Raw genomic sequence first — 65629 nt, forward strand, 5'->3', positions numbered from 1 at the left:
TACTTTTATTTTTCAAAATAAGCAGAAAATAGTACAAACTTTGCTAAAGTGATTGTTTTGAACAAGTATTAACTTGAACATTATTTTAAAAAACCATTATTTTAGCTGAAGTATTTGTATAAATACCTTTTGCCTTTTACCCCATGTAAAAGGCCCCTCTTGCCACCTCATACATTTATAAATTTTTAAACAAAATAAACAACTTGAATGATTTATTTTCACACAAAATCTGTTGCTCCTTTAATGTTCAATACAACATATATATTTTTTCTGCAATTATACATTTTAGGCGCAGTGAATGGCACATTTTTTCTTAAGGTGGGCCTTTAGCTACGTTGTACCCTATATATCCTGTTCATTATATCAGTAAAATGTGAAATGCGACAGAGCTGAGGCTTTAAGCAGAAAGTAAAGTGATTTGATTACCACATCTATTTTTTCTCTTATAACATCCATCAATAATAACATGATTATCAAGAGTCAGCCAATGGAACGGATGGGCGCAGTGAATGGCACATTTTTTCTTAAGGTGGGCCTGGGGGGCCCTGCAGTAAGTCATAGCCCCGGGGCCCAGTGTAGTCTTAATGCGGCCCTGGGTACACTTATAATAAGTACTTATATTTGGACTATTGTAGCCTGGTCGGGTCATCACCGCTGCGGAGTAACACATACCTGCGTGAATCGCCATAGACAGAAACTTAGAGAAGTAGCTCCGGTTGGAATGTTCTTCTGCGGGATGTGTGCAGTTCTGTTTATTAACCGCTAGGGCGCCAAAAGTTACATAGTGCTGCTTTAATAAAACCAGATTATATTCTGCACTATTTGTATAGTGATTTACTGCATCTTCAAGAGAGCTCAAACTGTGTTGATCACTGTACAGTCGTGGTTAATCTGTTTGTCAGGGAAACACCACCAGAGATTATAAAGTCATCTTGTTTGGGTGTGTTTTCTGGTGATCTGATATCTGTTACAATAATTCCATCAAGTAGCTAATGTCAATGAAAATCCCTCACACAGATGTTTAGGATCAGAGCGCTGATGGTTTGCTGGGTCACATCAAATGGCTTTGACAGAATTTTGACATTCACTGAGATGAACAGGGTTTGTCAACCCAGTGTGAATGCAGAAATGTATCTTTCTTTACCAAAAACATGCAAATAAATAGCCACATTAAGGACCATCTGCACCCATGACTACATTCCCATAATTCATCAACCCACGGCATGTTCATCTCGGCAAAATACACAAGCAGATGCCCGTTTAGCATTTAGAGGAAATGATTACGCTGCCTTCTAAAATACCTTATTTTGACCAAATTCTAAAGCAGCATCTCATGCATCTTTCACAGAGAATACAATCCCATAATGCCCTATGAAGAGCTTAGTAAAACATAAATGTTGATTATAAATATGATTCAATAGCTAAAATTATCCATAAAAAATAATTCATTGAAAATGCACAAACTGATCCAATAGTTTTGTGTGCTGTGTATTTTTATGCTCTTAAAAATAAAGGTTCCTCATTGGCATTCATGGTTCCATGAAGAACCTTAAACATCCATGGAACCTATCCAGGGTTCTTTATGATGGAAAAATGTTCTTTAGATTGTTAAAATGAAAAAAAAACCAAAAAAAACCCCAGAATTGTTCATTGCAAAAACCGTCTTTTGGAACTTTTATTTTTAAGAGTGTAGCCTAGCAACAGAATCATGCCAAAGTCTATACTGAAATCAACTGTTGAGATGAGTCTGAACATTACTCCGAAATAGTACTTTTTATATCTCTACTGCACAGTCCTTGTTCTAAAGAAGGACATTTAGCCACCATGTGTTGCTTTGAAGGGTCACTCTGTTAAATGCCAGCGGTCGAAGGTTGGCAATGAGCGAGCACTGAGACCTGCTCAGCAACAGTGACCTACAGAGCTGCAGCGCATGTCGAGAGAGAGGAGGAGCCTGTGCTCGCTGCCAGAGCCTCATCATGACTGATGACAGCAATGCAAACACACACAAGGCAAAAAAAACACTTACACTTGTGACTGTTTAACTGAGATGTAAAAGAGATTTGGAGGAATATCATTACATCACTTGCTAACTTTTCTGTCATTCAATGGCTCCTCTGCAGTGAATGGGTGCCGTCAGAATGAAAGTCCAAACGGCTGATAAAATGATCCACACCATTCCAGTGCATCAATTAACATCATGTGAAGTGAAAAGCTGCATGTTTGTGAGAAAGAAATCCATCATTTTGACATTTTTAATGTTAAACTGTTGCTTCCAGGTAAAAATATAAGTCCTATTCATAATATTGCTTTCACTAGTGAAAATAAGTCATTTCGTCTGAATCAGGAGAGAAATATGCAAAGATCAAATAACGCAAGCGAGAACAATCCAAAGCCATTCGAAACTAATATGTTGGTAAATTTTGATGTGAGAGGACAACAGTTGATGGACTTTTCACTGGAGGAAACGTTATTATGGATATGGACTCGTATTTGGCCAGAGGAAACGGTTTAAAGTTAAAAAACCTGAATGATGGATTTGTTTCTTACAAACATGCAGCTTTTTGGTTCAAAAGACATACATTTATTGTGATGTTTTTATCAGCTGTTTGGACTCTCATTCTGACGGCACCCATTCACTGCAGAGGATCCATTGGTGAGCAAGTGATGTAATGCTACATTTCTCCAAATCTGTTCTGATGAAGAAACAAACTCATCTACATTTGTGGTGGAAATAATCCGTAAACGGTCTTTAAAAAGTTAAACAGTCACAACATTGGGGTGTAAATAATGTTAGACACGAAACACTACAACTTTGGAATTTCACAGAAAAATAAAAGTCACACATGTTCGGATGATTTGTTGATTTGTTTCCTTATTGGATAAAAGCGAGGCAAACAATTACATACATAAAGATTTGAGAAGAGAAGAAGCACTCAAAACTAATTTGAATATTCAAATTAACGCATACATTACTATTCCTACAGTAGCAATGCTATTAACCGATACTTGTTGTTAGTCATTTTAAGTCTGTAATTAACATACAAGGCATTATAAATCCTATGTCATCCCATATAATAACCCTATTAATACACTTAATGCGATAATTAATTATTCATTTAAATAATTTGAAAACAATTTCAGCCTTAATAGCGTGCCCTTCAGGAACAATACATGCTGAGTCACTTGTCTTACCGGGGTATTGAAGCCATTTTCCACATTGTGAACGATTATCTGAACAAAATTTTAAATAGAGCTATCCATTATTCACCAGACAGATGGAATATGTGTACGGTGGTCTCACACACACAGCTTAGGGGCTTTCCACAGGACAAACGTAACTATAATGTAATGAAGCAGTAAGCCTGATACAAACAAGTGAATTTATCTATAGGTTTGAACCTCAACCGAACCTGTTGTTCAGAACATGTTCAGGGCGTAAGTTAGCCAATGGTGTGAGTTTGAGGAGGGACTATCTGTTTGTTCAACCATCGGAAAATAAGGGGAGTGTTTGGAATCAAGCATTATTCTTGCAAAATTGCATTAGCTTGTAATGGCAAAGGAATTACACACTTCAGCTGTAATTTAGGACCACTTTTAAGGATCTCGTGATAATTAATCTTTGAAAAATTTTCACTACCATTCAAAAGCTTGGGGTCAGTAAGACTTTTGTTCAATTTAGGATGCATTAAATTGATCAAAGACATTTTTACTCTTACAAAGGATTTCTATTTAAAATAACTGTTGCTCTTTTAAACTTTCTATTCATTAAAAAAATTATTGAGCAGCAAATCAGCATATTAGAATGATTTCTGAAAGATAATGTGACTAGGATAATGGCTGCTGAAAATTTCGCTTGGCCATCACAAGAATAAATTACATTCTATTTCAATTTAAAAATGTAAAAAATGTCTCACAATATTATTATTATATACTGTAATTTTGATCAAATAAAGGAAGCAGGTGAGCATAAGAAACTTAACTTAAAAACAACATAAAACAGAAATTAAATGAAAATATTTTTATAATGACTAAATACCTGTATTATAGGTATTAATTAATAATAATTATATTATTAAATTATATAATTAAAATGGTATTTTCACAGTTGTACTACCTTTCATTTCTGGTGATTGTAATTTAAAAATGATTGTATTACAGCACTGCAACATTACACAATTATATTTAATATATTATTTAATATTTAGCTTTATTATTTAAGGACAGCTGTTTTAATGTTAGAATGCTCCAGCCTCTTTAACCATTTTTTCTTCATCTTTTGTACGCCATCTCTTCATTTGTTTGAAGTCTAATCTCACCGAAAAGTAATCATTTAAGCACTATTTTAAAGCACTATCTTTACGCTTAGGAAGATAAAGTATTGCTAACAAGGCCAAAGCTCAATGCATCTGGTGTATATCAACGCACGAGAGTGACAGCAGAAGCCTGGAGTTAATGGATCTGAGAATGAGTGCGGTGGATGGAATAGAGGGAGGAGAGAAGCATGTTAGCGGATGTTTAGAAGCATCTCGACAGTGGTCTCTCAGGAAAGGACAGAGCTGTTGTGAGTCACGTTAGCCCTGGAACAAATCTCTCAGTGTGCGCTGCTGTCACCATGGCCACAGTCACTCCTGCCCTCTGCTACATCAGCACCACCAGCATCCTCTGCCCTGCCTCCATTTTAGCCCAAAATATTCCAGCGCAAACAGGACTGAGCCACATTTGGACGGGTGTTGTCAATGCAATGTTTCATTAAAAACAGGAAACACTTCTATTCTATCATATTGTTGCTATAGTGCAAATGTGAATTAACACTGAAATGTGATGAAGATGATCATCCTTAAAGTCTACATGAAATTTAAATTGAGCTTATTTGCATTCTTAATATGTTCCTGATCTGATTGTGCGTGATTCATAAGCACACACTATTCTACAGAAATGAAACATTTCATTATTCATCATTTCATTTTCATATTATAAAATAAAGTATCTGAAAACTTAAAAAAAAAAAAAAAACACTGATCACCGATATGTCAGTATGAATGAAAAATCGATTTACTTTCTTACTATTACTGATCTTATTGTGAATGACTGAGTTTGTAAATAAAACAAAGATTACTGTAGTAGGTTTTACTAGAAATTGCTAATTGAAAGTGATATTTACCAAAAAATTGTTTCAAAGTACTACACCAGAATTTTTTTTTGTTTGTTCCAGAGGGGGGAAAAAAACATTGAATGTCATCCAAACCTAAGAATGTCTTCTTCCTCTGAAACAAATTTCCTTTTTCCGCTGATGCCACAATGATAACAGACAGCCAAACCATCTTTCGATCTAGATCTATCCACTTTTCACAATTCACTCAATTCTAGGCTGATAAAACCAAGCTTCACTCCATTACTTCTTGATAAATATCCAGTTTCACTAAGAAATGGGTTGCAAATGGCTTTAAATTCTGACTCTGACTTACATAATAGTGGGACGTGCAACTCAACAGGTTTAAATGACAAAAGAACAGTCATGGCACATACTATGTGTGGTGTATATAAGTCCAGGGGAAATGAGAGGCCCCTCTATAAGAGCTCATATTTTACCGCAGGGATTAATGGGTGAGAGATTAGTGTATGATTCAGTTATATGCGGACTTATGCAGTATAAACCTAAGCATACTGCAGTTCCAAATAAACATTCTCACCCTCCATTTGCATCACTGTGAAACTGAGGACATTTGGATGTAACCTTGAAAAAAACTCTAAATAAGTCACACATCTATAGAGGACTGTGATGTCACTGTTATTTGTTACACTTCAAAGAGGTCCACGGCCTTTATCAGTCTCTGAACACATGCTGGGAGAGTAATGCATAGGTTTTTGTTCAAACACAAGCGAATAGGAATCATTTTGGCTCTACCTTGGTGTGTAAAGACACGTCTTCTGAGATTCTGCTTCAATTTGGCTGCCTTCAACTTCACGCTGAAAATCTGCATGCCTTTGATTTCACTCTGAACATTTACTCAGGCTTTGACCCGGATCATTGCTGTTATGCAAGTTTATTTTGAACTTTTGTTCAAGTGATTTTACAAAAGACTAACAGATGGAAAGTGGGTATTCAAAGACACAGGCGGGAAAAAACAATAAACTAATTACCAATTATAGCAAGAAATAACATTTTATTTTAAATATTTTAATTAGAGAAAGGGAAAAAAAACACCTGGAATATTTTTTAATAAATTTACAGTTTTAGAGGTCAGTGCAGCACCTGGAGACATGGAAATATTGCATCAAACAAAAAACGTTCACCCAAAAATTAAACTATGCTGAAAATTGACTCAGCCTCAGGCCATACAAGAAGTAGATGAGTTTGTTTCTTCATTGAAAATGATTTGGAGACATTTACCAAACCTAAAATGACATTCTTTCAAAGCGTTGCTTCCAGCTAAAATATGAGTCCATTATTCATAATATTGCTTCGTGAAAAATTTGTCTTGTCTGAATCAGGAGATAAATATGCACAGATTGAGCACTGTTTACAAGCCAAAACAGCTATAAACAAGTATGCCGGTGGATTTTGAAGTGAAAGGACAACAGTGGATGGACTTTATTGTTGGAAGAAGTGTTATTATGAATTATGGACTTTTGGCCAGAAGTGAGAGTTTAAAATGAACACCCCTTAATAATGGATTTGTTTCCTAAACATGCAGCATTTTACTGCACAAGATGTTAATTGGTGGACTGGAGTGGTGTGGATTATTGTGATGTTTTTATCAGCTGTTTGGACTCTCATTCTCACGGCACCCATTCACTGCAATGCTAAATTTCTCCAAATCTGTTCTGATGAAGAAACAAACTCATCTACATCTTGGATGGTCTGAGGGTGAGGACATTTCCAGTAAATTCTAATTTGGGGGGAAACTATTCCTTGAATTGCTCAATTGCAATATTGTACTAAAAATGTTAGTTTATATATAAAAAAATGCATCCAAATGTGGCATAGACATGGAAATGTACTGCACCAAACTCAAGTGATAATCCTATTCCAGATCCCTGAATGAGAGTTCTGAACGACGGCCCGGTCAGATAAGACATCAGCACCTGCACAGATCAATGATAAACACTCCTGCCGTTAAACCCTGTTCTCTCTCTTCCTCCTTTGCCACATCACTCCTCTTGAGGATTCCTCGCAAGGTTACTCTGAAAAGAGCACTGCAGCGCACACAATGATTGAGGAACAACTGCAATCCTGTGCAGCACCACCACTGACGGAGACACCAGAAGCAGCCTGCAAATCAATTCACATTAGGAGAAACAGTCCTAGACAGGGTTTGGACACTTTCAACCAGATCGGATCAAAGTTGGGATCCAGAAGTATGTAAACACAGTAGCTCATCCTACCAATGACCTGATCAAACTTTCAGACATTTGCATATCACATTATTTCTTTTCTCTCTGTCTCAACTCTACCAACATAAAGCTGCATACTACGATCACATATACAGCTTTACATACTAGCATGAATCTCTACATACAATACAATCAGATACAAAACTTTAATATCAATCCTAAAATGCAAAGAAAGATATGCATAGATATAGCAATACTACCAACATTAAGGTCTACATACAGGCTACTGTCAACCATCGGAAATCTCTGCATACTAACAGTAGGCTATACTAACAACATACAGCTTTGCATATTCCATCCAAACTGCCAAATATCTAGCTCTACATAATCTACTCTTATATAAGAATTGATAAAGAGCACAATTATCACTATCTGCATGCACTTAACAGTAATGGTTGGTCATTTCCAGCTCAAAGGCGCTATTTCACTGAAAAAGCAGCAGTGATACAGACAGTGTAGATGCACAGAGCATCACTGTGAATTCAGTCAAACCAAATGACACTTGCTGTCGTGACGAGACTGAATGCACTCAGCTTGCATGCACTTAACAGTAATGGTTGGTCATTTCCAGCTCAAAGACGTTATTTCACTGAAAAAGCAGCAGTGATACAGACACGTGTAGATGCACAGAGCATCACTGTGAATTCAGTCAAACCAAATGACACTTGCTGTCGTGACGAGACTGAATGCACTCAGCAATGGAATAAATCATCGAGGACATTCACACACGCACACATGTAGCAGGTTTCCATTCCTCATGTCTGCTGCAAGGTCATTTTGATGCTTCAAGATATAACGTGGTACAAATCTCATTTTAATTTGTATTTCTCGTGGTTTATCAATTGTAGCAAATATGAAACCCAATACCAGCCAGTGAGGAAAATGGAAAGCCCAATAAGTCTTATTCTGATGGATATATTAGGTGAAGGGGTGAGGCTTAAGGTGCAGTATGTCTCTATGGGAATTTTTATCAATTACTCTTTTGATCTATTCTTTAACCCATGGCAAATAAAGATTAATATACATACTGGAAATAAGTAATAATAGGCTACAAAAGCGCATTTCAACGAAAAAAAAATGAATTTTAATGTCTTGAGATGATGCATGAGTCGTGTTAAATGACAAAAGGTTGCCTTAAAAAGAGATTTTATATCATTTACGTTGGGTGTTATAACTATAAAGATGTATTTTTGATGATTTTTACGTTTGCATCGATGAGCACACATTATTTTCCAAATGAATGAACCTGATGCCTCAAAATATAAAATCATACAATTTAGCATTTAACATTAAAACACTCGCTCAAACATAAATGTGGTATATTTAAAACGTGTACGAGCGTACACATCATATTTATGTATATGCACGCTAATTATAAATGAGCTCCAAAACATTAATTAATTAGCAAGAAACGTCACTTACCAGAGCGATTCGGTTATTGATTTTCCCAAATGCTTTGTATATAAGATACGGTGAATTTTTAGTCGTGATGATGAGGAGGGCTGTGTGACATTGCCTGCATCTTCACCCTGGAACGAAGGCGCGTGTGACGTGTAACGGGGTGCAACCCTACTACACAGGCTAAATTAACGATTCATACTATGGCGAACACTTGACTCATTAATATTAATCGGCACGCTGACGTTGCATGGTAACCTTCCTCGAGCGTCCAGTTACGTAATCTATCTAGCTAGTATTCCTAGCCACGCCTTCTCCGTACTAGAATTCGTTGATAGGCCAACCGAATCACAAACTTCTGCTCTTCGGCCAACCAGTGGGGCGAACGTCACGCTGCGTCATTAATATTCATGAGACGAATACGATTCCTTCATTCGCCAGCTGACCTGCACTCTTTACGAACGTCTGACTTTCAGCCAATCGTTTAGGTTTACTGAGCGAACGTGGTGTTACGTAATTAATATTCATAAACCAAGCCGTGGCCATAGTAGGATTAGCTAATTCGCATCCCTCGTCTCGAACGCACCGTTCTCTAATGTACAAGCGAGCCGAAATTAATAGGCTATCAGCATCACCAATGCTGGAACCATGATGCGCTTTTCTCTCCCTCTCCATCGACTGTTATTAATGTAAATTTGACGTAACCTGCCTTTATCAAAGGTTAAAACACTGTCAATTAATAATTGTCTGCTAGAGGTAAGAAAGGACAAGGTTTTCAATCGTTTAGATTCCACAGACCCCCAAATATGATTATCCCTGTGCATCCAGGTATGTATTTTCATGTATAGCCTAAAGACGCAATTTATACTGTGAAACATTAATAAATATACGTAAAAATATTTAGTTTCTATAATGTTACATTACATTTTTTTTCTCCTCACTATACTGTTGTACAGTAGCCTACATGTTTAACTGATTAATTGACTGACTGATTTAAATCAAATGAATATATTTAGTTGAATTATATATACATTTTTACACTGTTTTCCTGTAAACCTTCAGTTTGAAAACTCCTGTGATAGTGAACTATCAAAACAGAATAATTTCCCCTTGAATAAAAATAAGCCAAGATTTATGCCAATAACCTCTTAAAGTAAAAAAAGCCACAAGGCTGTAATTTGTCCACACTGACACGGTTTTGCAATGACGAATCAGTCAGATATCAAAATATATATATATATTTATAGGCCTACTAGCACTTCCATTGGAATAGCAGTATGATATAAGACACAAAGTAACAGTAACAATACTATTCAAATGCTAACAAATAATGTTCTGCCACATAACGTAGTTGATAAGTCCATTTCATTTATGCATGTCAAGCAATGCTTGTCATATTAAAGGGGTCATATGATGCGATTTCAATTTTTCCTTTCTCTTTGGAGTGTTACAAGCTCTTGGTGCATAAAGAAGATCTGTAAAGTTGCAAAGACAAAATGGCGTTTATGGGTATTTTACAACCACATCTCATCCAATCAGAATTCAGTCAGAACTGTTAAAAAAAAACAATAGTGTAAATATTATAAAACAAATTAGTGCTGTCAAATGATTAATCGCGATTAATCGCGTCCAAAATAAAAGTTTTTGTTAACATAATATATGTGTGTGTACTGTGTATATTTATTATGTATATATAAATACAAACACATGGATGTATATGTTTAAGAAAAATATGTTACGTTTATATATTATCATTTATACGAATATAAATATATACATGTAAATATTTCCAAAATATATGCTGTATGTGTGTGTATTTATATATACATAATAAATATACACAGTACACACACATATTACGTAAACAAAAACTTTTATTTTGGATGCGATTAATCGCGATTAATTATTTGACAACACTAAAACAAATATATCTTTAATTGCCAGCAGTTTCCTAGTAGCCATGATTAGGTGGTTTGGTTATGATGCTGATTCCGACATCTTTTATAAAAGCTGTTGTTTTCAGTACACCTCGTATGAATCATAACACCGTCTGCCTATTAAGATGGAACATGAGCACCGCAAATCTGGTTCCACATCATTTTGGGTTATTTGTTTGATGTCTCTTGTGGAATTACTAGGTATCTGCGATGAAACCTGCACTGCAAAACCTGTGCCTGTCAGACGGAGATCCAGAAGTGCCAGTATTATTGGACATAATGGGCTAATGCAGTGCTTAGCAACAGGCAGTATGACGATGTGACTGGTTTTCAAATAAGGCTGCAAGTCACCATTCTCCTGCTGACAACAGGAGCATCTACTGATGTACAGGTCTATGAAGAAGCTAATACACCACAAGACCTCAACACCAAAATGACGGGTAACTAATTATTCATGCAAACCTAGAGTTTGAAATCTCTGTATAACCTGGATCAGCAATCATAACCCCTAAAGCCTGACATATGAAATGTAATAACTTGGAATAGACCAGTTTACTGAACCTTTAGACAAAATATAAAGTGTGTTTGTTGAGTATCATAATCAGTACACATTGTATGGCTTACATTGTATGATATAATGAGAATACTGAGCTCACTTGAGGAGGGAAAACAGCTCAGTTTTATGCAGAGACCCAAACTGAGCAAACATATGTAGTTTGGTGCAGTTGCTGATATTTACAGTATATGACCAAAAAGTAAGATGAAATTCTGATAGCTTAAAAATGTAAGTCGTTAAGATTTGTAACAGACTACTTGCATAAAATGCATATCAATATCAGTTGTCCCTCTACAGGTGTATCTCAATAAATTAGAATGTCGTGGAAAAGTTCATTTATTTCAGTAATTAAACTCAAATTATAATATGTCTTAGTATGATGATATGCAAATGCTTACTTTTATGATCAAAGCTCTATAGTTTCAAAACATATACTGCAATGCAAAACAATGATGGATTTTTCTGAAAATTATGTATGGATATTCAAGTAAAGTTCTTGAATCTTGAAATATTACTAACAATATAAAAGTTATTTTTTTTGTTTACATCATAGAAATCTCATAACAAAAAGACACATTAGCAATGACCTGAAATGGAACATTTTTACAATGATACTAAAAGGTCTTGTACTTGTTTTAAAAAAGTACGAAAAAAGTTAAACTACGGCAGAATGCTCAACAGGTTTTTCCAGCAAAGTTTTGATCATGTTGATAATTCAGAGGGCTTAGAAATTTGCATATCAAATATGATACCGTAGGATTAATTGTAATGCTTTTCAGCCATCTGTGTTTGCTGTTATTTCATATAGACTATTTATTTTGCAAAAAAAAATATCTGCAAAAATGTTTTAAATAAAAAAAAAAGTTAGCAAGAACAAGCAAGACTTAACGGTGCACATTATTCCAAATAAAAAAATGGGTTGGAAACTGCATTTCATGATGATTTTAACAGTATTGCAAAGCACTTACGGTCCTTTAGAAGTGCCTACAATTTTGTGAGCAAGAACATAGTGTTTTATATGATGCCGTCTTATGGAAATGTTAGGAAAATGAAGAAACTAAATCAGCCATATGCTGCTACATCCTTACAGGGTAATCATCATCAAGCTGTAATACGCCATTAGAAGAGAACGACAAAATTATTTGTTCCATTTAATTCCTCGAAACATTGTCACAACAATGGATTACTTAATTAATGCTAAATTACACCTCTGCGGCACCTTTCATTTATTAAAACAGAAAACCTCCAGCTCCAGCAGATGCTTCTGACTCAACATATTAATTTGTGCTGTGGGCTTCATTCGTGCCGCCGTTTCTAAAGAAATAGGATGTACTAACTATTGTTAACTGCTCCCTGCAGACTGGCTGTTTAGTGCCATGCTGCACTTGACAGGAAAGCAAGCTGGATTTTTCTGTTCCAAAGACATCCTCTGCTAATACATTATTATTTTGCAAAATGCATGGACTAAAATGTCTTTGAAATCTCCAGTTTCTTTGGTTCCAGCTGTTGTGGGGCATGTTGGCACGAAACATCCTTAATATTATTATCCCAGTTTAGATGAGTCTACTGATCAGCAAAATACAGCATGTCTAAGTGAACACCTGTTAGGAAACAGACAGACCATATCAGAGCTGTTCCAGAACGGCCCGAAACAATTAACCAGATGGAAGTCTGCGGTTTAGACTTGCAGAGCATCTAACTGATACTTATTCTGCTATAAAATGAAGCAAAGGCGGCATATCTTTTAAAAACTGTGATATAATGTTTATTATAGCTACTCTTTTTTTTTCAATTTTTGAATCTATATCTGAGGCTAAAACACTGGGCTAAAAGCATAAATGTTGCATTGTCCTGCAATAACTCCAGGCTGGGTAAAAAAAATAAAAAATAAAATTATTTTAATTAATTTTATTTAATTTTAATTTATTTTTATGTATTTATTTAAAATATAAATATACTGTATACACACATATATATATATATATATATATATATATAATTATACATTAGTTCTATTTACTTATACAAGTTATATATAGCAGATGTGTCTCCTAAAAGAAAAGAAAATAGATATAAAACACACATACACACAGAATGAGTCTAGAGTGTGTGAATGTGAACATCATGCAATTAAAGCTTAGGGGGAAGTTGTGGCCTAATGGTTAAAGAGTCGGACTTGTAACCCAAAGGTTGCGGGTTCGAGTCTTGTACCGGCAGGGATTGTAGGTTGGGGGAGTGAATGTACAGCGCTCTCTCCCACCTTCAATACCACGACTGAGGTGCCCTTGAGCAAGGCACTGAACCCCCAACTGCTCCCCGGGCGCCGCAGCAAAAAAATGGCTGCCCACTGCTCCGGGTGTGTGTTCACGGTGTGTGTTCACTGCTGTGTGTGTGCACTTTGGATGGGTTAAATGCAGAGCACTAATTTCAAGTATGGGTCGCCACACGTCACTTTCTTCAATTTAATTTTCTCATTATTATACCAAATCTATGTTTCTTAATGTCCTCTCACTACATCTAAAACTGTGTCCACAGAGAAGGGTTCAATCATTCATATGCAATAAAATGGATAAAAATGTTTTTTAATGAAAAAAAGCTTGTTTTATCAAAAGCAACACTTGATAATATCTCCTATCAAAGCAAGGTTGTTTTTTAATGACACATGCATGTTTAATAAGATTTTAAAGTTGTGTCCCCACTTTTTGTCAACACCGTCAGACATTCAATAAAATGCAATAAAATCAGGGAATATCAGGTGCAGCGGTCACTCTAAAGGACCCCCTTGCCACAGTTCACCTCTGCAGAGTACATCAGTGTCAGACAGGCTCTGCTAAGTTTTATAGTTTTAGAATATTTTAAATCCTAATGTTAATATTTCCTGTGTCACAGCCATGATATGTCAACACCATCTTCCAATTTCTGAGGAAATTATTTGAAATATTTATTCCCCTGAAGCAGGTTCCATTAGCATCTAGCATCAACAGAAAAAAAAGAAAATGGCTACTACGTGAACTCCATTGGTTTTGTGAAAGAAATGCCAAATGTGTCAACACCGTCAGATGTCACCACAATAAGATTTTGTGTTCCAGTGATATATCAAAATACTTCAATGTGACTCTTGAATAAAAGCTTTATAAACAATAACATACTCACTGTTTGTTGTGTTTGTTTTAATACAGTAGTACATATAAGATACATAAATGTAGTTTCATTTGTCTGAGTACACGGTTTTATTTTTTCAGTTTTGCACCGTTTTGTCCCACTTCTCAAGAATGACTGAACTACTGGATTACTTGCTAGCAGTAAATAATAAAGAACCTAGATGTAGGCTAACATTAAACGACTAATGGTGAAATAAATAGGCTACATAGAAAAAAAAGCTATCATTTTGAACACAAATGTATAAAACTGTTTGATACCTGATGAAGGCCTGGATAACGGCCGAAACGTCATTTTAATCAGTTTTCACCCCTTCAAGAGTGAGTGCTGCACCTTTTTCAATTGATAAAACGGTTTCCATAAAACATCTTAGTACACATAAGTCGAGTTCTGCTTTCATTAGCGTCTTTAGACTGAAACTTTCTGAAGACGGCTAGGATCCTGTAGAGACGCTCGCGCACCGCTCGCTTCGCGCGTGATGAGCAGATTTCCCTTTCTTTCTCTCGCTCAGTTTCTATCTGCATCTATCTCTGACCGAGATAAATCGCCTCCTATTGATTTATCGACCTGCTCCCACCTCGAGAACGATAAACCGCCCATCGCGTCGTGAACTGCGTTTTAATGACCTATTTACTGTCCGCGCGCGTAAACATGCTTAGAAACTACGAGTCGGTCGCACAGATGTCACATCACTCCAGTCGTCTACCATGAGAGAACTGAACATGTGCTGGAAGATTATTGCGACATTGAGCTTGGACTGTTTTAAAGGGTCTCCGTCGTCTTCGCACAGGTACGATCTGTATGAAGATGTTTGCATGCATATGCAGGATTCGTGTTGGCGGACTGAACAATGGCATACTATAAATGGGTTGCTATGGCAATGCCTGCTCCGAACATCATCTTTACAATGATCGTGCGATGTCACTAGAATGCATGATGCATACAAATCTAATGCATGGGCTTAATCTGATATACAGCACAACACAGAACAATAATGATGTGCTTCAATCATGGATAAGATGGTTTGCTGATCTAGTCTAGTCTGGCTGTTTTAAGGCACTTTTTAGCTTGATCAGGCTGTTATTGCATGCTGACTTTAACAATAAAATGATGTAGTAGGCTATTCTGTAAACGTAAGATTCATCCTGGGGTCACAGCACTAGGTTATGCAACACTACCTTCCTTTGTGAGCATGTCATAGTTCTCCTAAATTGAGGGGAAGGAGTCGGTTCTCAGATTCTACTTTGTCTCAGATGCGTCTCCTAAAAGAAAAGAAAATAGTTATACAGCAAAAAAAAAAAAGACACACACAGAATGAGTATAGAGTTGTAGGTGAACATCATAGTTTAGATAAGAATTTGGTCTCTGAAGTATATTGAGGTTCTTGTGATTTTAAAACTAAAGATTTGAGAATGTTTGTTAAATGTACAATTTGAAATTAATACATTTTATTTAAATAAATGCATGTGTTCCTGATTATGTATTGAAAACACTGACTTCAAAAAATCCAATCAGCATTAGATTTGACTTGAAAATGTGAAAATTAAAGATTAAAGAACATTTCTTAATTTACAATTTCAAATACTTATTCCAGATTTAAATCACAGTTTGAATTGAATAAATCCATCAACACGTTTTGAATTGAAAACTTAAAGAATATTTAGATTTCGTTTTTATTGAAATTAATTTAAAAGGAGAAATTAAATGGCATATTTTCAGTGTGGTCCGTTTTTGATGAGAAATAGTAGATTTTATATCGAATCCTCTGACGTCTTAAAAAAAAAAATCCTTAAAAAAGGCAAGGCATTTACATTTTAAAAATATAGCAACTTAAAAAGCTAAGCTATACATGTTTTTGTTCATGTGCATTTTTCTGGCATTTACCAGAGAAATGATTCAAATACTAAAGAGATCTCATCTGTCTTTTTTTTTTCTTTTCTTCTTTCCCATGGTCCTGCAGGTCATCCACAAAGCTGGGCTCGAGTCAGGCCGCCAGCATGGAGAGCAGTTCTCTGACCGGCAGTCTGTCTCTGAACTCTGATGTTCCTCACTGCCAGTGCTGCATCTCTTACGAGGCCCGGCTGAAGCGTCTCTCCTGCGGCCACCTCTACTGCGACCCCTGCTCCGATCAGATCGTCAACCTGGCTTTTGAGGACATAGAAGGTCTGGCCGAGTATCCCTGCCCAGTGTGCAAAACCCTCCGTCACCTTGGAGGCTTCGCTTCAGCCCACAGCTACCAAGGCATGACCCACTGTTCGCCCTTCAGAAGTCAAAAGCAGCAGCTAGTTGAAGAGAAAGGAGGCCTGTGGGAATGATTGTGTCATTCAAAGGAAATGCTCACCCAAAAATGACAAAGTGCTGAAAATGTACTCACCCTCAGGCCATCCAAGATGTAGATGAGTTTGTTTCTTCATCAGAACAGATTTGGAGAAATTTAGCATTACATCGCTTGCTCACCAGTGGATCCTCTGCAGTGAATGGGTGCCGTCAGAATGAGAGTCCAAACCGCTGATAAAAACGTCACAATAATCCACACCACTCCAGTCAATTAATGTCTTCTGAAGTGAAAAGCCGCGTGTTTGTAAGAAACAAGTCTATCATTAAGGTTTTTATTTTTTTTTATTTTAAACCTTCGCTTCTGACCAAAATAGTCCATAATTCATAATAATGCTTCCTCCGGTGAAAAAGTCCATCTCCTGCTGTCTCTCACATGAGCTATTTTGGACTGGTTTTGCATGTAAATGGTGCTTGATCTGTGCATATTGATTCAGAAGATGACTTTTTCACTGGAGAAAGCAATGTTATGGATAGAGGACTGGAACTGGAAGCAAAGGTTTGAAGTTAAAAATGTCTTGATGAATTTGTTTCTTACAGACATGCAGCTTTTCAGTTTACTAGGCATTAATTGATGGAGTGGAGGCATGTGGATTCTTTGGTAATTATGATTGTTAATTAATTGTGATGTTTTATAAGCTGTTTGGACTCTCATTCTGACGGCACCCATTCACTGCAGAGGATCCACTGGTAAGCAAGTAATGCTGAATTTCTCTAAATGTGTTATGATGAAACAAACTAACCTACATCTTCGATGGCCTGAGGGCGAGTACATTTAAAGCAGATCTTCAGTTTTGGGTTAACTACTCCTTTAATGCAGTGGTTCTCAACTGGATTTGTTTCAAGATCCAGATTTGACATGATTCCTTTATAAGATTACTGTATATAAGCTTACTACTAACTACACACAATTACCAGGACAGATCCATCACTCATTTCCAGGTCGTGACCCACCAGTTGAGATCCACTGTGATTGAGCTTCATATCATGGTTCATTATTCTGAATCTATTATCTGTAAAATGAGAATACAATTTTAAGCGAGACCTGCATCGTAAGCGAATCATTTAATAGGTTTCATAGGGCCATAATTGAGGAAAAGTAAGAGTGTTTTACTTCATTACTGGTGGAAGTGATTTACGCCTTTTTGGTTGAGGAAACACAAATCGCTATTTTACTAGCCTACCACACCATGAACTACTGCTACATGCACAAACTACTTAAAGCTAAAACTGTTTCTTGATCAACACAGAAGTTATCAAATCAATATTTTGGCATAAACTTCAGGCACATAACATTTCACATGCAGACAATTAGGCTACTAGCACTCTCTGCTTCGCTACAGTTTTTCATTTTCATTTAAAGTAATAGTAAATTGGGTTATTTAGTCACCCTCATGTCGTACCAATGTCTTTTTATTTTCTTTCTTCCATGGAACACAAGGTAAGAAAAATTATCACTGTTTCACATGCAAATTACAAGCTTTCAAGCTTCAAAATTAATAATTTTCTGTGAACAAAATCAACTGATTCATTGAAAAGATTCATCTCAATTAATTCACAAATTGCATACTGCTACTTTTAAAAGATTTTTAGTGAATAATGATACATTTTGTTTTATTTTCACACAAAATCATGACTTTAGAAGAAGTAATATACATTTGGAACAACATGAGGATGAATAAATAAGATTCTTTATTTTTAGTGAACTAGACCATGTGGTTAAATTATCTTATAAAAACACAACAGAGGAAGAATTTCATGTTGTAAATCATTGACGCTTTTTTGCTAGCCTGTTTTATGCTAAACTTTACATACAAAAAAAGCCCATGTCAATCTGAGCTTTTTCAAGTGCACATAGATTTCATGTTTCTAGTGGAGTTTCTGCTTTGTACCGTATTGAATTGTTTTAGTAACACAAACACCAGAGGGGGTCGTTTATTTCCTTCCTAAAGATCAGTATGAGTTTCCGGGGCGTTTGGGAAGTTTGGCACTAGGGGAGGGAATGTAACGCTGCCCTGATTGCGGCTCTTGGTGGCCGAACAGAAACGTGTGCTTGCCGTTATTCCTCTGCGCAGGCCTGGACGGATCAGATGCCGTCCGCTGGGCTCTGGGAGGGACAGAGGAGTGGGCCGCACCTCGGCTGGGTAGCAGCGGCTGTTGTTGACATGTTCTAGAGGAAGAGGAGAAGAGGAAGGTCCCATTGTTGGCGTTCTGGTTGAGGTTGGAGTCCAGCCGGCGTGGCTCCTGTCGTTTAGTCTGGTTCTCGGGGCATCTGTGAGAAGCCTGAGCCAGTTTCTCTCGGAGCTGCTGCACTTCCCAGGCCAGCTGATCTAATGGATGCTGACTGCAGGAAGACGTGGGGTGTGAGAAAGCCTACAGGAAGTGGAGAGCGAGACGGATATTATAAAATTGACTTGTTGATTACAAGCCATCAACAACATGAGGATGTTAAATATCATGTTTTCAATAATCAAATATCCATCCATCCATCTTTTCATCTGTTTACTCATTTATCTGAGTTTAGCCATCTATTTATCTGTTCAGCCATCCATCCATCCTTCCATCTTTTTAGCTGTCTATCTATCCATTCATCTATCATCTGTTTAGCCATCCACCTGTCTGTCCGTGCATCCCTCCGTTTAGCCATCTGTCTATCCATCCATCCATACATCCGTTTATTTATCCATCCATTTATCTTTTTAGCTCTCCTTCCATACAGTACATTCAACTGTTTAGCCATCCATCTGTCTGTCCTTCCATTCATCTGTTTAGCCATCCATCTATTCATCCATCCATCCATCCATCCGTTTAGGCATCTGTCTATTTATCCATCCATCCATCTATTTAGCAGTCTATCTATCCTTCCGTCCACCCATCCATCCATCCATTTGTTTAACCATCTATCTGTCCATCCATCCATACATATATCCATCTATCTGTTTAGCCATCCATCCATCCATCTGTACATACATATATCAATCTATCTGTTTAGCCATCCATCTGTACATACATATATCCATCTATCTGTTTAGCCATCCATCCATCCATCCATCCATCCATCTATATCACCAAAGTGGCTTTCCCAGTACATACAAACTTAAATATGTTGCACTAATTCTCCCAGAAAGTGATGATTTCTTTTCTTTTCAAGAAAACTTAGGATGAAAACACAGCTTTGCAATTTATTTTCACTGTATTTTGATGATTTGCATACATTCAATCTGCAACCTAGTGGAAAAAAAAAAAACCCATCACAGTGTACCTGAGCGTGTAGTGTGCCCCGTAAATAGCAGCCCCTCCATACTCTGACACAGGGTCCCAAGAGCAGGGGCAGCAGGGGCTCGTATGGGTCGTGGAGGATTGAGGGGTTCTCTGAGGGTTCAGAGAGCGAACAAGCTCGGTTGAGACGCTCGAGTCCAGACAGACTCTCAGATGAAGGAGCCCTGCGGTGGCTCTTCCAGTATGAGCCAGAGTTTCCGCTCCTCCAGGGGAGCAGGTTGGAGGGATGGGAGAATGTGCTACGGGACAACAGGAACACTGAGCCTGGCAGTCCATCATTGTGCTGAGAGAGAGAATAAACAGCATTAACACACTCTTTAACAGGCTAATGAAGCGGTACAGTCAGTTGACAGACCAATTAGAAAAATGACCTAATTTTGGCAAAGGTTTATTAGTTGGCCTCATTTTTAAAGAACCTCCCTTTTGATTTCCAGCCATCTAGGGCAGCCCAGAAAACATGAATCAATGATCATTAACTTGACACAAGCAATGCCTGTTAGCTGATAATTAATTTCTCTGTCCTGTACTATCAATTCCCTACTCAATATTGTTCCTCTCTATAAGGGAAGGAGGAAATTAATAGTCATATCTGATGCTTTTACAGTGCAGTTATTACAGGGATGATCCCTCAGGAGAAACCAGAGATTAAAAGAAGAATTCTAACTAAATATGAAAAGTCTGTCATTGTTTTCTCAGCTTCATGTCATTCTGACCCTGTTTTACTATCTATTATTGTCTTGGATGGTGACTTGTACACTACCATTAAAAAGTTTGGGGTCAGTAAGAAGTATTCATGTTTTTGAAAGAAGTCTCTTAGGCTCACCAAGGCTGCATTTATTTGATAAAATACAGTAAAAACAGTAATATTTCATAATATTCTTTCAATAAAAAAAAACTGTTTTCTATTTAAATATGTTTTAAGATGTAATCTATTTCTATGATGCAAAGCTGAATTTTCAGCATCATTACTCCAGTCTTCAGTGTCACATGATCCTACAGAAATCATTCTAACATGCTGAATTGCTGCTCAACAAACATGTATTATTATCAATGTTGAAAATAGCTGTGCTGCTTAACATTTTGTGGAAACATTGATAAATTTTTTCAGGGTTTTTGATGAATAGAAAGTTCAAAAGAACAGCATTAATAGTAATATTGCCTATATTTTTGGGTGCTTTTTGAAGCTTGGCTGCAACTTTTTATGAAAAAAATTTAACCTTATGTGTTTCACAAAAAAATAAAAACAGGATAAGAATGGCATGAGGGTGAATAAATTAAATACAATTTTTATTTTGGGGTCTCGGATTGCCACTAGTAGGATTCAAACCTATAAACTTTTGATTAGCAGCCCAGATCTTTAACCACTGTGCAACATTTCCATTCCTATACAGGATGAATGTATCCTTGCTGAAATGGGACTGTTAGTGTAGTCCTCACAGTATATCAATCTTACCCAGCTGCGGTCCAGGTTGGTGTTGAGGTTTCCGTTGAGGACGGGTGGAGGGCAGGCAGGTTGTGACACAGGTTGGGTGAAGCGGGCTCGTCTCTGACCGCTGTACTGCAGGGCCCAGTCCCACACCGGAGGGAAAGGTGGGTCTACCGGCTCCTCTGGGGCGCCCATGGGCAATTCCCTCAGACCGTTCACTGGGGTGTAGCTCTGGGGAAGACGCTGCAGGGAAACAGTGCAATACAGCACACACTTCAGATCGGTTGTTTTGGCTGGTAAATGAATACATGAACCAGCAAAACTTCCAGACATTATATATACATACTAAGCTTAAATGGATAGTTCACCAAAAAATGAAACATTTCTCTTGAAAAGACTTTGATTAAACCACTCGATTCATATGGATTTGTTTTACTAAGCCTTTATGGCTTGGATCAAGCCAAGTGTTGGTTACCTGGATTTTCAGGTTTCATTACAAATATTAAATTTTTTTGTTTACAAACACTATACAAAGTCTTATGGGTTTGGAATGACATAAAAAGTAGTAAATAATGACAGAAATCTCATTTTTGGGTGAACTATCCCTTTAATAATCAAAAAAGCATCTAATAAAGAGAAGATAGTTGTTTTACTGTAGCAACTGTTTACAAACATTTTCTCATAGCAGTGTTGCCAAGTCCGTGGTTTTCCCGCGTAATTGGGCTACTTTAACACTGTTGCCCCGGGGTTGTTTTTCATGTCCGCGGGTTGAAGCGACTCCAATAACATATTTATCCCCTGGAATGCGAATTTTAGCAGGGGAACCCCACCAAAAACCATGTATTTTACCCCCCACCGAACACAACTTGTAACTGCGGACCCCCTCGAAACGCGAATGGGATAGTTTCGAGTACTGATTGGGCGGGTTTTCTTGTGAAAACCTGGCAACCCTGTCTCATAACTAGGTTCACACCTTTTGCATCACTCAAAGTTTTCTTCTCAAATTATGAGATAATAACTCTATTAAAAATAGATAATAACTGTAATAAATATTGCACGCCCATTTAGTTTCAGTGCCACATGATCCTTCAGAAATCTTTCTAATGTGCTGCTGCTAACTATTTTTGTGGAAACTGTTTTTAAGGATTCTTTGAACATTATAAATGTCTTTTCTGTCACTTTTGCCCAATATATAAAGCAGGGGTGTCCAAACTCGGTCCTGGAGGGCCGGTGTCCTGAAGAGTTTAGCTCCCACCCCAATTAAACACACCTGAACCAGCTAATCAAGCTCTTACTAGGCATACTAGAAACTTGAAGGCAGGTGTGTTGAGGCAAGTTGGAGCTAAACTCTGCAGGACACCGGCCCTCCAGGACCGAGTTTGGGCACCCCTGATATAAAGGTTTGAATCTGGTAGTTTATGTATTTAAGTAGCTATGCAAAAGGAAGATAATGTACAATTTTATGATGCCTTATTGTAAAATTAACCTCCAAGGCAAAGACATTGCTGCATTAAATACTGTAGCTCTATTGTAGTTTGCAGCTTTTTGTTTGTGTTTTGAGGTGTTTTGCGTATACCTGTGAACGGCGACATCTCTCCCTCTGACTGTTGGCCAGGAAGCTGCTGAAGAGTGGAAGGTGCACGCTGTCATGCAGAGCCAGCAGGTAGTCTTCAGTAAGCTGGAAGCGTGCGGGATACTGCGCCCACAGCTGCCATACACAGTCGAGAAACAGCAGGAACACAGGGGCCTGCCGGAGAGCAAGGTACATCACACAACTCATTTAGAACAGGACTCTTGCTGTCAATTAAATGGAAACTAAAGCTGAAATGAGAGAAAGTTCAGCTAAAGTCAACTAAAACAGCCCATTTAGGCAACAGCTCATAATATGTGTGCTCACAACCTCACTTGCATGGCCAAAATCACATGCATGCTTTGAGGATAAGGCACCTGAATGCACTTCAACAAGCTTTTTCATTCCAAAAGACAGAATCGAAGGATTTTTTTTCTTTTCAGTACTAACAAGCAGAGGTGGGACCAAGTCATTGTTTTGCAAGTCACAAGTAAGTTAACGGTTTTATTAGTAACAGAATAGCAAAGACAACATAATTTCATAGAAATAACAGCTGCAACATACTTTGCATGTGTGCATAAGAATAGCTATATGCTTCTAGGTGTTATATCTAAGCCAATGAGACATTTTTTGGAACCTCAATGAAAATATGAGAGCGGAAACAGAGAAAGAACTGCTTTGAAAGAACTAGAAGAAATAACTGCACGCATACTTTGCAAGTGAGAGGAAACATGCAATATGGATGCAGACAAACTCAAGCACCAGTGAAGTTTCTCAGGCCCGCTCTGTGTGTCTGCTGGGCGGCGATCAAACGGACAGACAGCGCTTTTCACAAGCGGAGATCGCTACTAGACGAATCATGTAATTTGTTATTTTTATTTTTATTATCTCTGTTCTTTTGTCATAAGTTATGCTATTACTCCATTAATTTATACTATCCAGCGCTCCCTGAACGCAGTCTCTGGCTTATTGCCAGTCAAGCGCAAGTACATTGCAGGGACGCGTCTATAACGACTTTGATCTGATCATAAAGTCTTTCCGAGTCACAGGGCTCCAAGTCAAGTCTCGAGTCCCTGCTGTCAAAGTCTAAGTCGAGTCTCAAGTCTTCTTTAATTATGTCGAGTCGAGTCGCAAGTCATCAAATTTGGGACTCAAGTCCGAGTCAAGTCTCGAGTCAAGTGACTCGAGTCCACACCCCTGCTAACAAGTATCAACAGAGAATTAAACATATACTTCCAGCCATATTGGTGAGCTGCATATTTTGTTGTGCGCAGCAATTATTAGCTGTGCAGCATGTTTCATCAGTTTGTTTATCTGTAGACATTGTTTCATTGTTATGATGTTTCATAAGGGTTAGTATGTTGAAGGGAAGGTAGATGACAATGTATAGTATGACACTAGTGTTTGCTGAAAGAACAGATTTTCTGGCTGTGTCCAAAACGTAGTGATCTGCCTTACTGCAAGTACATAAGCAGCTGCTTTTTAAGACAGCATCCTGAAAATGGGACTGAAATAGGCATGGGCCGATTACCGGTTTCAAGGTATACCGTGATTTGAAAATTTCACGGTTTCAAAACCTCTAATATTTTCCGTTATACTGTTCCTGCGGTATGCGCTTTTTTTTTTTTTTATTCCTGTGATGAAAAGCTGAATTTTGCTGCTTATTGTTATCAATGTTTAAAACAGCTGTGCTGCTTAATATTTTTGTAAAAAACTGTGATCATTTTTTTTCAGGATTCTTTGATGAATAGAAAGTTCAAACAAACAGATTTTATTTGAAATATAAATCTTTTGTAACATTAAAAATGTCTTTGCTGTCAATTTTGATCAAATCAGTGCATCCTTGCTGAATAAAATTATTAATTTAATTAATAAAAATGACATTTTACTAAATTCAGCTTTTCATCACAGGAATAAATTACATCTTAAAAAGAATTCAAATAGAAAACAGTTATTTTAAATTGTAAAAAATATTTCACAATATTTACTGTATGTTTGATCAAATAAATGCATCCTTGGTGAGCATAAGAGACATTTTTTAAATCATCAAAAAAAAATCTTACCAACTCCAAATGTTTTGACGCATTTTATGTGAACATAAAATGCTCTGTTTACAGAACAGAGCATTTTCTCTTTCTTTTACCTCCTCTTTATCACTTTCTCTGTGGTAGTTGATCCGACTGAGGAATTTGTGTCCAGCCGTGATCCACTCTTTCTGAACCAAGCCCTGAAATCCAGCCACGGTCCTGCAGTGAGGATCACACATCACCTGCACCAGACTGCAGACCACGCAGTTCATGTCCCGATCCTCCGGCTCTGAGGAAACAGAGCAAAACACAATGCATCATCTGAGAATTTACAGTACACTCCAGCTTTAACCTTAAAATGACTGTAAACAGTGGATCAAGGGATGTCATCGCCCTCTCACGGTGCTTTCTCAGTGTCTCTGCTCAGCGCACATATGGCGAACAGGTTTTACAGTGATAGATGGATGCGTCAGCCTCATCTGAGAAACTCATTCCTGAAGTTATTCACTGGTTGTCAAGACACACAGAATATTGATGTATATGGCAGGGCAGCTGCGGGTTACGTGGAGGAAAACAAACGCTTTAGAGGACTGTAAAACGAAATGAGAATTTAAAGAATTGAAGGGCACTGCCAGATGTCGCTGTTTGTTGGTTTATGGGTTAGGAAAAAGAATAAATCACAACTGTGTGGTATGTTTTAACTTCTGCTAAGAGTGTGTCATTAAAAAGAGATGAAATCCTATTGTTACAAACTGCAATCTTATGTAGTTTGAAATGTGATCTCTAAAGATTTTTAGAAATGCACTTATGGGACAGATTTCAAGTAGTATCAAGATCGGCATTAAATCGAGTGCAATATGAACAAAGCCTAAAACTCACAAATTTAAGATAGTAGTATATTTACTTCCATACTGACATTTTTGAAATAACTGGTGAGAATAGCAATATACAGTAAAGATTAGTATGAAAGTAAAAATAAATGGTCACACTTACACTACTGTTCAAAAGTTCAGGTTTTTTAAATGTTTTTGAAGTCTCTTCTGTTCACCAAGGCAGCAATTATATGATAAAAACATTAAAAACAGTAATATTGTGAAATATTATAATTTAAAAAAAACTGTTGAATTTCCACAAAAAAGATTGAGCAGTGCAAATATTGAAAACAGTTGCACTGCTTAATATTTTTGTGGAAACTATAATACTTTTTTGTCAATATTCTTTGATGAATATAAAGTTTAAAAGAGCAACATTAATATAAAATAGAAATCATTTGGAACATTATAAATGCCTTTACTGTCACTTTTGATCAATTTAATACATCCTTGCTAAATAAAAGTATGAATAAAAAAAATCTTATTTACATTGTACACGTAAAGGCCAAAGGTTATATTAATGTCTGATTTTCTCACTGTATTCAGCACAGATTGGATGTGTTTAAACAGTAAAGACACACATGAATCATTATGTGCTAGCAGGGTGCAAAGTTCAGAGTCGGGTCAGAGGGCCGTTAATGATCAGTTTAACTAACCTTGGAGAACAACAGTCATGTGACCTCCTCTGAGCAAACAAGCCACCTCTGCAGCTTTTCTCAGACAGCACCTGTGGAGACACAATCACATCAAACACAGCAGGGCAAAGCACACACAGCGAGATACACTGATGAAGGCAACATCAAATACACAACGTTAAAAATGAAGTTTTTCAAGTTCAAGTTTAGAGCATTGAATTGTGGGATGCAGTATGCTTTTTTGTACACTGCATATTTTAGCAAATGAAGTGTAGGTAAGATTTGCATGCTTTCCACAGTATACATACTACAGTGCAGAAAAAGTGGGAGTGGTATGTTGGCCAGAAAGCAAACATTGTCAAAAGAGAGAAAACATTTCTACATGATGCATCCAAATATTGTTATATAGTTTAAAAGATCACTATTTATATTCATGCACAAATATACCGAGTATAGTCGAGCCAGCGAGTGCTTTCAAGAGTGGAGAGCCACTTGTCATCAGGTACCGATACAGATGATGAAATATCTGTAGGGCGGAGAGACAAAAATACCACATTTTAAAACTTAATAACAACAATACTGGTCGATAGCTACATAGAAGCATAATGCATAAACATAAATATAAAATCATTTTACATAATAAAATGTAATTATATCAAACTCCAATAAAAAAATAATGCAACAAGTGTGGCTAATAAATGCAAATATGAATATATGCACATTCTATATAGAATACAATTATATCAACTCCAAAATGCGAAAAAAAAAAAAAATGCAACAAATGTGGCTAATAAATAAATAATATAAATAACTGTAAATGTACTAAAAATGCACTTTTCACATAATAAAATGTGAAACAACACTAAGAAAACAAAAATGCAACAAATGTGGCTAATAAATAAATATTAATATATAACGCACAATTTACATAGCGTTTAATTATAGCAAACACATGCATAAACTGTTGAAATTAAACACTTTTATTTAATTTTACATATTAAAAACAGTCCAAAAATTATTAAAACTATTTTATTGCCATATTTTTTTTTAATAATATTTTGATATAATAATTATTATAATAATATTAATATGTCTGCACAGCCCATGTCGGGCCCAATCTCACAATGGCTGAAATTTCGGTCTGTTACTTCCTTATACTCAGAACCAGTTGAAATTTGACAATACAAAAATGCAGCACACTAAAGAAAAATGTGAGAAACAAAAAGCTGGTCAGCCATAGTGGGACTGTGCGAGCTGCTGTTTCGGGCCAGTGTGGCTTCAACCACAGTAGGAATGTGAAGCCAGACAAAACAACAAGACTGTATCTCTGTATGACTAAAATGTATCTTTTCAAACAACAGAAGCTCTTGACCTCTGTACACAAAATCTTTAAATCCACACCCAAGTCTCAAAACAGCTGTTGCACAAAAAAAAGTTACAACATTTAACCACAAAAGATAAATACATCGTTCCGATTCCAAACATTCCAATTGTTCAAATTCAAAGTACTTCACTCAAAAATGAAAAACATCCATGTAAGTCATACAACAGGTTTGTGTGAAGAACAAAGTAGTTTTATGATACTTTTTTTTAGAGCGGTTTTGTTTTTTTGTGGAGCTTGGCAGCATGTGGACACAATAAGTTCTTACTGAATGGAAAAGAGAAGTGTGTTCAACATTCAGCTCAGCAGTTTCTTTTGTGTCCACAGGTTTGGAACGACATGGTGTGTATTTTTTATTTTTGGATGAATTATTCCTTTAATATGCCCTGCTAAAAAGAGCTTTTTTGGATGCTTCTGCTCCCATCAAGCTCGCCTGGCCAGCATCTTCAAGTAGAGTTTGTTGGAACAGCAACAACCTGTCTGGAAATTTAAGCTGGCTTTTGCACCAGAGTATCATCAGGCCATCAAAAATCAACTAAAATGACCCACCGCCCAGACAAAGAGTCCGGAGTCTGGTGTGAGCCAGCTGGATGTCTGCAGGTGATGGCATTTCCTCTCCCAGATCCACAATCACACACAGCTGCTGTCCGCCGAACAGCACCAACTCCAGGTTCCTGCAGATCACAGACAACAAGAGCTCTGTTTAGTAACGAATGATCAACTGCTGCTAAGGAACGTCTAACTTATCTAGAAAAAAAGTAATGACAAACCTGATGTCGTCCTTCTCATGGTAGATGTTATTTTGGAAGCTGGCCATTCGTAGTAAGTCACTGCCATGTGGATGTCGCCAGCACCAGCGCTGAGGAAAGTTAAATGAGATATGTGACCCTGGACCACAAAAGCAGTCTTAAGTTGCTGGCGTATATTTGTAGCAATAGCCAAAAATACATTGTATGGGTCAAAATTATCAATTTTTCTTTTATGCCAAAAAATCATTAGGATATTAAGTAAATATCATGTTCCATGAAGATATTTTCTAAATTTCCTACTGTAAATATATCAAAACTTCATTTTTGATTAGTAATATGCATTGCTAAGAACTTCATTTGGACAACTTTTAAGGCAATTTTCTCAATATTTAGATTTTTTTGCACCCTCAGATTCCAGATTTTCAAATAGTTGTATCTCGGCTAAATATTGTCCTGTCCTAACAAACCATACATCAATGGAAAGCTTATTTATTTAGTGGTGTATAAATTTCAATTTCGAAAAATTGACACTTAAGACTGGTTTTGTGGTCCAGGGTCACATATTATAAATCATAAAATATTCTTCGATATAAAAAAATATTTTGACATACAGTATTACAAGCTGTGCTGTATTAAATACAGTGCTGTGAAAATGTATTTGCATCCATCTTGATGTCTTCTGTTTTTGTGTCTAATCCATACCGAATACGTTTAGATCTTCAAATGAAATATAAAACTCAGGCAACCTGAGTAAACACAAAATACAGTTTTTAAATGATAATGTTATTTATTGGAGCAAAACAGTTATCCAATACCATTCATATCTGAAACAATTTAGTATAAAATATACACAAAAACAGAAGAAATTGGGAAAGAGCAAACACTTTTTCACAGCACTGTAATTTACCCAGAAGATGAATATTCGCGCACAAAGCTACTGAATGGCTTCAAAGTACTTAGTGCATCATATGAACTACTCTTATGATGATTTTATGTCTTTTTTGGAGCTTGACAGACTCGTTTTGCTGCATGGAAAAAATAACAACATGTACTATGGGAACGGTTACTAACTATTCCTTTAAGGACATAAACAGCATTCACAATACTTGACTTTCGCAATGTGAAATATTTATTAAAGGACAATTCACCCAAAAATGCACATTCTGTCATTTGACTCTACTTCATGTCATTCCAAACCTGTATGACTTTTTCTTCTGTTGAACAAAGGAAGATATTTCAAATAAAGTAGAAACAGAAGTTCCACAGTAGAAAGAAAGTCTTAGAGGTTTGGAATGACGAGTGAATGATGACATAATTGTGATTTTTGGGTGAACTATCCCTTTAAGTGAAACCGAATATTTTGTGGGATATAATGTTGTGTAGGAACTGATTTTTTTCCTAAAGGATTTGATTTGCGAGGAGTAGGTTTTGGTGAATTAAATTAAAAAGTATGTACATTTCAATTATGGTAACAATATAAAAGATAATGAAAACAAAATTAAGGAACATTTTCATGCTGTGTTTAAAAGTCTTGTTGTTTTGTAGCGGGATGTCAGAATGAACTCACTGGGATGCGACCCTCGTAAAAGTGGGCAAATGTTTTCTTGAGCTCTGTGTCCAGGACCCTCTGAGGAACCACATTGAATCTGGGCAGACTGTAAGAACACAGGAGGAAAAAACATGTGAATAGTTTCCACATAGAATATGATGTGCCTATGATTGGACACGCTTGTGCAAACATGATATTATGTGGTGAGCTCACTGTACTTGCAGGCACAAATAGATCTAGCCTTACATTTCTACACTATCATTCAAACGTTTGGGGTCGGTAAGATTTTTTAAATGTTTTGAAAGAAGATATTTATGATTTATGACATTTATTATGAAATATGAATACAATTTACAATGAGTGTTTTCTATTTGAATATATTTTAAAATGTCATTTATTCCTGTGATGCAAGCTGAATTCTCAGCAGCATTACTCCAGTCTTCAGTGTCACACGATCCTTCAGAAATCATTCGAATATGCTGATTTGCTGCTCGAGAAAATTATTATTATCAGTGTTTAAAATTGTTGTGCTGTGCTTAATATTTTTGTGGAATGCATGATGCTTTTTAGGATTTTTTTAGGAAACAGTTTATTTGAAATAGAAATCTTGTGTAATATTATAAATGTGGTTAATGTCACTTTTGTTCAATTTAATGCATCCTTGCTGAATGAAAGTATTCATTTCTTTAAAAAAAACGTACTGCTCTTAAACATCTTAATAGTATTTGGATAAACATAAAATATGTGACAATATGCACTGTCATATTACTATACAACTGTAACATGTAAATCAGCAAGTGGTGGCCAGTTATAATATTGATATAATAATAATAATAATAATAATAATAATAATAATAATAATAATAATAATAATAATAATAATAATAATAATAATAATAATAATAATAATAATAATAATAATAATAATAATAATAATAATAATAATAATAATAATAATAATAATAATAATAATAATAATAATAATAATAATAATAATAATAATATTTTGGTCCAATTTTGTGTGAAATGTCAATGTTACCTTCATTACATTTTTTTATTTGCATACTGCTAAAATGGCACGAGTAGTATATAGTAGCATGATATTTTGAACACACAAAAGGTTATTCATCAGAATGGAACAATGAACATCAGTCGTTTCTAAAGAGCGGAAAAACATGTACTAATGTCAAAGCTAAAGTGAGCTCAGGAGGTCTGAAAGAGGTGCTCTACCTGGTGGACATCTCAAAGCGGTCATTGACAGAGCTGACCCTCCAGCCGCTGGCACCTGTCCTCTCCAGCTCCTGCTCCCATCCCATCGAACACTCGAACCAGTTCATGTTAGGGTCACGCCGCCTGTTGCTTAGGAACTGCTTCATTTCTATAGACAGCATAGAGAAGCATTGAATGTTTGGATTGATTACAAGATCCGGTTTGTGTGCAAAACCTCCTGAGAGCTGCAAACCCAATTTGCTCACTGCAGGGCTCATGGACTGGTGCAATGAACATGCATTGACTACAAACAAACCTTGACAAGGTTGAAAAAGGGCTAGAAGGTGACCTGTTTCAGATTACTTTCCATTATTCATCTGGTTACCGGTCACTTTCTCTCTCAGAGACGTGCCTTAGCTCACATTTCCTTCTATGATTCATTTGAATATCTAATATGTGTAGACCACAAAGCTAGAAGTGGGTGAAAATAATTATATTCCAATATTCTTCAGCTTTTTGACAATATAAATTAAAATATGTATTTGCTCTGAAATCACTTTTAAAAACATTTAGTTTTTTTTTTTTTTTTTTTTAATGTAACCATTATTTTAGTAGATTCAAAATGTTTAACACAAAAAAAAATACAATAATAAAATATTTTTTAAAATAATATAAAGTAATTATCTAAAAAATATATAAAATCATAATTAGCAATGTTTTCCATACTTTTTTTCAATAAATGACCACAAGAAAAAAAAAAAGACTCATTTACATTTATATTCATCCGTGTAATTAAACTTAATTAACAGCAAAAATTACCTACCAATTGTTTACTAAATCTTAATTCATACAAGTACATGAATTTTTAATAATACAATACATTGCCTACTCCTACCTACAGCTATAATACTGATCTAAAACTCATTCCTTCACTTACTGATGCTTCAAAATCAACTGAATAACTGAAATGTAAAAAATTTCTGCTCGTTTGTGCACTTGTACTTGAAATTTATATTCTTACCAGTAGCAAACATATCACCACGCTATCTAGTAAAAAGTGTGTCATCTGGAATACGTCACATTTGAACTACTATATGTGCTAATATCAGATAAACAACTTAAAAAAAAAACAATCACATATTATTCTAAATTATAAATATTGCAAAAACATCTGCTGGCAACCCTCAAGGAATGTTGTGGAGTCATATGAGATGGTCCTCACTGCAGAACACAAGATCCAGGGGGCGAGGTTGGATCCAGATCCAACTCCTCCCACCTTACATATACCTAAACCTCGCCGTCTCCACCCCCTGATCCCTAAACCCACCCATCTCCACCCCTAAACCTACCAATCTCCACCCCCTAGATGTGGATCCAACCCCGACCCCTGGATCTTGTGTTCTGCAGTGAGGGGCTACTGGGTCAAATGAGCAAAATTGGTATCTTCAAGAAAGCAAAACAAACACATCAAATAGATGTCTGGGCGACGTATGTGTGCTATCAATATTTTTTCTTCTCACTGTCATGATGGATTTCTGTATTGATTATCAATAACTCACCAATACTACCCAAAGCAGCATTTTGGAAGGAGAGGATGGTTCCAGGTTTCAGTGGCTGGTAGGTCTTAGCAATGGTGTACGTGATCTGAAAGCAAGTTGAAATAGAGTGGCAGTCATTAGTATGATGATCAAAGGCTTGAAACATACTCTACAATAATGTATTGTAAAAGCAAATACTTCAAACTTAAAGTCAGCAGTTTGGCTGGTTAGCATGGCCCCATTAGGGCCTCATGGTTTAAAAAAACATCTTTCTCCACTGATGGCCATTCAAAAATAGCCATGTTTTCTGATAAAATAAATGTTTTCTCAAATATAATATAAGAATAGTAGAAATTGTGCCTGTATACAATTCAGTTTGGCTCTTAAAAGCATGAAATTAACATCTATATTTCCTGTCTCATGACTTTGGAGTCACAGCATATTGGCAAAAAATACACATCTGCATTTGCACACTTGCGCAAGTACACTATCATACAAAAGTTTGGAGTTTTAAAGGAATTAATTCTTTTATTCAGCAAAGGCGCATTAAATTGAAAAGTGGCAGTAAAGATGTTTATAAAGTTCCAAGAGATTCCTACTTCAAATAAAAGCTGTTCTTTTGAACTTTCTATTCATCAACAAATCCTCAAAAATGATGTACCACATTTCCCCCCAAAACATTAATCAGCACAGCTGTTCAACATTGAAAATAATAAATAATTCTAGAGCAGCAGTCAGAGCAGAAATCAGAATGATTTCTGAAGGATCGTGTGACACTGAAGACTGGAGTAATGACGCTGAAAATGCAGCTTTCCATTACAGGAATGAATTTCATTTTAAAATATATTAAAATTGAAAACAGTTATTTTGAATTGCAATAATATTTCACTGTTTTTACCATATACACTACTGGTCAAAAGGATCAGGACGATTTTTAATGTTTTTTTACAGGTGTTTCTTATGCTCATCAAGGCTGCATTTATTTGATAAAAAATACAGGAAAAAATGTAATATTGTGAAATATTTTTATGATGTAAAATAACGTTTTTCTATTTGAATATACATTAAAAATCTAATTTATTCCTGTGATGCAAAGCTGAATTTTCAGCATCATTACTCCAGTCTTCTGCTGACTTTCTGCTCAAGAAATATTTCTTATTATCTATTAGCAATATTTTTGTGTAATTAGTGATTTTTTTTTTCAGGATTATTTGAAGAATAAAAAGTTAAAAAGAAGAGTAAAAGTAAATTTTTATTCTTTCTTTTAAAAAATTTTTTTTTTTTTTTTACTTTTTCTCAGAAAGGATGTGTTAAATTGTTAAGAAGTGATAGCAAAGATTTATATTTTGAATAAATGCTGTTCTTTTAAACTTTTTATTCATCAAAGAATCCTGAAAAAAAGTATCACAGGTTCCAAAAAAATATTAAGCAGCACAACTGTTGCCAACATTGATAATTCTAATAATAAATCAGCATATAAGAATGATTTCTGAAGGATCATGTGACACTGAAGACTGGAGTAATGGCTGATGGAAATTCAGCTTTGCATCACAGGAATAAATTATATTTTAAAGGATATTAAAATAGAAACCATTATTTTATATTTTAATAACATTTTGCAAGATTACTGTTTTTTTATATATATATTTTTATCAAATAAATGCAGCCTTGATGAGCATAAGAGACTACTTTAAAAAACATTACAAGTCTTACTGATCCCAAACATTTGAACAGCAGTGTATTGATCAAATAAATGCAGCCTTGCTGAGCATGAGAGACTTTCCTTATATTTTTATATGAAGACAAACCTCCACAGCTTGAGTATCGGGCGTGAGTCTGTCAAACAGGAAGCAGAGGACACGCATGTCTCGGCAGTACAACACCAGCTCCTCGGGGGTGAATTTTAGAGAGCAGGTAGGGGTCACTAGTTTTGTGCGAGACGGTCCCACTACAACACACATTTATATGCATTAAAACATGGCCTGGACATATTCTTTATAGGTTTCATAAAAATATGTATCCATTTATCTGCCTCACCTGCCACGACTTTATCAATGGAGGCGAGAGCTACGTCATGATCTCCGAGCAGCACAGGATCTGCGTTATCCTGAATAAAGAGAAAAGAAGCCATCAAGATAAACACGTCTGCAAAGCATGTTACACTAGACTGCCAGAGACTTTCTAAACTTCAGCTGGCCAAAAGCGCTTCACGGTCCACAGTAAGGCTCAACTTTACCCTGGAAAAAACATCTCAGCAATCTGTGGCACTCACGTCAGGTTTCTGGCTGTCCTGAGGCACGAAGGCCACTCTGAAATGAGTGCAGAACAGAGTCCCAGACAACCAGCCTCCTCCTTCTTTAGCCAACAGCTTCTTCCTCACCAGCACGGCTCGCTGTAGCACACACTCTCCTGCAAAAACAAATCACACATGATGAAAAAGACATGCCTTTAGTGACTTTTAGTCCATGTCTGTTAGCTTGGAGGTCATCTATATGCTAGTATTATGCTAAAAGTGTACTATAGCGATAGGAAAATGTGTGATCTGTGGAAGGAATGACACAAACATCTGGCTTTTAATTCAAAGGGAAACTTTAAAGTCTCTGTAGGCTATAACGGTCACATATATAAAGGATATGCGGTATTTTAAAAACAGACTGAGGGAAATTATGATTCTGTTGACATAGAACTCACACAATCATAAAAATTGAAGGCAAAGGACAGAATTTAATGTCGGTAGAGCCCCTTAAACCCAGGCATGAACACGCTCTCACACACGTGAACTGAGTTGAGCTGCTCTTATGGCTCTTGTGGTCACTTTTCAAAGGCGAGTTTCTTCATTTTATGACTCTCAAGGGTGCGTTGGATCTCGAAGCTCATTCCTGAGGCATCATGGGACGCAGATGTCAGAGAGAACAGAGAGATTGGACCGTCACGGTGATTACTGTGCTATTAGAAAAACAGAGCTCTTTGGACTGACTGGACAGTTTCATGAACAGTGAAAATGTACTTAATTCCACAAGGTTTATAGCTGTTTCAGGGTTCTTCTTTTTAATTAAAACTATTCAAAATTGCTGTCAGTAATCAGAATAAAGCTAAAATATAATAAAATAAAATATAATAAATATTAAATAAAAACCTAAAAATTAGAAACGTTGCCTTGGTAAGTTACTGAAATAACTAGTACTAAATGAAATAAACAAGTACTAAAATTGCTCAAATTAATTGCACAAAAATTTTTTTAAATAAATGACTAAAACTAAAATTAGAAAAGTAAAATAAAAGCTAATTCAAACAGCAATAAATAGATACTATAATCAAAATAGATTATTTTAATTTTAGTGTAGAAAAACATGCACAAAATTACAACTTATTCTAGACAAATATTCAATGAAGATAATACAAGTTTGTGTGATAGATGGCTGATATGCATTTAAAGTGTTTGGCAGCTTATCCTAAATACCTTATGGGGCCTGTAAATTGTATAAATACATTTATAGTCAGTAAGTTAATTGTTATATGTGTCAAACACTTAAATAATACTTAATAATTTAGTTCGCCAAAATCATTTTTTCTAAATTTATCTCAAAATAAAACTCTTTCAGTCATAATGAATAACACGAATCCATTTCACCCGGCTTGTGTTGAGTTTCATTGAGTTGCTGCTTTGCTAATTTGAACCACATGTCCAGTTTGATTTGTTTTTGTCAGCATTTGTTTTCCATTAAACTTCACTTTCAGGCAAGAGTAGCGTGCGCTACCAGAGTTATGCCATGTTGGTCCAACCTCTCCGGGTCACATCAGCCGGTTTGTTCCAGGTTTTATGCTACTGCATGATGTCATGTGAATAAGCAACCATGAAGCAAGGTCACATCTCGCATTCCCAATGATAACAGAGCAAACATCAATCTTATTATTTCATAAACTTGCGGTTAAGACACTCCCAGCAAGGTTTTACTAGGTAACAGTGAACTTAAACCAGTAAGACAAAGAAGGCCTAACAGCTTAAACCACTTCAAAAAGTGCTGTCAGTGACACAGAAAATGTCTTTACTTTTTGATATGACATAATTGGGCTTTTAGAGAAATTGGACAGCCCTGGGCTTATGAACAGCAAAATTGCCAAAACTGCCAAAAAACTAATTCCTTTATTTTTACCCACCCCACAACACAAATAACAACTCCTCTATATAACAATTAAACAATGAACAGCATCTGGGGTATGTTTAAAACTGCATACTACCACACTACTGTTGCAGTATGCATCATGCACAATGTGATTTTTCTGTATGCATCTGACAAAACGTGCAGCATACAACCAAAACATGCCACAAAAATACTGTATCACACAATGCAAATGCGAACTGGTTTAAAAAACGCAAAATTCCTCTGATTCGGTTTCTGAGATGCTAACTGGATGCCATTCTCTCAATTCACCTTGAAACATAATGAGGTCATGTGACAACAACGCAGTGTACTACACGTGTGAATAATTTATCATTGCATAAGACATACATTCTTTTAAATAGCAGGCTGTCAGCAGTGTATACAGTATAATCTACTCTTTCAAACTCCTCTGACCTGTTGACCTCCAGGGACCGATTCAGTTTCCGCTGCCCTGCGTTGGAGGGTTATCTGAGATTGTGCGGATGGAGGTAGAGTCTTACACACGACTGTACTGACCATGAGAGCATGTGTGTGTCCACGGATCTCTGCAATGTGAGCCCTGTGACCCTGAATGGTTAAACGGAGTTTGTCGCTCCATATTAAAACCACTGTGAATGGATGAGACTTGTGGCACATGATATCTTAGACATCTAGGATTCAAATGAATGAAGATCCCACAACAGAAGAAGTCATGACATGTGCTGCCTCAGACTGCTATTCAGCCAATAATATTATGTATGCTGTCTACACGGCCTATAAATTACTAATGTATTTATGTCTATATTGTACTAGTGTGTACATTAGTGTAAAGATCTGTGAAAGAAGTCTCTTCTGCTCAACAAGGCTGTATTTATTCGCTTAAAAATGCAGTAAAAACAGTAATAATGTGAAATATTATTACAATTTTTGAGAACTGTTTTCTATTTAAAAATATTTTAACATGTAATTTATTCCTGACTTTTTAGCATCATTATTCCAGCCTTCAAAAATAATTCTAATATGCTGATCTGCTGCTCAAGAAACATTTTGTATTATCATCAATGTTGAAAACAGTCGTGCTACTTAATATTTTTGTGGAAACTATGATACAGGATTTTTTTGATGAATATGAAGTTTAAATAAAATTATTATTAAAATTAAATAAAAAATATTATAAATGTCTTTACTGTTACTTCTGTTTGAATTAATGCATCCTTGCCGAATACAAGTATTAATTCCTTAAAATAAAAAAAACCTCACTGACACCCAAACTTTTGAAAAATAGTGCATGCTGTTCAAAATGAAAACAAAAGTAATTTGACACTTTCTGGTTGTCAAAGTAATATTTTTATCACTAACGGTAGCTTTGCAGGTATCAATAAACAAATGTTGTAACAAAAGTGCTTTTACACATCCAATAAAAAAACTAATCAGAGAAAAAAAGTTCTGAAAAAAAAGTGTTGCAATAGCTTTTAGACATTTTACAGGATTAAAACATTTTGGGGGCCACTATTTTAAGTGTCCTTGAGAATTTGATTGAATTCACAAATGTAAACAGTGAAAAGTAAAAACAGACAGCTGTGTGTGTTTAGTGTCCAAACAGAGATTATGCAAGCTGAATATCAACAAAGACCGAGCTGTGTGTGAGAAGCGTTAAGGTGAGCAGCTCTATTAAAGGTGGGGTAAGCGATTTTTCAAAAACGCTTTAGAAAACTGATTCGGGCCGACTAGCAAAACAAACTTGTAGCCAATCAGCAGTAAGGGGCGTGTCTACTCTCCTCCTACATGGAGGAGAGAGCGTTCAGGGCACAGGACGGACATTAGCGAGCCGAGTGACAGAAAGATAGAGATGGTGGATAAAAAACAAAAGAGGAAAACGTCTGTGGAACAAAAGAAGGCTTAAGGCAATAAGGCAAGAAGCAGGACCCGTGTAAATATCGGATCAGCTTTCCAGCGCTGGAGAGAACTCAAGGAGCGGAAGGCCTGCGATCGGACGCCGAGGTTGCTTTGTTTCTTCTCGATAGGTGAGTAACACCGTGTTTGCGCCACAGCAGCTAAAGTCTAGTACACTGAACCCGACAAAGCGACCGTTGAAAATCATTTGAAATTTGTTTCAATACATCATGAATAGAACGCAGCAGCAGTTTTCTGTCGGGGATTTGTCGTGTTGTGCCGCGCCGCATCCAGTGTAGAGTAGACCATAGATATGTATATATATCTATGGTGTAGACAGCATCACTGATTATAATGAGTTTCATAGTATTTTGTCACGCCGCGCCACTCGCGTCCGGTGTAGACATGGTGTAACATTGGTTTTCCTTTGTTTCACAGAACTAATCGTTGCCTGGTTAGCTTACGTATGTGTGGGGCGGAGCTATCAAAATAGGGGCGAGAACATTTTGCGGTAGGGGCGTGTTTGTTTTGGTGATTTCAAATGTCAACATTGGCTACCAGAAATCGCTTACCCCACCTTTAAATGTTGACGTGGTGGGAAACGCTCTGTGCTCCCAAAGCGCTGCTGAGCGTAAGTGCTGATATGAAGTGTTACAGATTAGGTTGTCCGGGTCGGACTCACAGCCTGCCAACATTCCTGAGTAAAGCTGCTGCTTAAACACACTGCTGACGCTGAGATTGTGGTGAGGGGCTACTGGGCTTCAACACACACTCTGCACACTGAGCCATTGTTTTCTGAGGCCATTCACACCCACAGAGGCAGACGGACCACAGCCATCCAGACCTGGTCTTTTCCTGTCGGAAATCAACTACCTGAAAGCAGTGCCGCTATTAACGTGACTACTTATTTCAGAAGGTTTTCAAAACAGTGTAGCTTTTCCAACAAAGAGTGGGGAAACACTAGCACTGTTTTTGTATGTCACACTGTACAAAACAATCACACTCTCTTAGAATAGTCCCCTCTCTCAAATGGCATTAGGAAGTCTGATTCATTTCAGGGAATCATTTGATTCGGACAATTTGTTTGTGAATTAATTCAATTCAACAATACGATTTGCTGATTCATGAATCACTCAATTTTCACACGTTAAATCCCTAAATGTCAATTTACTTATACTTTTTTTTTGTAGCAAAAATACATTTTGAGTCACTATGCTTTTTAATGTTTTTTATTTTAATAAAAGTATTTTAGTTCATACATTTTTTTTTAGTAAATTTGCATTTACAAACTATGAAACTGTAGTTTGACAAGCTCCAAACTATACACAATTATAAAAGTAGTTTCATCAACATGGTTCCTGACAGAACTACTTCAACTTACACTACTGTTGTACTGTTTTGTTTTGTCTTGTTTTTTGTAGAAATTAATACTTTTATTCATCAAGGATACATTAAATTGATCAAAAGTGACAATAAGGAAATGTATAATGTTACAAAAAAAGGCTATTTCAAATATATACTGTTCTTTTTAATATATTATTCATCAAAGAATTCTGGATTTCCATGAAAATATGAAGCAGCACAACTGTTATCAACATTGATAATAATCAGAAATGTTTCTTGAACAGCAAATCAGCATATTCAAATGAGTTTCGAAGGATCATGTGACACTGAAGACTGGGGTAATGGTGATGAAAATTCAGCTTTGTATCACAGGAATAATTAACATTTTAAAATATATTCAAATAGAAAACGGTTTAATAATATGTAATAATAGTATTTTTGATCAAATAAATGCAGCTTTGGTAAGCAGAAAAGCATTGAAGGGATAGTTCACCCAAAAATGAAAATTTGATGTTTATCTGCTTACCCCCAGGGCATCCAAGATGTAGGTGACTTTGTTTTTCAGTAGAACACAAACGAAGATTTTTAACTCAAACCGTTGCAGTCTATCAGTCATATAATGGCAGTCAGTGGGCTCCATGGTTTTGAGAGTAAACAAAACATACACAAACAAAACCAAATTAAACCCTGTGGCTCGTGACGATACATTGAGGTCTTAAGACATGAAACGATCGGTCTGTGCAAGAAACTGAACAGTATTTATATCATTTTTTACCTCTGATCCACCGCAATGTCTGAGCGCGTTCACAACACCTGCCGCATGATGTCAAATAAATACGGTTGGGCAAAAAATTCCACATTGTCTGATGATATATCAAAATCGTCTTCCATTGTGATGACCTGTACTTCTAAATATCTTTAAATCATCGCAGTGCCAGTGAACACGTCGGCAATCTCTCTGCACTGTGTAAATAATGAGTGAAAAATGGTAAAAAATGATATAAATACTGTTCAGTTTCTTGCACAGACCAATCATTTCATGTCTTAAGACCTCAATGTATCGTCACGAGCCGCAGGGTTTAATTTGGTTTTGTCTGTGTATGTTTTTTTTTTACTCTCGAAGCCGTGGAGCCCATGCATTGACTGCCATTATATGACTGACAGATTGCAACGGGTTGAGTTAAAAATCTTCGTTTGTGTTCTACTGAAGAAACAAAGTCACCTACATCTTGGATGCCCTGGGGGTAAGCAGATAAACATCAAATTTTCATTTTTGGGTGAAAACATAAATAAATAAATAAAAATTCCCCAAACTTTTGAACGGTAGTGTAATTAATTAATTAACGGTAGGATAACAGGGGAAATCCTGTTATAAATGTTAATATATTATAAAAATAAGCTTGCATTGTGAGATTTACCTGGTAAACAGCAGAGGCCAAGCACATCTCTCCCACGTGCATGAAGGCTACTGTGGCTCATCATCCTCTCCTGTAGAAACACAGAGAGATAATAAACAAATGAAGGTTGTCATATAGTATGGTAAAATTAATAGGGGTTATATGTACAACAAACTTCTGCATTCTTTATATCAGGTCATGCCATTTCTGGTCCAGGTCTTTTCTAAGTGCTTCGTTAAATATAGAGTTGTTGTACACAAGATGCCTTCAAAAAAAGCTACAAAAGATTATCATAGCTGACACAAATTGATATCTAAATGTTTATATCTTCTTCTCCATAACATTGGGATATTAAAATTGAATAAAATGCCAGCAAAAATAATGACTAACCAGTTTAGCAGATTACCATAAAAGTCCATAGATATCGCCATTAGTTCATATTGCTGTTAATACTTTCTTCAACAAGCGGATGCAATGAGACTGGTTTTCCTGTTTGGTCAGGTGATGTTCAACATGTGCATTATGCCCAAACAATTTATGCGTTTCAAAAATTACTAAAAATATTTGAAAACAGGAAGTTCAGACTCATACTAACATATTAAGAAGACACTGGTTAATGCTAAAAATCTCAAAATATTGAACAATTCATTAGTCTGGCTGATGCACGCTATGCAAATTTGCCTTCTGATACAGTGACAGGATGAGAAACGAGGCCTAAATTTATATGCACCACCGATCAGAATAATGGTTTGAAAGCACCTCCTGGCACAATATTTAAATTGCATTCATCTCTAAATAGACTTTCAGGTTTCATTTCCCACAGAGCAACTGAACCACAAAAGTAGGTTAAAATTGAACACCATTTATAACAAAGCATCTTTCATTTGCGAGTCACTACTGGGTAGAACAGGAGTCTAACAGGGATGACATACTTCCAGAGGTCTGAACCCACAGCTCTAATACACCTCAATGGAGAAAGAGCTTCAGCATTTCTGTAACTTTTCAATATAGGGAGTTTGAACCAGAAGCATCTGGCTGCATCATGCAGATAATAACTGCAGTTATTTAGACATTCAGAATCTGATTAAACTAAAACAGAACAAAACAGTTCAAGAGATGTAGCATAGCCCACATTAGCACCATCTGAGAACGTGTTAGCTAATCACTAATATTAAACAGCCTTGATATTGAATTATATTAATACAAACACCCTCCCCCCAAACTTGCAAAAATAATTAATTAAAATAAATAACATTTAAATAAATAAATTAAAGAAAAATGTAAAATTAAAATAAACAAATAAACAAACAAATAAATAATTTTATTATTTAAATTCTACTGAGAATTTGTGTGCTAATCACCAACACGAAAAAGCTTTCATACTGGATTATATTAATAAAAACACTGTCCCCCCTAAACCTGCAAAAAAACACATTAGCACCATCTGAGAACGTGTTAGCTAATCACTAATATTAAACAGCCTTGATATTGAATTATATTAATACAAACACCCTCCCCCCAAACTTGCAAAAAAAAACATTTTTTTAATTAATTAATTAAAATAAATAACATTTAAATAAATAAATTAAAGAAAAACGTAAAATTAAAATAAACAAATAAACAAACAAATAAATAATTTTATTATTTAAATTCTACTGAGAATTTGTGTGCTAATCACCAACACGAAAAAGCTTTCATACTGGATTATATTAATAAAAACACTGTCCCCCCTAAACCTGCAAAAAAATACAAATAAAAATACAATTGAAATAAATAAATAAATAAAAAAACTTTCAATTAATTCATTAATTATAATAAAGTTTAATTAAATAAAAGAAAAATTAAAAACTAAAGTAAATAAATTTCAAGATAACTTGTATATGATGCTATAATATTATTTTTTGGCAATACTGCATATCAACCATGTATAAAATAATTTACTGCTTGCTCATTAGTTTCAGTTTTTTGTAAATTTAGTCGCAAAATACTAGACTCTAAAAGGCAGCCAGAATAAAATCCACCAGACCAAGAACAACAAAAGTGTTTTATTCTGGTTTCCTTTGAAGGAAGGCTGGTGTTCCGGCCAAGACCTGAAGGAAAACAACAACAAAGTGTTTCTAAACAGAGGCTCCATTAAAAATTGTAACTAGGACAGGAATAAATGTGTGCACAAGTGTTAGTTTGTTTGTTTTCAGGCTTAAGCTTTTAAATGGTCACTTTTATCACTTTGTGATCAGAAACAGTGTGTTCTAAACAAGCAAACACACTCTTGCATTTATGGGCATTTAAAATTCCACCCTGCAGTATTCCTAAACTAATATAGATCGACAGTACAGAGAGGAGTCATTAAGCATTCAAAGCCCAGGAAACTCTAATCACCAACACGAAAAAGCTTTGATACTGGATTATATTAATAAAAACACTGTCCCCCCTAAACCTGCAAAAAAAAATAAAAAAATTACAATTGAAATAAATAAATAAAAAAACTTTCAATTAATTCATTAATTATAATAAAGTTTAATTAAATAAAAGAAAAATTAAAAACTAAAGTAAATAAATTTCAAGATAACTTGTATATGATGCTATAATATTATTTTTTGGCAATACTGCATATCAACCATGTATAAAATAATTTACTGCTTGCTCATTAGTTTCAGTTTTTTGTAAATTTAGTCGCAAAATACTAGACTCTAAAAGGCAGCCAGAATAAAATCCACCAGACCAAGAACAACAAAAGTGTTTTATTCTGGTTTCCTTTGAAGGAAGGCTGGTGTTCCGGCCAAGACCTGAAGGAAAACAACAACAAAGTGTTTCTAAACAGAGGCTCCATTAAAAATTGTAACTAGGACAGGAATAAATGTGTGCACAAGTGTTAGTTTGTTTGTTTTCAGGCTTAAGCTTTTAAATGGTCACTTTTATCACTTTGTGATCAGAAACAGTGTGTTCTAAACAAGCAAACACACTCTTGCATTTATGGGCATTTAAAATTCCACCCTGCAGTATTCCTAAACTAATATAGATCGACAGTACAGAGAGGAGTCATTAAGCATTCAAAGCCCAGGAAACTGAACTGCTTAACATCTCTGAGCAAGTGACAACATGTGCAATAAGTGCAGGACAGATAAATGAAAGGAAAAAAAAAACCTCAGTAGCACATTTTTTGCTGAGGGTTCAGTTCTTCGAGTCACATGCTCACCACTGCTATCGTGTAATCTCGCTTTCATTGCCTCTTTCTTCACCATTAAACACATCCCTCCCTCCTTCCTCTCAGCTTCTGAGGGCTGAGGCAGCCAAGACTCATTGCAGTTTCCATTGCTCATGGCTTCCCCTGGTTTCTGTGGCCAGAGAATGCAGCTGAGGGAACATGCAGGCCTCCTCTCCCCCGAAGCAGCCAGGCCAGACTCGCAGAAACAAGCCGGCCAATGGGAATGTGGGAATGCACTGTGCCACCACATAAACCTCACACTGTTAAGTTTATTAATCATCGCCTAGAGGCACAATAAGCCTTTGTGCGGAGCATCAATCTAGAGCTAAATGAGGCAACTAGAGGCCTGGTGGGACGCTTAAACCTAGCGCTTTATAGAGCCGAGCTATTGTTCGGCGGCTCGTTATTTTCTTCGCGTGCATCTCTCTGCTGCAGAGAAATGTCAACAAACGGGAACAATGCATCTATTTCTATAAAGTATTTTCTCTGTATGTCAGTTCAGATGGTTAAAAATAGCACCTTTGTTCTCAAACTAACATACCTGAAATGAAAAATCATTATTGTCTAGCCGTGATGCTGCCTTTCCTGGGCTTTATTTCCCAAATAAAACAGCTTGTATCATCATTCCTTAGTGCAAAAGGGGGACAAAAAATTATTGTGGTTAACTAAAACTAAAACCAAAATAATTAAAATAACATTTTTCGTTACTTGGAATAAAATAAACGTTATATGAAATAAAGTAGTAATAAAAAAGTAACTTATTTTAGCTAGTTTTCAAGGCAACATTTTTCATTTTCATTTAGATTCACTTGATGTACTAAAATAAATCAATAAAAACTATACAGACATACTAAAAAAAAAAATAATTAAAATGACAAAAACACAAATAAAATGACAAAACAGTTAAATTAAAATTAAAATAGAAAATTAAAAAACTAATGTAAAATATTATCAGTGTTATTTTAGTATCATTCATATACTATTATTGTTATTATCAATATTTTGAATTAGATTTTTTTTTCACTTTAATTTTAGTTTGTGTTTTGGTTATTTTTTCATTTTTTTAAACATGTCTATATAGTGTTTATTCATTTTTATTTAATATCTACTTTATTTTGTTTTAGATATTTTAATACTTTAACTTAAAGTACAAAATTTCAGTTCGTTTATTTTATTTCAAACAATGAATTTTTTCTTTAATTTTTTGTATTTATTTTTTATTTTTTTTACTTTTGGTTAAATGCTAATCCTAATCCCAATAATTAAAATAACACTTGTTACTACTGCTCACATTTAAAGATCTGTAGCGCTAAATAATACACATTGGCACGTACCTCATCCTGCACCACTAGTACTACAAATTTGATAAATCGCAATTAAATATTTTTGCTTGGAGGGTGATAAATCAAGTCCAAAACAGGACCTGAGCCATATCTAGAGACCTTAGGCCAGCAAGAAACCCAGAACACCCTAGCAACCGCATAGCAACACACTAAAAACCCACTCAGAACACATTAACAACCACACAGCAACACCACAATACCCTAGAACTGCGACAGTGATTTAAGATTGGCAAGCATCACTCTCTACAAAACTGTTTTGCAAAACTAATCTAGTTTTATATAGATTCATATGCACAAACCACCACTGTTCCAGCTGTTTTTGTCATATAAATCTTACTCAGTGTCGTCATTCTCTTTATGGAGCTTATTAAGAAACCCACATCTCAAAAAAAGCAGTGCAGGAAAAGCTCCAAGGTCAATTAGAGGGTGTGTCGCAGTCTTGTTTATGTCATGCATCATCTTTTTAAATAATTTAAAGTCAAAACAAACCTTCAGCAAATCTCTTATTTAAACAACCACTCATCTCGCACCGAAACCAGATGATGCCGTTCACTTCGATAACATAAACGCAAGTAATTACATACGCCACATGGCATATTCCACTCCAACCAAACAAACAACAATGAAAGAGATATCCCTGAGCTCTACAGCAGTATATTTGCATTTACAGTGTGAAGTCTGACCCATGGGGGAAGCGGCGAGTCATATTTTAGTTTTATTTTTCATTCCAGACGAGTTGATCCCAAGACTCCCATTTGAAGAGTCTGAAACGTCACATGTCAGCTATGAAAATCTCTGTTATGACAGTGACAGTTTGAACTGGCTTAATGAGTTTTAAATGAAAAAGCCAATGTGGTAAAGTCTCGCCACAACTGCTACATTCACAATTCCTTCTCCATCTGTTCATTTACAGCACTGGATCAAAATATAGGTCACCCCATTTTCAAATGCACCAGCTTGGGTGGCCTCCATCCACACAATCTACACAATTGGATTCATTTTCTAAGCAGGGAAGAGTCACGTCTGACACTTCAGCAATACTGATTCCCAACCTCCACACCTAGCGAGTTCTGGGTAGGCTGTTTCCATGGCAACAGCCAGATGTTGTGCACATCGGGGCCTCCACACTCTCCAGAATCCGCGGGTGGAGGCATCTGCTAGCGTTTCCCCGCCCCCCCGAGGCAGCTTAAAATAGCCAGGGAAGAAAAGTCATGCAGTAGAGGTGAGCAATAGCAGATTATAGCTCAAGAAAGTAGACGATTTGCTCTCCCATAAATAAAATTTGTCATAATTTACTCATGCTCTTGTCATTCAGACAAATATATTATTTTCTTTCTTGCATGAAACACAAAGATGATGTTAGGAGGAATGTACGATCAGCTCTTTTCCAACAAAAAAATTAATAAATAGTCAAAGGTAATTTATGCTGTCAATCTCCTAAACAAATCAAAAATGAATAATTTAAATAATCAAACATTTTTTTGAAGCATTGAGTGTAAAACAAAGGTTCTTTTCTATACAACCAAAGGGGATTGCAATTTATACTCTCAATCCTCAAAATAAATAAATTAAACAATTAAAAAACAAATTATAATGCATTATTTATATGAAATAAATATTTTATATTACAATACATCAAAACATATTTATGTCTCCAAGCATGCTTTATGAATGACTAAAAAAACATAAAATAAAAATACACTCACCACACCCTATGAGATAAAAAATACACAAAAAGAAAAATGAAACCGAATTCCCATCTGAGAATCCAATAAAGGAGACTCTGTTATTCCAACATATTTAGGCTTTATCATTTTTAAGTAACAAATACAACCAGCCAGACATTCCTTGCCCACTAAAGCAGATGTATGCTTTCTTGTTGCTTTTAGAGTTTTTGATTATTATATTTTTTTCCTAAATGGAAAAACTGACTCCTCAACCACAGATTGTCGACTATTCCATTTAAAGAGTTTTTGGTGAAATGAAATGATGTGAATGTAGTTTCCAAATACAATAATGTGAGAGTTATGGAAGATAACTAAGTATAGAACAGAAAAGTATATTCCATCATTCTCACAGCATCTGAAAAAATACTAAGCACTGATGTAGTTCAGGTCCAAAAACCAGCTAACCTGAGCTCAAATTCATATGCCAGACAACATAAATCATTCTTAGAAAAAGTTTTAAACTATTTTTTAATGGAAAACTGACTCCCACCACAATTGCAGATTGTGGTTACATCCATTAAACCTATTTCTGGTAAAATGATGATGAATTTAATGGATGCAGTTTTCCTGGGAAAGTGATTAGTAACATTTGCATGAAAGTTGCACAAACATTTACTCATCTGTTATAAACTTACTGACAGATGAAATACATACAATTCACATGGGCGTGTTTGAAACCTTCTCAAAATCGTGCTTCCTTTAATATGAATTACAATGTTTATATTATACTTAGACGATGCAGAAATTAGAAAACAATGATAAGCTTCTAAATAAATGTTGGATATTTATATTATTATTTAAGCTTACCTTCATGTCCGGAACCATCTGTCTCACTTTAAAGGTGGTTTTGGACCCGGTCAACATGATTTCAACCTAAAACAGCTCCGGACTAACAGGATAAAAGGTGTATTTGAAAGAGGTTTGACGGTTTGATCATGTTCATGTTACTGAAATCGGATGGTCCGCGTCCAGTCTGCATCACTAAAGCGCTTTCACACATTTCTCCATCCGTACTATGTTAATATACTCAACTAAACGCGAAATCATCCCTAACGGAAATCTATTTTCACAAAGAAGACGCGCTTTTTCCCACCGCATTTGTTTACAGCCCCTTCGCCATAGTGAACTGACACGGGTGTTACTGAGTAACAAAAACCAGGACCGAGTCTCTTAAAGGGCCAGTACAGTATTGTGCTTATGGACGGCTTCCATCTGTCTCTCAAAACCTAGCGAGCTGCAGCTCTTTTGGACATCCGTGGTCATGTTCGAAATATCATACTAGCGTACTACTCTTACCATTTATACTTAATATAGTATGTATACTATAAATAGCATTCACATGTTCTGTATGAATTATCCACAAGATCTGACATTTCATTTACAAATATGATAAGTCACTACAAGGGTTAATGTTCGGCTAGTTAGCCCCTACTGGTAGATTTGCTGGTATCTTTTCCCATTGACAACCATTTAAAACGACAGACTCTGTTTTTTTGTTTTGTTTGTTTTTTAATATATATATGTGACACTAAAGACTGGAGTAATGGCTGCAAGAATAAATTGTATATTAAAGTAAATTAAAATAGAAAACCGTTATTTTAAATTGCAATAATAATTTACAATATTACTGTTATTTCTGTTTTTTAATCAAATATATGTAGGTTGGTTGACCATAGGAGACTTCTTTTAAACATTTTATAACATTTATTATTGTTGCTGTTAAGCAATAGTCTAAAAACATCTATAAAATAATTTTAAAAATGCTATTTTAAAAATGCTAAAATGCATTTCTCCAAAACAATCGTGAGGAATACAATGTAATTCATCTTAAGGAGTCAATAACATTAACAAGATAAATGTATATATAAAAAGATATACTAGAAGTAATAGAGAATAGTGTATGGAATAAAATGTAGCCTACATTCTATCATTCATATAATCACTCAATTCATCACTAATGTTAGCTGGTTTAACTTTAAACTCAAAGGTCTAAAGTTAAACCTGCTAACATTAGACCAGTTTAAATTGACATGGCACAAAGTAATTATTGGAAAGGTTTTGCATGCTAAAATTAAATCTTCTCCCAAGCCTATTAAAAGAACATGGTTAAATCTCGTTTCCATTCTATGCTTTATCAATGCATCTAAATGCGACTAGAAGTACTAGAGAATAGTGTATGGAATAAAATGTAGCCTACATTCTATCATTCATATAAGCACTCAATTCATCACTAATGTTAGCTGGTTTAACTTTAAACTCAAAGGTCTAAAGTTAAACCTGCTAACATTAGACCAGTTTAAATGGACATGGCACAAAGTAATTATTGGAAAGGTTTTGCATGCTAAAATTAAATCTTCTCCCAAGCCTATTAAAAGAACATGGTTAAATCTTGTTTCCATTCTATGCTTTATCAATGCATCTAAATGCGAAAAAAATACCAGTCAATATACATTAGGTTGTTTACAAACAATTCAGACTGCTGCACCATAATTCTCTTCCGCTCAAACATATTGCACTTCACAGGTGAGCAAACACACCTGACATTCCCATAGTTTTTGACACCCTAGTTACCTTGTCACAGCAGTATCAACGAACCATTTCACAGCAACGTCCAAACAGCAGAGAGACTGAGACAAGCGTCTTTAGATTACGATGTGTCCAGCATCAGCGCTCAGGTGGATATGAACACGATGCAGTGTGCACTGTGTGGAAAAGGCTTCCACTTGAAATGGATACCTGCAAAGCAAAAACAAATGAAAACTGATCCCAAAGATATCAGTGTTGCTATTACTAATTCATCAGACTCTCACTTTGAATTTATTAGAGCAAAAGAACTCAAGCAATAGCCCACAAAAATACCTCATAAATAATACAAACATCCGGAGCACTAATCTGGCAATTTCTCACATTATAAGTGAAAGCAAAATACGTCTTCAGCAATCTAATATAAACTTGCATTAAGAGGAGTAAACTTTATTTATGCTTTACCCTGTACACTGTGTCCTGACGCAAGGCAAAAATCACATGCTGTGGTAATTACCAGTCCTAGATGGCAGACAGTGCTTGCTGGAAATTAAAATTAAATAACTTAAGATATTTCTGAAACAATTGCAAGGATCAGCTGCATTTTAGCGGAGTAAACAAGTTGCTTCTTCATATGCTTGCTTACGACTATAGTTTTAGTTTTTCTTAATTTAGGTTTCCACACTTCCATACTGGGATTACTGGAAAAATCATTGAGATGGCAAAAGAGCAGATTCTAACCAAAGAAATATTTTAGAGAAGAGCCTTAAAATATTGAAAAATGTCCATTATTTTTAATGTTTTTTTAAATTTGTATTTATTTTTTGCAAATTAATAACAGTTCACATAAAAAAATAAAAATTACTCACTCTCAGTTGTTTATTACAAACACACCACTTTTCACTTCACAAGACATTAATTTATGGACTGAAGACATGTGGATTACTTGTGGATTATTGTGATGTTTTTATCAGCTGTTTGGACTCTCATTCTGACGGCACCCATTCACTGCAGAGGATCCATTGGTGAGCAAGTTATGGAATGCTAAATTCCTCAAACCTGTCCTGATGAAGAAACAAACTCATCTACATAATGGATGGACTGAGGGTGAGTAAATTTTCAACAAATTTTCATCTTTGGCTCAACCATTTCTTTAATCCCCACTAAAATTGTAAAATTCTCCAGTTTTCCTTAACTGTGGGAATAACTTTATATATGCACACCAATTCACTGCAGAGCATCCATTGGTGAGCAAGTGATGGAATGCTAAATTCCTCAAATCTGTCCTGATGAAGAAACAAACTCATCTACATAATGGATGGACTGAGGGTGAGTAAATTTTCAACAAATTTTCATCTTTGGCTCAACCATTTCTTTAATCCCCACTAAAATTGTAAAATTCTCCAGTTTTCCTTAACTGTGGGAATAACTTTATATATGCAGCTGAAAGCTCTTGTGTCACTGTAAAAATACAAGATGTTTGTTATTAAAGGCTCATATAGTTAAATGTAGAGAATGAGGGTGCAAAATAAAATCAATACAAACAACTGTTTAAATACAATGAGAATTTTATTAAAACAGTGCAAAAAGAAAAGAAAAAATAAAACTAACATAAAAATCAGATGTTCTTTCCACCTAGATTGCACTGTCACACAGCCTGGGGTCACCTCTCAAACAAGGAGAAAGGTAAAACGGCTGAAAACAAACAAAAACTGCCCAATTAGCCAGAAGTAATGCACAAATATGATTAGATAAATTGCATCTGCCAGTTCTGTACATGCAACAGTTTCAGTCTCATGCAAATTGGAGAATGCTGATGACTGTAGCTCTGTCACATCCATGAAAACATACCATATAAAAATAGTAAGCTACATCATAACAAATCAAAGATCACTGTATTAAATAAGAGAATTTAGTGTGTGAAAACTTATGGTGGTGGACGCCACCACCATCGTTAAAAAATGTACTCAAAATTCGATTAAGTATCATAATTCGCTTTGAAATAGAAATCAAAATTAGGAATCTTCAGGAGGCCTGTCTGTTTGACAACTAGCCACGTAAGAAAGAACATCCTAGTTTCAGAACTAAACATCCCAAACTTCTTGAAAAATCTTACTACAAATATATATTTCCAAATCATACCTTGTCAGATCACTGATGGAGAAATTAGTTTGTTCACAAGAAACACTCGGATTTAAGAGGCTTCTCTTGTCAGTCATCGCTGTACGCTCCAGAATACTGACTCCATCACCAATCAGGGTACGGTCCTACAGCATACATTCGTATCTTTAAAAAACACTGTAAAACTGCATTTGATTTACAAAAATAACTTGAACGTATTTATACAACAGTTTTATTTCATAATACAAAAATGTTTGCACTCTTATTGAGGTCCAACGCTCGGGGTGGCTGAATGAGCTATCCATTCGTTAAATAACTTGATCCGTTAAACGCAAGCAACGAGTACATTGGAAGGAGAACATAAATTCCTACAGAGAGTAGTAGTCGTTTCACTGACAATTTCCTCTTGTTTGTGCCTTGAAGCTACAATAGGTTTGCAAAAGCACAATTCACCAGACGCGCACACACAAACACAAGCTCACACGCTGAATTCCTTTTTGCAGAGTGGAAATCTGGGTAAATGGTGTATGCCTTACGAAAGACTTTGCAATTTATATTCAAATGTGCTCGACTGAAAGAAAAAAAAAACAAATCCAAAAGCAGCAGCAGCATACTCTTTGTCCCTTATTTACACTATGAAAATGTGAGCCATCTGTCTCAAAAGGTCACTAGGGGTGCACTGATTTAGACATAAAGGTGATAGCAAAAAAGAAACCTAAACAAGTGTGCCATCTACTGGTTATAAGAGTGAATAACGTGTCAAAGATATCTTGCTGTCTTTGGGTGAAAAACAAAACTAGCAACCCTTCAGGTTTTTATACCGCTGAAAAACTTTTTCAGACAATTTAGTGCTTTTAAACGTAAATTAATCTAAACTAAGAAATTACAGCTTCGAATGCATGGGAGATACCAGATGAAGAGAAGAGCGAGGTGTTACATTTTTGTTAGGATACTAACCTAGCATATATTTAATTGTGCAAATCAGAAATGCAAATGTGGGAACATTGTGGCCTTGAGCTGACACAGTTATACAAATATTTGCATACGACTGATTACATCTGTATTGAGTGTTTGAGAAGCGGAAGTGGGTTCGCTGTGACTACAACACCAACTCTACATCTACCATCAATGCACACTAACACTTAACCACATCAAATGAACATGATCACAGCAGCAACATCCTCTTACAGTACTATAGAGCCCATTTCACATGAGCAATGAGAAGGTAAAGGGACAGTTCAGCCCAAAATGAAGAACCTGTCGTCATCATTTCATTAACCCTCATGTCGGTCTGAACCTGTATGACTTTCTTTCTGCTGTGTCCAGCAGAACGTCCAAACTGCTCTTTTCCATATAATGAAAATGAATCAAGTCAAAATGCTGTAACTAAATATTTTAACAGAGCAAAATTAGTAGCATGTAAATGACATGTAACAGACTGGTTTGACTCAGATTCAGAGAAAACTGAGTGCATGTGTGCTATATTAGCAGTTTTGCCCTCCAACGTAGCTCTCAAAATCTCATTTGCACATCCACATTGGCTTGTTGTGCTCAGTTAAGACACAAGAACCAAACGGAGTTTGTCATCACTGGCATCAAATTTGTCAGTAGGTGAGATGGAGCGGAAGACTTTCTGTGAATAATGACTTCTGGTCCATTACTCACATTAAGTGATTGGTTCACATTTACTTCCATTGTATGGAAAATAACAATCTACTTTTGTATTGGCCAATCATACAGGTTTGGAATGGCATGTAAGGCTGAATTAATAACAGTATTTTTTATTTCTGGCTGAATTGTACAACTAGCTGGCTTTATCGGAGGCTTTAATGTCTGTTAACAGTGTAACAGGATTTGATCTCGATATACCATTCATTGTGTAATTGAGATGCTGAGAGATCTGCTGGCATCCCTCTAAGTCCACAAATATCAGCAACACTATAATCAGCACTGCGAATCCAAAACCAAACAGAAGTAGAAATTCAGTTCAACAATCCCCCTGAACTAAGACTGAAAAGGCAACTAGGAAACAAGTGAGCTTGCACACAACAGTGGCACCTACAGCCGAACCCTGACCTCTGCAGTCCACGCGAGTGGAACTGCAAGTTCTCCCTCCAGAACGGAGCGAAATGCCAGACTAGAAGCACAGCAACATAACAGTCTATTTCATTGTCACGTCTGAAACCCACACGCACAACCTCTGGACATTAGAAAAGTGCTTGATTTGGTGCAGTGACTGCTCTGGGGGCGATCGATCATTAACATTTAAGCCGGTAACATTTGAAGGGGTCAGAAATTGTTTCAACATCAGCCCCCTTTGACCTGCGAGTACCTAGAACTCATTTATTAACATAACTCTTCTGCATAATGTACCATTTCTGAAAAATGACATCTGATTTCCTTTTTTTTTTCCACTAATTTTAAAGGTTTTGCACTTTTAAATGTTGTAGAAACACTTAGTAAAACGTAAACGACTGTGATTTTTTAATATGGACATGTGAAGACCCAAAGCAAAACCTTTGGCTATCAAGGTTTAGCTCCGTAAGTTGAACATCTTAGAAGCGAGAAAGCACCATTTGAGCTAATTCAAGCCAGTCGGGTATGGCTTCCAAAGGGGCGCAAGTTAAATTATTGTAGCGTTGGGCCAATGCAGATAACACTCACTTGAAGTTAACAGTGTGTTTTTGCCTTACAATCGCAATTGGGCAAGTCTTACATTGATTGCAGCTGAAATCCTACATGAAATGTCTATTATTATGTATACAAACGCCGCTGATATAAATACGTATTTTCTGGTTGTGCTTAACGTGTATTTTGGGGTACGCGGCATGTTCGTGTGATGCAACGTAGCACATTGTGCTCCAATGTCTATTGCCTGTGCTCTACATTCTCGCCACTAGGAGGAGACAAGGAGACAGGAAAGAGGATGACCACGTCAAGCAAATGTGGGCGGAGCTTAAAGCTTCTGCCTATGAGCCACAGCAAATGTAACACAACAGCAGTCCTATTCCCACAATGGCCATTCATTGTGGGCGCCGAGTCTCAGTAACCTGGTTCAGAAAGGCCGAACTTATGTCTTAAAGCAAGATCCACGCAATCAGGATATGATGTGGCTCACACGGCGGGCTCCAATGAGTCCTATAGGAGAGAAACCGGACAGAGATTGTCCATTCAAAACCTGTGGCTAGCCGGCTCCGTTTCCCGTCTCTTCAGCTCCTCTCTGTAGCAGTACGAGCAGTAATTGCCCGTCTCGGGGTGGCCGTAGTAATTGCACGTAGGCGTTCGGCATTTGCTGGACTGCAGGTTGGTGAGGCCACCCGCACTGCCTAAAGAGTAATGCCTCAAGGGCATCGGCCCATTGCGACTGTCCAAAGTGAAATGCGAGTCCCGCAAGCCATTCGTGTAGCCTCCAGCAGGTTCGGTTGGGTAATCAATTGGGTCATGATCTTGGGGAAAAGACATCAGGCAGGGGCTGATGATACGGGATGGGCTACCCAAGCTGGTGGAGGGAGGGTGGTACTGGGTATGGGGTGGGCCCTGTGCTAGGGGGCAGTGTCGGGGCAAGGTAGCATAGGATGGTAGACCTGGGTAAGAAGACGGCGAACCTCCTGCCAGCTGCCGTCGTGTATCCAAATAACCATGCATATGGAGATGCCGCGTGAGTGGGGTAGGAGAATGGTCAATGAAGGTGGCCCTAGGGATTGGGACCACACCAGAGTACATCACCGGGCTGAAAGACGACGACTTCAAAGCGTTAAAAGTAGGAGGTGAGTTATCAGTGACTTCCTCTTTGCTTTCAAAACTTCTGTAACTCAGCTCAGGCCCGTCCTTTTTCAGTTGGGACCCAGCAGTCGTTGCGAGACCTCCAGCCGCTTTCCGCTCAGCTTCCCTTCTCTGTTCCTGTTCGGCACGGAAGCGCTCCTCAGCATCAACCAGGTAGCGTTGGATCATTTCCTCCTGAAACGGCTGCCGGTTGCTTGTAGTGAGTAGCGCAGTGAAGATGTACTTCCTTTCGCCTTGCATAGCGCATCGGAGGATGCTGAGACTCACTTTCACATCCGAGCTGTACTTAAAAGGGTCACCTTCAGTAGAGTAGCTTCCATTTTGTCGCTCGCTGGTTGAGGAGGGTGAACCTTTCCCAGAGTCCTCAGAGCCAGTTTGAATGGAAGGAGAGCTGTCCTTACTGCCCTTACGACCTCTCAGAGAGCCTTTCTTCTTCTCTTGACCCTCCTGTTTGGATCCAATTCCACTTGTATTCTTTCCCGTCATCAGGCCTCCCACATTCTTTTTCAGCTTACTGCCCAAGCTCTTGCCAAAGCTACCCAGCTTGTTGGCAACGGAGTCTGCACGTTTCTTGTCCTTATCCTTTTCTTTGTCTTTCTTTCCCTTCTCCTTTCCAATTGTGCCAGTTGTCCCTGCTGAACTGTTACTGGATGAACTAGAGGAGCTGGAAGATCCACCACTTGTTTTGCCTGTTGTGCCACTGGTTCCAGTAGTACTGCTGTCTCCATTGCCATTGGAACTGCTGCTGACGGACTCCTTATCAGACTCTCCAGAGTCTGGCGGGGTGCGGGCATCCTCTCCTGCAGATGCTGTAGGTGACTCTGGCTGGGCCAATGGGGCCTGCTGTGAATGCAAAAAATAAATAAATAAAAATAAATAAATAATTTATTATTTAATTAATTTATTATTTTTAATTAAGAAAAGTAAGATAATCCCCCCATTTCATACCCATATCCAAATTACTTTTTGACTTTTACATATAACAAAAAAAAAGTCTGCATTTAGCATATTCATAAAAATTTATAAAAACGTAAAAAATCTGGGAAAATGATTAAACTCATCTTCAAATAAATGTGTGTACAATTTATACGATCTTTTACAACAAATAATCTTTACATCATACATTTTTTTCCATACAAGTTTATATTTAGATAGCATAAAAATGAGAAGTGACCAGAAAACCCTCTATGCCAATTTGGCAGTTTAATTAGAATCATCATTTATTTTTTACATCATGATTTGTAAAAAAAATGTCATGACTTGTAAAAGACTTTTACATCATGAGGGTAGCTTTAAAACATATTTATACCATCCTACAGACATAAACCTTTTTAGTGTTAGAAATAAAAATGCTTTGAATTTACTTTTTTTGTTGTTGTTGTCAGAGCAAATTTACCAAAGGTTTCTGGCTGACAGTTTACACTAAACCAGTTAAATTATTCTTAGCATGTCCAACAAAGCAAGAAGCTCACCTGTACCTCACATGGTAGAGGAAGCCAGGTGACAGTCATGTAGCTATGCAGCAGATGGAGCTTGGCCTCCAGAGATAAGGTTACACTGAAACCAAACAAGAGGAAGGTCAGAGCGCTGATATTCACCTATAAGTGGCCCTTTAAATACCTTTGAGAAAAATGTAAATGCGAAATAATAATGAGCATGTTTCATGAAAATACAAAATAACAAATAGGGAAAAGTCACAAGAAACATGTGCTGAGGTATTTAACAAGATAAGTAAAATATTTTAAAACAGAATTTCATATAGTGACAAATGTGAAAGCTGTGGGAATAAGACGAACTACAGATGCAACCCTGATCGATTTGAGAGCTTCTCTGTGTTCCATTCATAGAAAGCATTTAGTGATAATCTGCATTAAAGAATGAGAGTTGCTAATCTTGAGTGTTGGCCAACAGCGCACAGTCCCAGCATGCTCCTCAGGGCTAATGCCGTCATTATGGTCAGACTTTACTAAACTCTGCTGTAAATAAGTCAGAGCGGAGTCATTTTGCACTACATAGCCAAAATAACCTGAATATTTTGAAAACATTTTTCAGAGAAAATTTGGTATATGCACAATACGTAACAATTACAAGAATTGTTCCAGGTTTAAAACAAGCAAAAATCTATGGATGGCATTTGTGACATGCTGTTGATTACCACAATAAATAATTTTGACTCATCCTTCAGATTGTATAAACACGCGTGGAGAAATTACTCATATAATTTTAACAAAAATATGAGCTATGCATTTTAGCTTCAAAACTCTCCAGAATGTCTCGCTTCAGACTTAACATGCAAGGTTATTACTGTAAACAATTTATGCTTGTTATTCTTTTTTCAATCCGAGTCTGAATTATTGTCTGTGGTAACTGACAGCATCTTAAAAATGCTGTCAATTGAGCTTAATTATATGCATGAGCATGGGCCTTTTTTATTCATTAAACTAGGTGGCACACTTGTACAGAGGATTGCACAGTGGAGCAGAGAAAGTAATGAGCGCCTCAAAAAGCTGGGAAATGTTGATGTTTATGTAAAGACAAAAAAATCTCTTAAAATCTCATTGTTAAATTTAATTCTGATTGCAAATGCATACTACAAATTGTTTCTGCAAATGAAATTCTACCTTGCCAGCATCACATTATCGTTGTCATCTTTGCCCCATTCCCAGTCTTCTCCAGGATCCACAGCAAAGTGCAAAGGCAGCATCTTATGATCCGAGTCCGTCAGAGGGATCACCACTGCGGAGATTTTTACCAAACAAAAGGTAACAAATGGTCAGTATCATTCTGAATTTCACTACTTCCCTACTTGTTTATAATTTGGCTTATTTACAAACACAAAACAGTATTCAAATGAACTCCAAGACTACAGTTCCAAAAGCCTTTGAAGAAATAAGCTGGATTAAAGTGGATAAAGACTTTCTGGAAACAATAAATTATTGCAGATTTTGTTCTGTCTTGCTTTGAAAAACTGGTTTATCAGGCAGGAACAGCACACTGCATGAACCATAAAAAAGCAAACCAATTTGCTACATATAAACCACTCCTCACCTTGTTCTTTGGAACTGTCTTTCTGCTCCATTGAGACCAGGGCAGAGAAATGGGCCTGGTCATATGCCAGAACGAGATGGGAGCGGTGGCACTTGCTGGCTGGTACTTCTAGGGGCAGGTAAATCCCTCCAAATGGGATTGGTGCAAAAGCTAAACAACAGACAAAAATGATAAGCTTTGCTTATGGAACATGAGAGGACAAATGGAAAATGCATTATTTACAGGGGACATAGTCAACACTTTTTGCCACTGCATTTTTCTGCTACAGTCATAGTCTTGGTTCTTGGTTACAATATAACCATTAAGATTTCGACTGAGCCATTTTTACAACTTGGCTTCAATAGACAAGAAAGGCTTTCTGAGTGGTAAATGTTAGAGCACCTCAAAGTGTGTCAAACTCCCCACAAAAAAAAAATAAATAAAAAAATTGTTTATCCAAAAATGAACATTCTGTCCTTATTTACCTTCTCCCCCAGAGTCCCGCAGCATGGTGTCAGCCACAACCACTATCGGCCTACGGAGCACATGAGCAAGAACGAACACATGAAACTCCTCCAGGCTCTCGTACACCGGCTCCTCCTGTGACTCGGCACTGCGGGACACAAAACACACTCTCACAGCATGAGCAAAACACTCCAGAATACCTCTGTTTACAGCTTTCAAAGCAGAAAATAAAATCAGATGCAATCAACACACCCGTTGCTGCCGTTAGTGCTGTAGTGTATCCTGGGTTCACTGGATGCCAGTTTCAACAACTCATTCCACTCTTTCTGCCACTCTTCCTCTGTGTAAACCAGTCCCGACTGCACACAAATCCACACACACAAATATTAGGCTGAAACAAAGACCAACTTGTGCAGATTTTCTAATTATTTTAGTTATATTAGTTATTTTCTATGTATTATATTTTAAAATGTAATTTATTCCTGTGATCAAAGCTGAATTTTCAGCATCATTACTCCAGTCTTCAGTGTCACATGATCCTTCAGAAATCATTCGAATATGCTGATCTGTTGCTCAAGAAACATTTCTTATTAATATCAATTGTGAAATCAATTGTGCTGCTTATTTTTGTGGAAACTGATATTTTTTCAGAATTCTTTGATGAATAGAAAGTTCAAAACAAAAGAGTTCATTTAAAATAGAAATCGTTTATACCATTATAAATGTATTTGCTGTTATTTTTTTTAGTTTGTAAATAAAGTATTAATTTCTTTAAAAAATATAAAACACACACACACACACACACACACACACACACACACAAAACACCCTTTTCAATGGTAATTTATATTTGACTTGATGGAGCCTGATACTAAACTGATTATCTGTTGCCATCTGTTTGTAAAATAAAAAAAATGAACCAACAGATAAAGTGCTCTAACCTCTTTGTTCTGCATGGTTTGTTGCCATCTCCACCTTCGCTTTAAAGCCTCCCTCTCCAGCCCATGATCCATCAGTGCATAGAGAGACTTCCGCAGCATCAGGTCTCGATCATGAAAGCCCCACATACCTGCATAATAATGTTTTAAACATAATTACTGAATTAATATCTTAAGATTACATCTGGCAGTGGTTTCTAGGCAAGTATGCAGCCCTTTTACTGTTGCTTTGGACATAAGTTATATAGTTACACTATAAATCTAATACAGAGAAAAAAAACACTTGTATAGAACTCTATGCCACTCCAATAAGCATCTGTTTTCAATAACACATTAATAAATGTTTTTTTTAGCCTATAATCGTCAAGCTATGTGTAGCACCAACAAACTTTTAGAAACCTGTAAGGTGGAATGAATATGTATAAAAACTGTGCTGATCGCTTACATACAAAAAGTCGGTTTGAACACTTACCCAGTGAGGCAGCGTGTAACAGACAGTTCCCATCACCACTAGTAGCCAGAGGTAATAAATTCTGACAGCCGGTTCCCAAACGAGTCCACCAGTTCAACCGTCCTGTTGAAGAAAAAAAAAAGAAAAGCATTTATTTCTCAAATCTGTGGCTACAGACACCAAGTTACTTCCTTCTATGGCTGCATCCAAAAATCACATACTTCCCTCTAATATAGTAAGCAAAAACAGTATGCAAACAGTAGTATGTCTGAATTCACAGTATTCGTAAAACGGTTAAAAAAGTAGTTTTTCTGTTGAGGTTCTGAAGTGTGCATCCAATGGAGACTTTACCATCCCATGAGGCTACAGGAAAGGATATGTGAATGGCAATGAAGTGACGCAACTGATGCTGGTAGTACATATGACAATGACATCATAAAAACAGTATGTCCGTATTACATTGATACTACATGCATTCAAACTATATAGAACATACTTTTTAATGGTCACAAAGTAATTACTTCAAAATGGGTACCTACTCTTAGGTACGATTTAGCACGATCTTAGGTACGATTTACCTACTCTTAGTAAACGATTGCGGACGCAGCCTGTCTTTTTCAAAAACTAGAGAGCTACAGTACCTACGCAGGCAACACTAGAAGGGCAACAGTGGACAAAGTAAAATATCAATCATAAATATTTATTCACTTAATTCATAATTAATTCAATAGTTATATCTACTAAAAGAAGACTATTTTACCCATTATTTTGTGTGCTGTGCATCTTTAAGCTTATTAGACTATCACGCTAATGGCAAACTCCTGTGTGCATCACATGAGAAGCACAACATGCTGCCTATGTATGGCATTTCAAATCAGTCACTTATAATGTTACATTTTAGTCAGGATGCTTATGTAGACAGCAGAGATTAAAGCAGCTAACCGAAACAAGTTAGAAATATCTGACTATAAAACTTATAATATCAAAATATTTTGTTCAGCTGTCGGAGGAGAGATTCTTGAAATTAAATAACTAACCAGCGTGCTCCAAGGCCACCATCATGGACTGCTCAATGAGGTCTCTCTCGATGAAGCCGCGGAAGTCGTCCCTGTAGACGGTGAGGTCAGGCAACTGGAAGGTGCAGAGCGGAGTGTCCAGAAGTGGCTCGTTGCTGCCGCCCGTACTGGACACGTGTGAGCGGGCCAGAGAGACGATGGTGGAGCTGGCGTGAGAGATTCCCCTCGACAGTCGCTTCTCCGTGGCTGCTGCCATGATACATGTTCAGATTACTGCATATACTGGAGAATATAAAACTAGACACTGGTAAGCTATTATCTGGTCGACCTATTCTTATCAGTCCTCAGCTCCCTTCAGTTCGAAAACAAGGTTAGTCAGGTGAGAGTGGGCAAGGCTTTGAAATGACAACTAACTGTCATGATCAGGGTAAATCATTTACAAAAATTACAAACCACATTTGAGAATTAAGGTCAGGCCGTGCAGACAGACCTTCTAGTGCTTTCGTACCTTGAACAACCTCATCTTGGCGATGCAAGAGAGGCCGCCCCGTCCGAGCGATCTCCTTTTCAAAGGAGGGATACTCTCTCTCCTCAGCAAAGGTGCATGAGAGGTTCCCAGCGTGCACTTGTCTCAGCTGTTCAAAGTCACTCAGTGCAGCCGAGAGGTCCCAGTTTTTTCCTGCGAAGAAAGCCACATTCATGAAGCATGCAAGAAAATAAGAGTTCATAGTTCCACTGCACCTCTGCTTAGGAGTTTAAATATTAACCCGACATAGCAGCAAAGTTCAATGACACATTCCGCTGCAGTTGCTTGTGCAAATACTGGTCAGTATCGACTGTCAAGCATGAATACTGCAGAACTATACATATTTTAACTCATTCTCTTATCTGCAGTGTTGCTAGGCAACATGTGCTGGGTTTGTTAAGGCTTTACTGCACACATTCATATAGATGCTTTTTTGCTCTTCTGCAATCACTTAATCATAAAGACCTTAGTCAGGGTAGATGCCATATTTAACACTATATGGCTCATGTAGTTTTGTAAAGTATGTATAATCAAGAAAAGTTACATATAATATCATAATGTTTAAAAAATTAATTAAAATTGCATAAATATTATTTATATCTGTATATAAAATCAGAGAGGGTGATGGGGAACAGGATGGTTTTCGCTCACCCTCTAGCAGGTCTCTGGCCAGTCCGGGTTCAGCTCCAGTAGAACGGACAAAGTCGGACAGGACTGCGTCCATATCCAAAGTCATGTGATCATGAATTTACAGTGCAGAAGGGGGCATCAGGAGAGAGAAAAGACAGGAGAGTAATTCTCCCTCACAGCAGAAGGACTGTTTCGGCCACACCTAAAGAGCAAGAGAAGAAAACAGACAGTGAGGCCATGTTTAAGCTTTGGGTCTGTGCATCATATTGGTGCACATTACCAGAGATCTGTTGACTCCAGCAGTCACATGTCTTTCCTGTGACCTCTGCTGTGGAGCTCAGCTGAACGCTTCAGTTTGCATTACAGAGAATTTGCAATTCATTAGAAAGATGGCTACTATGATAGCACAGTTTTAGGCACATTTTAAAGTCCCAAATGATGTTATTTCAATAACTGTAAAATAAAAAGTAATTCAATGACATATTGAGGGGAAAAACACCCACCTACATACAAAACAGGGCTCAACAAAAAATATTTTTTTTCCCGCTGACCTCACCAGTCATAATACAATTTTATTTTTGCAACATACACATAAAAGTTTGGGGTGAGCAAGATTTATTTTTTTTTAAATAAATGAACACTTATTCAGCAAGGAAGCATTAAATTGATCAAAAGTGACAATAAAGACATAATGTAACAAAAGTTTTCAATGCTGTTTGAACTAACCAAACTAGGGATGTCAACGATTAATCAATGAACGATTCATTGTCGATAAGAGATGCAATCGATTAAAGCTATCGATGGTCCATTAAGCTATTTAATTTTGGGGTGCTTGCGGCTCATGCGCAAAACACGTGCGAGCGGCTGTGAGTGACGGTGACTGTATATGAATGCATCACCATTCATTCATAATGTACAAATTAAGCCTTTAATGTGATTTAAACATTTAGTACATTAAAATAGAAACAACACAAAGTTCTTCAACATGGAAAGCAATAGAAATGTAGTAACCAAGTAATTTCCCCAGATAATTGTTTCATATCGTGCGCTTTGCAGGGCTGCGGGACACAGGACAGATAGGCTAGGCTATTCATTCCTACAACTTAATTCGTCCCTACGACTTATTAATTTGTGGCCACTGTCCATGTTTCATTAATTTTGTTTCTTAAATAACTCATGATTTAATGAATGAATAAATCGAACGAATTCTTAATTCATGGCCATGAAATATTTCATTTCCCTTCCCGCGCGTTTAAGAGATGCGAAAACAGTGATAAAAAGTGGAAGACAATAAAATAAACATGCAAAATTAGAGGGTTAGACGGTGAGGATTTAAGAAAATAAACAATGCCTAAATATTATTGAATTTGTGGAAATTCGTGACCAACTGGCAAACCAGAACAAAGCCGCGTGAATGTAGGCTATATGGGCTCGAACGGCATCCAAAAGCATGGTCGCGATGTAACATTTTCCAGCTAAACAATTATTCCTCTAATAAACAAAGCTTTTATACCACACTTGTCATAATTAGAGCTTATAATTTGTAAATAAATAATTGTTGGATTCAGTAGAGCAATTAAAAGGCGCTGTGACACTGACAATACAACTTCAGTTTTCCCGGAGCATTCAATTATGTCACTAAACGGTGATGCCACAACTACGAGCATCGTTCACCAGTTTCTGCATGGACCTAACTAGGTTTTCAAGCCCTGGGACAAAATGGGAAATGTAGGCTATATGGGCTTGAACAGCATCCAAAAGCATGGTCGCGATGTAACATTTTCCAGCTAAACAATTATTCCTCTAATAAACAAAGCTTTTATACCACACTTGTCATAATTAGAGCTTATAATTTGTAAATAAATAATTGTTGGATTCAGTAGAGCAATTAAAAGGCGCTGTGACACTGACAATACAACTTCAGTTTTCCCGGAGCATTCAATTATGTCACTAAACGGTGATGCCACAACTACGAGCATCGTTCACCAGTTTCTGCATGGACCTAACTAGGTTTTCAAGCCCTGGGACAAAATGGGATGCTTTAAGGAAAATGTATAGCCTATGTAAGTAATAGGCCTAAAATA

The 65629-nt window shown here is 36.5% G+C and overlaps 3 protein-coding genes across 6 annotated transcripts in view; all 3 read right to left on the minus strand.

Annotated features, from left to right (window-relative positions):
• Positions 1–8951, minus strand: part of sv2a (synaptic vesicle glycoprotein 2A) — a 36786-nt gene extending 27835 nt beyond the window's left edge. Inside the window, exon 1 of the mRNA XM_016485860.1 lies at positions 8818–8951. The gene's annotated coding sequence lies outside the window, so the exon portion shown is untranslated. The remainder of the gene's footprint in view (positions 1–8817) is intronic.
• A 9510-nt stretch (positions 8952–18461) lies between these two features.
• On the minus strand, positions 18462–49239 carry LOC107688241 (myotubularin-related protein 11-like). Its single transcript, XM_016485861.1, has 17 exons — positions 48873–49239; positions 41812–41881; positions 35287–35423; positions 35052–35121; positions 34823–34962; positions 33036–33120; positions 31498–31645; positions 30286–30373; positions 28740–28828; positions 28519–28643; positions 27036–27114; positions 26610–26680; positions 25198–25370; positions 23061–23231; positions 21512–21727; positions 20042–20341; positions 18462–19152 (listed from the first exon to the last, which is right to left on the minus strand). Exons 1-17 carry the CDS (start codon positions 48927–48929, stop codon positions 18733–18735), a joined length of 2439 nt encoding a protein of 812 aa, XP_016341347.1. The 5' UTR covers positions 48930–49239; the 3' UTR covers positions 18462–18732.
• A 5816-nt stretch (positions 49240–55055) lies between these two features.
• Positions 55056–65629, minus strand: part of otud7b (OTU deubiquitinase 7B) — a 33445-nt gene continuing 22871 nt past the window's right edge. Inside the window, exons 2-12 of one of the 4 annotated variants that reach the window (XM_016485865.1) lie at positions 63567–63747; positions 62898–63068; positions 62411–62635; positions 61395–61496; positions 60926–61053; positions 60237–60343; positions 60005–60132; positions 59541–59690; positions 59114–59228; positions 57971–58049; positions 55056–57335 (exon numbers count right to left, since the gene is read on the minus strand). In XM_016485865.1, the coding sequence (XP_016341351.1) occupies positions 55881–57335; positions 57971–58049; positions 59114–59228; positions 59541–59690; positions 60005–60132; positions 60237–60343; positions 60926–61053; positions 61395–61496; positions 62411–62635; positions 62898–63068; positions 63567–63651 (2745 nt within the window). In that variant the 5' untranslated portion in view covers positions 63652–63747 and the 3' untranslated portion in view covers positions 55056–55880. Of the gene's footprint in view, positions 57336–57964; positions 58050–59113; positions 59229–59540; positions 59691–60004; positions 60133–60236; positions 60344–60925; positions 61054–61394; positions 61497–62410; positions 62639–62897; positions 63069–63566; positions 63748–65629 lie in introns of all 4 variants that reach the window. The other 3 variants (XM_016485863.1, XM_016485864.1, XM_016485862.1) reach the window with 3 other exon arrangements.

Source organism: Sinocyclocheilus anshuiensis, unplaced genomic scaffold (assembly GCF_001515605.1).
Source record: "Sinocyclocheilus anshuiensis isolate Anshui unplaced genomic scaffold, SAMN03320099.WGS_v1.1 scaffold1162, whole genome shotgun sequence".
Lineage (NCBI taxonomy): Eukaryota > Metazoa > Chordata > Actinopteri > Cypriniformes > Cyprinidae > Sinocyclocheilus > Sinocyclocheilus anshuiensis.

Bases quoted from the DNA above. Each gene is read 5' to 3' on its own strand.
- LOC107688241 (XM_016485861.1), bottom strand. From the start codon at position 48,929: ATGTTGACCGGGTCCAAAACCACCTTTAAAGTGAGACAGATGGTTCCG. The intron at 28,644-28,739 runs GTTTGTCATTAC...TGTGATCTGCAG, and splicing joins CATGAGAAGGACGACATCAG to GAACCTGGAGTTGGTGCTGT. The intron at 25,371-26,609 runs GTTAGTTAAACT...CTGTTTCCTCAG, and splicing joins CATGACTGTTGTTCTCCAAG to AGCCGGAGGATCGGGACATG.